Raw genomic sequence first — 72,089 nt, forward strand, 5'->3', positions numbered from 1 at the left:
ACCCTTCTATTTTTCTAAACTTCCACAGCACATGGTTTCTATCCCTAGGTTGTCACATGTCCAGGAGAACTCCAGCATTTATGTCTCCCTATCAGACAGTAGGAAGGAAGAGAAAGCAATGGATAAAAGATGGATTTACTCTGTTTAGTTTCCTTCTATAGCGCTTTCCTGGAAGTCTCACCCAATACTTTACCTTACTTTTTATTGTCTACCCCTAGCTACAGGGGTGACTGGGAAGTGTTACTTTTTCATTGGGTACATCGATGCTTGCCTTTACATGGTAAGGAAGAGGGGAAGGAGGGATTTTGAGTAGACAGCCAGCAATCACTGCTACACTGGGCTATTTCTTCTTCAAGGGCAGGACTATTTGTTTTGTTTTGCTTTGTTTTTTGCATTGTCCTCAGACCTGAGCAGTACACCACACACTGAGTAGATGTTCAATAAGTATTCACTGAGCCAAATGCATAAATGGTTTAAAAATAAATAGTATAATATTGGCATGCTAACAGACTAGATTGTGCTTTCTCATATATGAAATAGAGAGTCTCCAAAGTTTTTCTTTTTCAAGTTGTGTAATTATTTTTTTATTTTCTAAATAAAATCTTATCTAGAATCCGATATGGAGCAATAAAAGTGGAATGCTTGGGTTGGAGCCAAGCAGCCTGCATCTTGATTTGCTCTCCCCTTCTAGATTCCCCAGGAAGAGCTGTGTAATATCTTTTTAGTACTCCAGGCCTTCACAAATCACAATTTGAAGACAACTGGACTCATGATCCCACCAGCACAGGAATCTCTGAATTAAGGTACTATCGTATCATCAGGAAATAATCAACCCAGCTTGTTATCAACAAAAATTAAGCCAACTCTTTTGTCCCTGACAATGATGTCATCCATTCTTGGAATACTGAAATGCTACACCAAAATGCTGAAGTAAGAAAAGATGCAATTATAATGGCAAATGCAAAACATAACTTGGTGGTCTATATGGAATATTGAAAAGAAAACATACAGTCCTCTTCAGTTTCAATTTTGCCTGTTCTCAAGGTGTAACTCATATCCTAGTTCATCCATAAAGTCTTCACAGATATTCCCCGACTACCCACTTCTAAAGTAGATGTAGGGACTGGATGGAACTTGCCCATTAGATGCAGATCATGGAGTCAAGGGGAGATATAGTATAGAACACTGAGGAATAAAGCTGGGATGAAAAAGTCAAGCAGACAGTGGGGCACAATTAATCTCCAGATGGTCAAAGAGGTAAAAATAAGTATGAGGCAAAAAGTTAAATACTAGCATAGAGTCAATGGATTTAAAAGAAAAGGTAGAAGAAAGTACACAAAGTAGTTAGCATATAAGGCTTTTTATCGGTTAGCTCTGACCACCATTGTAATAGCTACGATTCACTTTAACTTTAATATATGCTAGCATTTAAAAAAATTTTTTTAATGTTTATTTATTTTTGAGACAGAGACAGAGTGTAAACAGGGAAAGGGCAGAGAGAGAGGGAGACACAAAATCTGAAACAGGCTCTAGGCTCTGAGCTGTCAGCACAGAGCCTGATGCGGGGCTCGAACCCACGAACTGTGAGATCATGACCTGAGCTGAAGTCGGACTCTTAACCGACTGAGCCACCCAGGCGCCCCAATGCTAGCATTTTGATGGGAATTTTTACACATGTTCTTCTTAGTCTTCATACCAACCTTGAAAAACTGCTATTATTATCCCCATTTTTATCAACAAAGAAGCTGTGGCTTTAAAAAGATCAATTCTTCGTATCTTTGATGGGAAAGAAGGAACTATGAACTTGTGGTTCAGTATGTCTTAATCCAGTGCTGCTCTATGTTCTTTCCAACACCAAGATGTTGCTGTGATTGCTGAATTATAGTGCTCTCAGAAAGGATCTTCCTCTTTCATCAGTTTGGCTAATGGCTCTTCAGAGAGGTGTTTAAGACTGCTTCTGTAAATACAGCCTTTGGGGTGAGGACTGAAAAACTTGGTATTTAATGGTAATTATTTCTATTTACTCTTACCTTATGAACTCAGAAGTCTGCACAAACATTGACTCATAAATTGTGACGTAATGGGTGCTAAACAACATTGACATTTATTATTTTCATAGTACAGTCTATCTCCTTCTTTGATCATCTCCAAAATATACCATCACATTCCTATTGGAAGAATCTCCTTTCATCGTTCAGAAAGGGTCCTGTTTCAGTGGGCAAGGACCTTCTACTGGGACCCCCTCCTGGGGGTTAAATTATGAATTTAAACAGTAGTTAATCAAGGAAACAAGATGCTACAGTTGTCCTGCCCCCACTGACCTATATAGTTACATCTTTATCATCTTACATTTTCCTGTTTCCTCACTGCCTGGATCTCCACCCCCATCCATCACTGGAAACCAGGTTGAACCCAGCAGTGACTAAATCTCTGAACCATCTCACTCCAACTAATTCATTGGTTGCTGATTGACTGAAAGGCCAACTTTTCCCTTTTAGACTATTTCTGTAAAGTTCACCAGTGAATCATGTGTCATCAAATGGCCACTGAGTCTCCTTAACAGAGAGACAAATGTTACCAAAGTAGAAGCAGTTGTACCTTTTCCTGGAGAAGTTGTTAGAAAGTGTATAAAGCTTTCCACAGCTGTACAGGACTGCACCTGGAGTGGTTCAAGGCTCTATTATATCAATTTTCTGAAATATTCTTCTGGTTTGGCCTCCTTCTCAGAGGAGGAATGTCTTGGGCTCCTTCCCACCAGCATCTCTTTCCTTCCTTCTGGCTGAGAACCATCCCCAGCCTTCTGGGCACTGATGCCTTCAAGAACAAGGTGGCATGTGAAATAAGAAACAACTAACTCAAGATTTTATAATTAAATAATTAGATTAATTAATCATGTAATTTAAAGTGAATACTTTCATTTGAATTATTCAAATATTTTAAATTTGATGGATTTTTTTGGTAACTTCAATTATATGAATCATTGGCTCGAGTTATTCCGGGTGAATAGAGATTGCCTACATTTTTAGATACAATAGGTCCAACATGTAAGAATTTGATTTTGAAATCCTATGCTACATGAATTTCAAGCCCCTCTCAGGAATATACAGAGCAAGGAGAAAAAAAGGACTTATTGTGATTTTGAATAGTTCAGCCAGTCTTCACTGGATTGTTAGTATTTTTCATTTTTTTGACATATGATTAGCTAATTTTCTTCCATACCTGTAATGATTTATGTTTTTATATGCGATCATTTCTTTGGTTATCCTTACACTCTTAGCATAGTGTTGGGCACATCCATGGCACTAGTAAAAATGTACTTTGAAACTGATTTTTTTAAATAAAATATTCTAGGAGCACCTGGGTGGCTCAGTTGGTTAAGCATCTGACTTTGGCTCATGTTATGATCTCGCAGTTCATGGGTACAAGCCCCGCATTGGGCTCTGTGCTGACAGCTCAGAGCCTAGAGCCTGCTTCGGATTCTGTGTCTCCCTTTCTCTCTGCCCTCCCACCATGCATGCTCTGTCTCTCTCTGAAAAATAAATAAAAAACATAAAAAATATTTAAGGTTTAAAAATAAAATATTCTAGTGTGTGGATTATGATGAATACCAACTTCTCCTACTGGCCACTAGTGATAATAGTAGGATATATTCTCATGGAACACTTAGAGTAGGATTTTGTTTTGTGATGGACTTTCTTAAAGATAAGCAAATAATGGGCTATTTTAAAAGCTTCAAACACTTATGTTAAAATACATCTGTTTCTTAATTGCCCTGAAAATCTTTCCCAGTCTGGGTGTTGTAAGTGGGGCTTCCCTAAAAATAAGCAAGAGTTCAAAATTGGCCACAAATAAGCCCAAAGAGAATAAATTTAAAATGTGGCTCCCTGCCATCTTGCAATGTTCTTACAGTAAATGGGAAGTGCTATGCCCCCTCCCTTAACTATTCTTTGGCTGATGGCTTTTCTTGGGAATATATTTTCCTAGAGAAATCCTACGAATGGTTGTTTCCTTGAAAGGGCGTGTGCTTTAGCTGGTGAATGTTGATATAGGAAGAAGATGAAAGAAATGTGAAGGGCTAGAAAGGCCCCACAGTTGGTGTAGGGGAAGGGGCAGGGAGAGATTCATGTTTGTTGAGTCCCTATTTTAGCTAAGTGCTAACATCTAACATAATTTTTACTCTGTTAGATGATATTATTGCCCATTTTATTGATGAATCACTGAAAATTAATGAAATTGCCTAAATTCACTTTTCTTTCAGAAAAAAAGGGAAGAATTTGAAGTTAATAGATTGAAAACAGAATAGTAGGTCTGTTAAGAAGGAACACCTAGGGGCGCCTGGGTGTCGCAGTCGGTTAAGCGTCCGACTTCAGCCAGGTCACGATCTCGCGGTCCGTGAGTTCGAGCCCCGCGTCAGGCTCTGGGCTGATGGCTCAGAGCCTGGAGCCTGTTTCCGATTCTGTGTCTCCCTCTATCTCTGCCCCTCCCCCGTTCATGCTCTGTCTCTCTCTGTCCCAAAAATAAATAAACGTTGAAAAAAAAAAAAAAAAGAAGGAACACCTATGCTGCTTCTCTTCATCAGCCTAGAAGCAGGTCACACAGGGTTGGATCTCACTCGGGCAGACATGAGCCCTACACACCAGCTTTATCTCCTCCTGATGGGAGATGTCTGATGTCTAATTAACAGAGGACTATGCTTTTAGTACCATAATCAGAGAGGAAGGTTCACATGTAAATACCCTGAAGAAAGGCAGCACATAGCTTTCAATTAACACTCAAGTGTTAATAACAATTATGCTACTATACTTACCAAGCATATGGTGAGCACTTGACATATAATTTCTATTTGATTCATAATCACCTTAAAAGTGTTATTTACATGGTAAATATGAAGCAATTATAACTTAGAGTAAATTATTATCACAAGGAATGGAAAGGCCAGTATTGGACACCAAATCTTTTTTTTCTTTACTCCCTATAATTTATTTATTTTTTTATAATTTATATCCAAGTTAGTTAGCACATGGTGCAACAATGATTTCAGGAGTAGATTCCTTAAGCCCCTTACCCATCAAATCTCTACTCTTAAATGCAGTAGTAATCACATTTCAGCGTCTCATGTGAAATTAAAAGTGATTATTATCTGGACATTTACTGGTTTTTTTGACCACCTGACCCCAAAGGGGTATTGTTTTTTTTGGTAACCTTACCCTCATTTTCCTACTCTCAGTCCAAGTGCTTTTTAGTGGTTGACTCCATTTTCAGAAACAGAAGTTGCCCCAGATGAGCCTAAAACTGGTCAGCTCGCACCATCTTCTTGGCCATAGTTATTGGTTCAAGATGGGCATGTATGGAAATGAGAACTGATAAAACACAGAACTAACATTTGGGCTTCTGAGAAAGAGAGACTTTATCTATTTCTTGCAGATTTGATAGTATGAGTGTGAAGTCGGGTGCTGCAGTTATTTTGTGATGATCAGGATCAGTCTAAAGCTGCCAATGCCTACCACCTAGAACATGGGAATGGAGAATGGCACAACTAATCCTTATGAGTCAGAATAGAGAGATGAAACCTGATGGTCATTTGTCCCTGATTCAGACTCTACCAGAAGATATCATTATTGAAATACTCTACAATTATATGAGACAATGCTTTCCTTTTTTTGTTTATGGCAATTTGAGTTTCCTATTGTTTGGGAGTGAACAAATCCTGATATTTTAATTTTACTCAAAAGTACTAACCATAAAAGCAATTATTACACTAGTTAACTAGACTACACTAAAATTAAGCCCTTATCCATGTGAAAAGTCATCATAATTTGGAAGACAAGATCCCACACAGTAAAAAATATATAACACATAAAATTGATGGATTAGTATCCAAACTATGTAAAGAATCTTAGAAATCAGACCATAATGACAGAAAAAGTAACACATTCATTTTTATAATAAAACTGGCATATATGCACAAAAAATATTTTAAAGGATTTAAATGAAACGTGATTTCCTGTTAATACCACACTTCCATTCTCCTTGCCCAAAGATACACATTTTTGATCTTTTCTCTTTGCATTATTCTCTTGGTTAAACCAAAATATATACTAACATGTATTCTTTATATCAGTAAAACTGTATCATGGTATGGGTATGCATATGAGGAAGGACCCCTCAGCCTGGCTGTTCCACACACAGTACATACCCCCTAGCCAATCTCTCTCTAAAAATGTTGACTTAGAGGGGCACCTGGGTGGCTCAGTTGGTTAAACTTCTGACTCCTGGTTTTGGCTCAGGTCACAATTTCATGGTTGGTGAGCTTGAGCCCTGCATTGGGCTCTGCGCTGACACTGAAGCCTGCTTGGGATTCTCTCTTTCCCTCTCTCTCTGACCCTCTGGCAGGGCTCTCTCTCTTTCTCTCTTGCTTTCTCTCTCTCTCTCTCTCAAAATAAATTAATAAAATTAAAAAATTTTATTTAAACATGTTGACTTAGAGATGATGGGCTTTCCCCTCAGCTGCAGGAATCCTGTGTGCTCTGAGAGTAGCCTGTTTTCTCAATTCAGTCTTCAGCCTTTCAATGTGATCTCCGGAACCTCGTCAAAATAATCAGTGCAATAATTTCACCCCTTTCAATTGTCAGTATTGCTATCAATTCAATGTCAGTGGTACACTTTTATTTTTATTTCCATGGGATCTAAGGAAGAGAGGTAAACATATTTCCCCAGTCTTTAATTTGGAAGCTATGGTAAGCAGATTTCTCAGATGGCCCCCAAATTCTCATCCCCTGGTATACGTGCTCCTCCTGGTTATCAGGCAACACTAATCTAGGTGTTGTTGGAAGTGATTTTGCAGATGTAAAGTCCCAAATCAGCTCATGTCAGATTGTCTGGATGGGTCTCATCTAATCACACTAGCTCCTAAAATTTGAGTCAAGAGGTCAGAAATGGAGGAGGCCAGAGATCTGAAGCACGGGAAGGAGTCTATGCACCATCACTGGCTTGAAAATGGAGGGGGCCATGTAGCAAGGAGTGCAGGTGATCTCCAGGAGAGGAGAGCGGTCCCCAGCTGACAGTCCACAGGGATACAGTGCCCCCAGTCCTACAATCACAAAGAATGAAATTCTGCAAACAACCTGAATGAACTTAGAAGCGGATTCTTCCTCAGAGCTTCTGGGGGGCAAATCAGGCCAACTGATCTTGATATCAATTTTTAAGCCATGAGCAGAAAGCCTAGCCACATCATGCCTGGACTTCAGAACTGTGAAACTAATAAATGGATGTTGTTCTAAGCCACTGAGTTTGTGGCAACTTTTACACAGCATAGAAAATGAATAAAAAGTCTAACTTCAAATACCAATCTCAGAAGTTCTGTCCTTTTAAAAATTTCCACAGGTATTAACCTCTCAGGTTAAGTGCTGGAATTGTACTCTACTGTCTGAAAGCAAGTCTCCTGTGGTAGATTGGTTAGTGAAGAAGCACCATGGTACTGGATCAGGGTCATAATCTTTTCTCACAAGAAGAAATTTCTCAGGAGTTTTAGAAGCCTTGAAGGTTGAGAAAACCTGAGAGTCCTGCCTGGATGGTGAACTTTTTGTCAGGTTGAATTCTAGACATTCATTCATTCAATAAGCATTTGTGAGCATTGACAGCACTCCAGGTACAATAGTCTATTGGATAAAACTTGTGCAAACAACACGCAGTAAATACTGTAATAACCTTGCTAGTCAAAGTGCGAGGCACTTGGGAGTATCCTAAAAGTACTGAATCTCAGACCTCACAAGAGACCTACTGAATCAGAATCTGCATTTTAACAACACCCAGAAGATTTATTGTTTTTCTTTTAATGTTTATTTATTTTTGAGAGAGAGAAACAGAGTAGGGAAGGGGCAGAGAGAGAGAGGGAGACACAGAATCCGAAACAGGTTCCATGCTCCAAGCTGTCAGCACAGAGCCCGATGCAGGGCTTGAACTCACGAACCGTGAGATCATGACCTGAGCCAAAGTTGGAGGCTTAACCAACTGAGCCATCCAGGCACCCCAAGTCAGCTTCAGTCTTATAACGATAATATTAAACATAGTCTAAGGAAGAGATATTTTCTGTCTCTTAGAAATTAAGGTGATATAACTGATTACTAATAGCATAATAATCATTACCTTTGGCCAGTAGTAGGTTAACTCTGAACTTTATCCAGAATTAAAAAAAAATGTTTTTATTGACATTTCTATTGTCCCGTCCAGCTTGCATCACATTTCATCTATTACATTCTTCATATAGCTCAGCTTATCTTCAGACTAAGAAATTATTTTTATTTATCCTAAAGAAAAGAATAGAGAGGATTTTGTGGAGATGGAACGGAGAGAGAGGACATATGTGAGCAATAATGGGATAGAGCATCAGAAAGTCAAATCAAGTAAGACTGAGGGCATTATTGCAATAGATAGATGGGTTGGTCTGAGTGATTTATACATCACTTCTACACCAAAATTACTTGGAAGTTATTAAGATGGTGGGATAAACACTTGTTGAATTTGAACTATCAAATTAAATGAACTTTCATTAATTGCTTCTACCTGTAGTACCTGACTCTGCCTTTCCAGAAACGCTTCTCAAATCAAACATAATTGTAGATACATGAAGATATAATTCATTTAGTATACCGCTAATCTGAAAGATTACTGTTCTATATCCAGGATGATCACAAATCTCTGGGGGAGAGATGTTTATATTTCTTTTGTATTCCAAATAACTATTTACCATATGAAAGGCATGCTTCCAATAAATGCTTATTGATTAATGAGGAAATAATTAAATAGTATGGAAAAGATATATAGCTGATAATTTTAGCCTCTTAATAGGTGCTTTGGCCCTAGGTCTTTACATCCTGACTTGCCCTTGAGTCACACACATCGGCCAATCTATGAAATTAAGCCTTGAGTTTCCAATGGATTATGGTAATTATTTGAAGCTCTTTTTTCCCAGCTATTTCCACATTGATGAAGCACATTCTCAGAGGTTTCAGAATTGTGCTGCTGGAGGTTCAGATAATTTTGATCAGAACACCCTCCTTCAGGTGGTCCCCAGAAACTGAACTTCTAGTCCTGGCTTTCCAGTTGACACCTAACTGAACCTATGAATTTCATGTGTGGGAAGGGAATTGTTTGACTTTGGCAAACTCTTTTCAAGCATTTTAGCTTTAATGTGCCTATCAATGTTGATTTTAAAGAAGCATTATTATTAAGGATCAATAGCTTTGGAGGAATAAGTAATGGGTCAATCTTTCCCTTTCTACATGCCTCTAGATACATGAATATTCTTAGAAGCTAGAAAAAATTTGCCTTTGCTAGCCTTGTAATATATTGATTTCATTGCCTGTAGTCAGATAGGTCTGACTTAGCCTTCCATTATTTTTTTCTCAGTAGCTGACATATCAAAATCCATACTATTTTATTTTGTTTTGTGGAAAGGTAATATAGTAGAAACATGACAACTGAAGGCTTCTTCTGAATAGATGGGAATGATTTCTACCAAGCATACAGACATTTGGTGGTTTCCTGCCATTTGTAACTCCATAGTCTCTGTACCTCACTGAATTTGGTTTGAGTCAATGATTGTATTAAGAGTGTAGTAATACAAGTTAAACACTCTCTAAGAGGAATATTGTATTTCATGATACTATTTGCACCTGGGAATTAACTGTTGCTCAGACCAGTAAAGCAGATAATCACATAACAGCTTCTTTAGAGTATAATATTGATCTTTCCCTATCTCTGCTACCATTTTAATATGAGACACATTTAACTTTGAGTTTCACATTGAGTCATAAAAGTTACCGGAAAAAGGTACCTAGCATAATTAAAAAGTCATCTTGTACTTTATTGCAATATAAGCACAGGGTTCCAGTACATTACAAATTCAGCTTAAATTTTATACTAATATTGGCTGAGTTTTGTATCTTCTGTTTTATGTATGTTGGGCTCCCCTCAGTCTGAAAGAAATGGTTTTCTTGTAGGATAATAATGAACACCATGACATAATGACTTCATGACTTCCTGTCAGAAACCTTGCTGCTGGAGCTTGATGTAATGAAAATCGGATTTTTATGCAACTTAATTAACTCTTATCTCCCATTCTCTCCATGTAGTAAAATTAAATGAAATTTCTTCCTTAAATGATGGAAATACAATCTCTTTAATGGAAAAGTTTAATAAATAAATGTTAATAAATGTAAAACAGCATACTAATTTCTTATTTTTTAAAAAAGTATTTTATTAAATAAAAGATGCATTTAATTTGGAAAGAAAGATGTATTTAATTTAGAAAGAAAAAAGTTAATTTCCGGGGGAAAAAGTCTGCCTTTAGATATATGATTTGGTAGCTCATGAAAAATATTGGGGTTTTTTTCCCCTGAAACCTGATCTCTCAAACTACATTATCCTTACCTCAGAGTCCAATTGTTTTGTATACTGAATAAATAAAAGAGATGTAAGTTTTCTTTAAAAGAATCTTTGAAACACCTTAATTCAAGAAAAGAAGCAACTTAAAGAGAATTTTTTTTTTTAGGTAATTTTAATGATTAACAATTGTTTGGGCAAAGAATTCATTTCTCAAATGCTACTACCTCGGTTGGTTTAATAAAACAAGGAAATTCGTAAGACATCATTTTTACAGTTTTGTTTATGTTTATTTATTTATTTTGAGAGAGAGAGAACACGTGTGTGCAAGAGTGAGCAAGTGCAAGCAGGGAGGGGCAGAGAGAGAGGAGAGAGAAAATGCTAAGCAAGTTCTATATTGATACCTCAAGAACCTGAGCAGAAATCAAGAGTTGGTTGCTTACCCAATTGAGCTATCCAGGCACCTGCAGCATGCCTCAATAGGTTAAGTGTCTGCCCTTTGATTTTGGCTCAGAACACAGTCCCAGGATCCTGGGATCAGGCCCGTCTTTGGGCTCCACCCGGTACATGGAGCCTACATGGAGCTTGCTTGAGATTCTCTCTCTCTCTCCATCCCTCTCCCCCACTCATGTTCTTTCTCTCTCAAATAAAAAAATTTTTAAAATAAATACTATGTTTGAACATCACATGTTTTAGAGCTGCTGATGAGTGCAATAGGTAGGGAAATAAAATAACCAATGTAAATATTTGAAAAGATTAAATGGCATTATCTTGTTTTGCAAATTACATGATATAAATCTGAGGGATTCTAGTAAAACTAACTTATAGAATGATAAAGAAGACTAAATACACTGCTGTATACCAATTGATTGTATACAATATTGATAGTTTTTCTGTATACTAGTAATAAATACATAGAAATTAAAACTTAAAATACCTTTTGTGTCTAGTTTCTTGCACTTCCATAATGTTTCCAAAGTTCATCAGTGTTGTAGCATGTATCAAGTTCATTCTTTATAAGTAAAATTCTATTGTATGAATAGTCCTATATTTTGTTCATCTATTATATTTTGATGGACACTTAGGTTCTTCCTAGAATTCATTCCTTTTTATAGCTTAATATTTCACTGAATGGATATACCACATTTTGTTTATCTATTTTTCAGCTGATGGACATTTGTATTGTTTTTACTTTTTGGATATTATGAATAATGCTACTATGTACATCTACAAACAATTTTTTTGTGAACATGTTTTCAGTTATTTTGGGTATATACAGAGGACTGTAATTTCTGGGTCATGTGGTAAATTCTATTTAACTTTTTGAGGAAATGCTGGACTTCTCTACAGTGGCTACACCATTTTACATCTCCAGCAGTAATGTATGATGGTTCCAATTTCTCCATACCCTCATTAATACTTGTTCTCTTTCTTTATTCTTTCTTTCTTTCTTTCTTTCTTTCTTTCTTTCTTTCTTTCTTTCTTTCATCAACCTAATGTATATTAAATAGTATCTCATTGTGGTTTTGATTTGTATTTTCCCAATGATTAATGATGTTGAACATATCTTTCCATATGCATGTATCTTCTTTGGGAAAATGTCTGTTCAAATTATTTCCCTGTATTCAAGTTGGGTTATTTGTCTTTTTATTATTGAGCTCTAAGTGATCTTTATATATTCTAGATATTAGACTCTAATCAGATATATTATCTCCCATTGTAGGGGTTATCTTTTTACTTTCTTGATACTATCTTTTCATGTACAAAAGCTTTTAATTTGATGAAGTCTAATGAACGATTTAATTTTTAAGAAACTAAATAAGGGGGCACCTGGCTCAGTCGGTTAAGTGGCCAAATCTTGATTTTGGCTCAGGTTCATGAAGTTTGTGAGATGGAGCCCCTCAATGGGCTTTACACTGAGCTGTGGGGTCTGCTTAAGATTCTCTCTCTCTCTCTCTCTCTCTCTCTCTCTCTCTCTCTCTCCTCTCTCCCTCTCTCTCCCCCACCCCGCCATCCCTCCCATGTTTGTGCTCTCTCAAAAAAAAAAAAAAAAAGAAATTTAATAATGAAGAGCATTTCATTTTTACACACATATTAAACATTATAGGTCTCTTCATTTCTGTGAGTACACAATTGCTATCTGTTAAACATTTTCCTCCAGCTCTGAGATCTTCCTAACATTTTGTGTGTGTGTGTGTGTGTGTGTGTGTGTGTGTGCGCGCGCGCGCACGCACGTGCGTAGTTCTGCTAGTGACAAGGTCCTTCAGATTTTATTTAGCTGATAATGTAATGGAGGGAGGTGTGATAATTAGCTTTGCTATTTAAAATCTCTGTACTGTAATGTTTTACTTTTTACAACAAGCTTCTTTTAGTACTATCAAACAATAAGAGTTTAAAAAGAAAAACATTCAATTTCAACAAGGGTTGAATTTATTCATTAAGACAATCTTCTTATATTAACAGGTTACTCATTACAAAGAAAAGAGATAACAAAATTTTGTTTGATCTCTTCATTTTTTCCAGCTTACTGAGTTTTTTGTCCCTCTATGCACTAATGTTAGCTATTCCTCAAAAACTCACTTATTGAATATATTCTAAATAATACATCTACTAAGGCATTTCTGAGAGGGGCAAATAAAGTCAAGATGGGAAAAAGATTCACAGAAAATTAGGTCAACCAGTTCTATTATTATGATTACATGAGTGGAAAGGTTTCAAAATGGAACTTATTTTCTAACTTAATATTCTTTAATGTCAAATTTTCTTACATATATTCAATGATAGTGGTAAGAGCATGGAATGATGTTGATAATATAAAGTAACTTTTCATTCACAAACGCATAACTTTAAAGAGTAAGAGACGTTCTACAGAGAAAAAGGTTGAAAGCAATATAAAAGTATTCTAGTCTTCCAGACACTTGAGAATTATTCATAATGCTACTTTTCATGATGCTATCATGATGCTAATTATTCATGATGCTATCATAGACATTTCCTGTATGCAGTCTGGAGGAAGAAGTAGAAAAGTAATTCAGTTTTATTATTTAGGCTATTTATAGTCTTAGGTGAGCAACTGGTATTTCACAAAGTGAGTTATGTTTTGACAGATTGAGGTTCTTCATGTAGGTGATGAAAAAAGATAATTAATTTCTAAAAGTGAATTTAATCCACATAGGCAACTTATCCGTACGTTGCAATTTGGAGGAGGAATGGTACTGTGAAGTGAAAGATTTGTTATTTCTATCCTCTGTAACTAGATGATTTATTTTGTAAGTGCGTGTGTATTACCTGTAGTGTAGCAACACTTGACATAAAATTAGAATACATAATTTTGAGTCTTGGATTTTTTCTTAACTAGTGGGATAAGCATGAGTAAGTCATTTAAACATTTCTAAACTGAGGAGAACCTGGGTGCCTCAGTCGTTTAAGTGTCCAACTTCGGCTCAAGTCATGATCTCACAGTTCATGGGTTTGAGCCCTGTGACAGGCTCTGTGCTGTGTGCTGACAGCTGAACTATCATATAAGATTAATGAGAGATCAAAATAAGATAATGTTTATAAAGGCAGTTCATAAAATTCTTTACAAATAAATGTATCATTATCCCTCACTCATCATTGTACCATTCTCTATCCATGGGCTTATTCTTTAATGATCATCCTTATGATATTTTTCTGAATATAAAAGTCACATTTTCTGTAAGCAAAAATACAAATAATTAAATACCTCCACCAAATAATAAATGTTTGGTTACCTTTCCATCTAATTATTACTGGTAATTATAGATAGCTTTTAAAAATGTGTATTATTAAATATATGATCTTCATAGCATTTCATTTTGTTTTATTTGGCATTACACTATGAATATTTTCCCATGTCCTTAACTATACTTTAAGCAATCTAATGACTGTATAGTATGTCATCATATAGTATACAACCTACTTAATTGGTTTTCTCGGGTCAAACATTTATAGTTTAAGACTTTTGTGACATACTCCCAAACTATTCTTACTTACTATTTCATAATCAACATTTCACAATAAAAGAGGTTATTTCTTAATGGAAACCCCACCCCAAACTGGGTATTATATAATTTTTCTTACTACATTGTTATCTTAAATTGATTTTAATAATTTATGTGCACTATTGCAATAGCTTCATAAATTATCTTCTCTTTCTACCCTTACTATCAATAAATTCTCATAACAGTAACCTTTAAATTTTAAATTATGAAATATTTTTACCAGATTTTAATTTAGATATAACTTACATATAAAATTTGCAATTTAAAGTATATGATTCAATGGTTTTTAGCCTATTCACAAGATTGTGTAACCATTACCACAGTCTAATTGAAGAATTTTTGTTATCAAAAGTACTTCATACCCATTAGCAGTCACTTCCCATTCCTTTTTCTTCCATTCTCTGTCAATGACTAATCTAATTTTCATCTCTATGATTTTGCCTGTTCTGGATATTTCATATAAATGGAATCCTAGAGAATGTGGCTGTGCAGGAAAAAGCACATCAGGCTTAGGTTACTCAAACTGTGCACATGACCAAGAAAGGTCTATTTTCAGAATTGCTCCTTGGCCAGCTCTGGGACCTGAGTTCTGAGCCCTTGCAGTGTTCAACCTGGTAACTCTTTGTATGCCAGCAGACTTGGACCATGCTGTATCATTTTCCTGTATACTTTATGTTAACTATATGATTAGTGTGAAACCTATTTTTTTGCTCTGCAGATCTGGAGTCTGAGTAGCTGAATGTGAGTACATGAGTAGCTGAATCTGAGTAGCCTATGTGACTGACCCTGAGTAAAAATCCTGGATATCAAGACTCATATCAGGCTCCCTAATGGACAACACTTTGCATCTGTTGTCACCACATCTGTTGCTGTGAGAATTAAGTGCATCCTATGTGACTTCACCAGAGGCGTTCACTTGGAAACTTACACATGGTTTCTCCTCAACTTCCTCATATGCACTTTTTCCTTTTGCTTTTCATTGGCATCCTTTTCTGTAGTAAATCAAAACCATGAATAATATAACAACATCTGGTTCTTTTGAGTTTTTCTAGTGAGCCATCAAGTCTGAGGATGGTCTTGGGAACCACTGACAGAGGGAATTTAGTGTTTGGCTTCTTTAATTTAGTATAATGTTTTCAAGGTTTATCCATACCATATGTATGAGTACTTTGTATCTTTTTTATTTCTGAATAATATTTCATTGTATGGATATACCATATTTTGTTTATGAATTTATCTGTTAATGGACACTTGGGTTATTTCTACTTTGGGGATATTATGAACAGTACTGCTATGAAAATGCATGAACAAGTTTTTTCTGTGAACTTATGTTTTCAATTTTCTTTTGTATATAACTAAGAGTGGAATTGCTGGGTCATATGGTAACTCTATATTTAACTTTTTGAGGACCTGCCAAATTGTTTTTCACAGCAATGCATCATTTTACACTCCTACCAGCAATGTATGAGAGCTCCAATTTCTCCACATCCTCACCAACCCTCGTTTTCTTTCTTTTTTTATTATGACCACCCTAGGGGGTGTGAAAAGGTATCTTGTGGTTTTGATTTGCATTTCCCTAGTAAATATTGATGTTGAGCAACTTTCACATGATTATTGGTTGCTGTATATCTTCTTTGAAGAAACACCTACTCAGATCCTTTGCTCATCTTTAAATTGGGTTGTCTCTTTATTGTTGAGTTGTAAGAGTTCTTTATATATTCTGGATACCAGACCTTTATTATATATATGACTTACAAATATTTTCTCCCATTGTGTGGGTTCTCTTTTCATTTACTTGATGGTATCCTTTGAAGCACAAACAGTTTTAATTTTGATGAATTTATTTTTTCTTTTGTTTCTTGGGCTTTTGATGTCATATACACACTATATTAAACATTCATAAAAAAATAATATGGCATGTAATTATGTACTCACAACAGTTAACATTTTTCTGCAGTATTTGTGTTTTTTTAGAAAGTAACATGTGACTTAACATCTATATTTTCCTGTTTTTGTTTTCACTCAGAGTATATAAAAATCCTGAAGCTGATATGTACCATTTCCTCCTAAATTATTTTCAATAATTTTATGATATGGGTAAAAATCTTCAGTTAATTATAGCATTATTTTATTGTATAAAACATTTACATAAATGGCATCATGAGCCTAGCTTTTTATAATGTTTTTCTCTATATTAATGTTTTAAAAATTTATTCACATTCCCATGTAGATCTTATTTTCACCTCTGTATTGTGTTCAATTATGTAAATAAATTAGTTTATTTTTTTTTCATTTTCTACAAATGTAAGATTAGGTTGCTTTCAATTTTTTTCTTCTATAAATAATGCTTTCATGTGCATTTTTGTAGGTGTCTCTAAGTGCACAAGGGGAAACTTTTGGGGCGGGGGAGAGGGCAAGCGGGGGACAGGCTCTGCACTGACAGGCTGAAGCAAGGAGCCTGATGCAGGGCTTGAGCTCATGAACTGCGAGATTATGACCTGAGCTGAAGTCGGGTGTTCAACTGACTAAGCCACCCAGGTGCCCCACAAGGGGGAACATTTTTAATGCTATCTACCTAAAAGTAAAATTATTAGATTAAAAATATACTTATGATAATTTTACTATAAATTGCCAAACTGCTCTGTATAATAATTCATATCCAACTAGCAAAGTATGAGTCAAGATATTTCTACTTGTTCATTGACATTCTGTTAGACTTGTAAATGTTTACTAATGAGATAGTTATAACTTCATATCTCATCAAATTATAACTTTAATTAATCTGGGGGCACCTGGGAGGCTCAGTCAGTTAAACCTCTCACTCTTGATTTCAGTTTAGGTCATGATCTCATTGTTGTGAGGTCAAGCCCTACACAGACTCTGCTGACAGTATGGAGCCTGCTTGGGATTCTCTCTCTCCCCCTCTCTCTCTACACTTCCCCTGCTCATGTTCTCTCTCTTTCTCAAAATAAATAAATAAACCTTTAAAAATAATTGGAATTCCTAAATGTCCATCAACTGATGAATGGTAAGAAATTGTGGTTTATATACACAATGGAGTACTACGTGGCAATGAGAAAGAATGAAATATGGCCCTTTGTAGCAACGTGGATGGAACTGGGAAGTGTGATGCTAAGTGAAATAAGCCATACAGAGAAAGACAGATACCATATGTTTTCACTCTTATGTGGATCCTGAGAAACTTAACAGAAACCCATGGGGGAGGGGAAGGAAAAAAAAAAAAAAAGGTTAGAGTGGGAGAGAGCCAAAGCATAAGAAACTCTTAAAAACTGAAAACAAACTGAGGGTTGATGGGGGATGAGAGGGAGGGGAGGGTGGGTGATGGGTATTGAGGAGGGCACCTGTTGGGATGAGCACTGGGTGTTGTATGGAAACCAATTTGACAATAAATTTCATATATTGAAAAAAAATAATTGGAATTAATCTGTTTATTAGTAAGATTGGTCCTCCTATTTACTGGCTATTGAATTTCCTTTCTTATAAAATTTTTGTTCATGTTATTTGACCATTCTACTACTGCTTTTGCTCCTGAGAGCTTCTTATAGATTTGTTACAGTTTTTAATATATTCTTGATATTAATGCATCACCGGTTGCATGCATTGCTCGTACCTGCATTTTTATTTTTATGCTATTCTTTCCAAAGAGAAGCTTTAAATTTTAGTTTATTATTAGTCTTTTTCTTTATGATTTGTTTTCTGTGTATTTTGAAACACATATTATGAAACCCTTCCATACCCCACCTTCATGAAAATATTATCTTATATTTCCCTAAAATTTTGAAAGATTTTATTTTATGTTTGAGTTATTAATCCATCTTGATTTGAATTTCGCATACAGTATGCACCAGGTAATTAATTTTATTTTTCCATAGAGACAGTCAAGCATTACAGCAGTATTAATAAAGTAGTTTACCATTATACATCTTGGCTGATAGGTTATTTCATTTGTATAAGAAATTCTCAAGTATAAATTATGTTTCTCCATTAAGTTATTGAATACCTTACACTAAATCTATCCTTTGATTATATATTTTATTGTTCTTGTGAATGGCATCTTATTACTATTTTAATTTTAATGGGATTTGCTATTTATATTTTTTGTGCTTAATTTGCATTCAGAAAGCTATCAATGCTATTAAAAATTTCTTCCTGAAGTACATTCTATAATAATACAGTGAGGATCTGTGAGTGGCAAATTATGTTAATCTTTGACTGAAAATGCCCTAATTTCATCCTTATTCTTGCATTGTATTTTATCCATGTATAGAAATCTTGGTTGATAAGATTTTCACCTTCAGCACTGTTGGGATATCATTCTATAATTTTTTGGGTTTTATTTTGGTTATTGAGAGGCTGCTGCCAATCAAATTTTTTTTCTTTGTTGGTTATGTGACCTTTCTTTCTGGTAGCATTTATGTTTTTCTTTTACTCTTTATCTTCTTGATATATGTAATTTCATTAAAATATGGTCAAAGTTAAATTTCTTTTTAATTATTATACCCAGGAATTTTTATCTCCTTTATTTTTAGGATTCATACCTTTTATTAATAGTGGAAAATTCTGTCATTATTTTGAAAATTATGATCTTTGCCTATTCTGTCATTCTCTCCTTCTGAAATTTCTATTTTGATATGGTAGGTCTTTTCATCCTTTCTTCAATGTTTTGAATCCCTTTTTCATATTTTTCATATTTTCATCTCTTCAACTTCTTATGTTGTATTCTGAGTAATTTCCTCAGATATTTCTTCTAATACATTGATCATTTCTTCAGCTGTATTTAATCTTTTAAACCAATCTACATAGTGTGCTAAGGTTTTTATTTCTGCAACTACTTGTTGGATTTCTAGAATTTCTCTTTATATTTTCTCAGAATCTGTCGACTATTTAAAAAATTTATACTTTATTTATTTATTTACACTATTTATGTATTATTGTGGCTTGTATTACTTTATTTATCTTCAGTTATTTTAAACATTCTTCCTTTTGGGGCTCTCAGAATATTGTTTGATGATATCAAGCTCAAGGGATGCTAACCTTCCTATTTGTTGTTGTTGTTTCTGCTGACTCTTCCTCATGAGGAACTTTGTGCATTTTTGATGACACGCTTATCTTCAGTAGAGAGTTTTTCCTCTAGCAAATCCATAAAATTTGAACTGTAAATTTCTCTGCAGAGAATAGTTTGCATTTACTTCACTGGGAAATAAGCTAAGAAGAGTCTATATATTGATTTCTCAGTTTGAGGATTCCTCAACATTAGCTGATATAAATTTCAATTCCATACCCACTGGTGGTACAGTAAATTTTACTTTTTATTCTACCTAGAATCCTATAGCTTCCATGTTCCAGTGGTTGGAGGTTTAAAAACATTACCCTTGGTGAAAAGTCTTTAGAAAAAAATCTCATCACTATCATTTTAATATTTGGGAACACAAAGCCATAGCTCTTGTTCTTACTGGGCTTATTACTTATTACTTCAGGTTTTAGCATTAGGTCTTATATCCATGTCCACATTTTTCCTAAGTCTACTCTGGTGACAACCCCTGAGCTTATATTAACCAATTTTCAGTTTACTTGACTTCTGTCACTTGAGGTTACTCTTTTCTTTCCTTTAGACTCTTCCATATATTTCAAATTTTGCTTTGTTTTAATTCAGCATTTCTATATGTTGTTATCAGAGAGGTTCAGTATTAAGCCAGTGTTAATGCATTTTTGTTCTAAACAGAATAGTACTCAGAGCAAAGCATGTGTAATTTCTATATTTAGAAAGCTACCGACTGCTCCTTTGTGGGCTACTATGGTCAAGTTTTGTAAATGACACCTGGATTATTTAAAACAAAGAGAAAATCTCTTACATTAATAGTTTATTTAATCAAGTTTGGTATGCTTCTCCAATTCAGTTTTGTAACTTTATACTTGATTTGCTGGGCTAGGTATTATGTAAAATTCACTTACCAATATTACCATACTGATGTTTATTTCTCCTTGTATTTTCAACAGCTTTTGTTTTATACTTTATTAGTATGTTTTATTGAATGTTTTCTTAGTAAAAATTTACCTATATGTGCCATTTCTGCTTAAAACCTTATATTCAAATTTGACTCATTCTAATATTCTGATCCCTTCTTTCTTTGTGCTTGCATTTGTTGGGTAGATCTTTAAATACCTTAAAGATCCCAAGTCAAAACTGTGTCTCTTATAGACATCATACGATTCCATCTGTTTTTTGGACCCTAACTGATACGAACATCTATTATTTGCATGTTTGCTATTGTTATGGCAGACGTTTGGGTCTTTTGTCATTTACTTTATGCTTAATGGCTTGGTTTCTAAAATTTTTCACTGCTATTTCCTTTGATATATAATTGTTATTTATTTGATTTCTTCACTCTGATAATTTAGAAGAAATATGTGCTATATTTTTATATATTTCAATAATAAATGTATACCAATATTTCTGAATTAGTAAATTTAAAAACCTAAACAATATGTGATGTCTCCCTGTATATATATTTATAGAGGTTATAGATTAACAACTTTTATATATCCTTGACTATTTTTCTAGTCAGATACAATTCTTTTTCAATTAATGCTGATAATTTATATTTTCCCTCAAATTAAATAATTTCTTAATATTTCCTTTTGTATTTTATGTATCGGTAGGGTTTTGTCTTCTTGATTAGACTTGCATAGGGATCTATTTTGTTACCTTTACTATTGTTTCACCATAAAACTTCAATTCCTAGGTTTATCATTTAAGTTTACAGCTTTTCCGTTAAAAATGTATTATATTATTTTCTCCTTCTATTTATGTATTTTATTCTTCTTGCTTTCCTTATGTTTGTATGCTTGTTCTTTCAACTTCTTTAGTTCTTACGCATATTTTATTAAAGGCTATAAATGCACTTCAGAACAGCTTTGTCCTCAGTCTTCCGATTTTGATACATATTGATCTTATTGTTGGCACAGATATTTTGTTTTATTTATTTTATTTCTTTAATATAATTTATTGTCAGATTGGTTTCCATACAATACCCAGTGCTCATCCCAACAAGTGCCTTCCTCCCTGTCCAGCACCCACTTTCCCCTCTCCCCCAGCCCTCATCTACCCTTAGTTTGTTCTCAGTCCTTAAGAGTCTTTTATGGTTTGCCTCCCTCCCTCTCTGTAACTTTTTTTCCCCTCCCCCATGGGAGGGGGAGACCTTCCCCTCCCCCATGGTCTTCTGTTAAGTTTCTTAAGATCCACATATGAGTGAAAACATATGGTATCTGTCTTTCTCTGCCTGACTTATTTCACTTAACATAATACCCTCCAGTTCCATCCACATTGCAGCAAATGGCCATATTTCATTCTTTCTCATTGCCAAGTAGTATTCCATTGTATATATAAACCACATCTTCTTTACCCATTCATCAGTTGATGGACATTTAGGCTCTTTCCATAATTTGGCTATTGTTTAAAGTGCTGCTACACACATTGGGGTACATGTGCCCCTATGCATCAGCACTCCTGTATCCTTTGGGTAGATACCTAGCAGTCACACAGATATTTTAAATATCCTCTTTGGCCAAAGAGTTATTAAAAATAATCTTTTTAGGGGCAACTGGGTGGCTCAGTTGGTAACGCGTCCGACTTCGGCTCAGGTCATGATCTCACAGTTAGAGCCCTGAGTGGGGTTCCGTGCTGACAGCTCAGATATGGGAGCCTGCTTCAGATTCTGTGTCTCCCTCTCTCTGCCCCTCCCCTGCTCTCGCTCTATCTCTTTCTTAAAAACAAATAAACATTTCAAAAAATTAAAAAAATATTATGTTTACCTTTCATTAAATTTGCTTATTAAAAACATCTTCTTGGGAACCTGGGTAGCTCAGTCAGTTAAGCCTCCAACTTCAGCTCAGGTTTTGATCTCACAGTTCCTGAGTTCGAGCCCTGCGTCTAGGAATCCTCTGTCTCCCTCTTTCTCTGCCCCTTCCCTGCTCATGCACATGAGTGCACATATGTGCGTGCGCTCTCTCTCAAAAATAAATAAAAATATTTTTAAAAGTTAAAAAGAATTAAAAACATCCTGTTCCTAAGTACAACTTATTGTTTATGGTTAGAATATACAATCTACTCACAATTTTTGTTTTGTGGAATTCGTAAACGTTTGTCAACATTTTAAGATCATCTGAAAACATTGTCTATTCTGTTTGAAGGTTAGAGTCTTTTTTCTTTCTAGCAATCTACATTGATGAAGATTGTGTAAGTGCTTTAAAAAATCTGTATTGGCATGGGGCTCAGTCGGTTAAGGTCATGATCTCATGGTTTGTGGATTCGAGTCCCGCATCAGGCTCTGTGCTGAACTCTTGCTCAGAGCCTGGAGACTGCTTCAGATTCTGTGTCTCCTTTTCTCTCTGCCCCTCCTCCGTTCACACTCTGTCTCACCCTGTCTCTCAAAAATAAATAAATAAATGTAAAAAAAATTAAATATTAAAAAATCTGTATTGGCTTAACTGAAATAATAAACTTCGTTTCTTATTCCTGCAATAGTCTAAGGTGGCTATAACTGGTCTGGTGATCTGCTCCGATGATTTAGGGATCCAGTCTCCTTTTGCCTTCCTAGGGCACTACTACTCAAAGTGTAGCAATGTACAAATTGTTATCTGTCAGCAATAAAATAAGGAGCTCATAGCAGAATATAAATCAACCGCATTACTTATCACAGTGTTTAATTCAGTTGATATATTGTTCATTGCCAAACTTTTCTCCATGAAGGATGCAGTGCCTGCTTTAGGGCCTGAGAATGCTCCACTGTATCTTCTATATCTTATTAGTAGGCCAGGAAAAGAGACAGCAGAGAGAATTGTTAGGAGACTGCTTTTGGTAGTAGCCATGCCTAGAAGTGGCATATATCATTCTGCCCACATCTCACTGATCACAATTCACATGACTTCATGCAACTATAAGAGAAGCTGGAAAAATATAGGATGGCTAAGTGCCCAAGAAGAAGAAAAAATGGTTTTGTGAACACAGTAGTCTCTGCTACAACTTTTTCTGTATTTTCCATTCTCCGTGCTCATCATAGGAATATCTACAACACTTTTTGTTCTCAATACATTACTAACAACCACATATATATGCATTTCTTCTTACCCAAGACATAAGGATGACTTTCAATCAATACTTATTTTAAGACACAATATTGGGCTTTGTTTTTCTATTTTCTTCATCTGACCTATAAATAAGCTTTTTCCCTCAGTTTATACATACTTTTTAACAGACATCATTAGGTTGGTTCTCTGCCAACAGTAAGTAACAGAACTAGCTGTGTCCATCCTGCCTTGAAGACTTTTTCCAGTTCTGATCACATGTCACACTATTGCTGTTGGTACATTTTAGAAACATACATGAATCAGATGCTTGGCCAGTATTATTGTCTAAACTCTTCAACTTGTCAGAGGCTTCTGAATGGCACAAATAAAATTTTTAAATTCTAATCTCACCATGACTTGTATTGTTAGTCCCACTTTACACAAAATTGTGTAGTCTTCTCTACATATTCAGAACTTGGGGGTTATAAAAGATTTCTTGATTTTTTTATTATAGGGCTAACTTTTCTGAAAGAGAAAATTTTGTTCACTCTTTCAGACAAATGGTTTAATTTTTCCCCTTTTAATGACCCAATATGGATCTTCCACAGCAACTTGAAGAATGTATTTTAAAACTCATGATTCTTGAAGAACCACCCCAAATCTTAAAGGACAAAGACAAACCAGAGATTTCTGGAATCTCTGTGATAACTCAGCTTAAATCCAGGAATTATAAATGTAAAACTAATGGGCCATAAAGATCTGAGGAAGTAAGTTTATTACAATCAGACTTGCAAGAGTGACTAATTTATCTCTCAGTTCAGTTCAAGCAATTGTATGTTTACTTTATGCTTGGTAGCCTATTTTGAAAAATAATTGTAATAATTTGTCCAACTTGCTTTACTGCAATGTAGTGTGTTTTAACTTGGTATGCTTTGTTTGAGCAGCTTTGTCAATAATGCAAATTTCTGATTTGTGGCAGAATGTGTGTGGTAACAGCGAAACCCAGACCTGGCTTCTATAGAAGGTGGGGTGAAGTTCATATACTTACCTATTTGGAAAGCTATAAAAAAGACAAAGTAATTACTCTATGGCATCTGAAAGGCTAAACTTGAGTGCTATATATTGCACATTTTAAAAAGTGTGGATCATTTCTATTATTTTTTTCTGTAAAACTTGACTAGGATGTCTGTATTTGGGTATCAATCATTGGTCCTTTGCTGTCATTACTTAGTAATCTTAACATCATGTTTTTAAATGTCAGATTCGTCCTATCCAAGAGTATGTGTTTTTTCTTTTTTTGCAGTACTTGGGACTATTTCAGAGTTATTATAAGAACTCATTTTTCACTGGATTAGCACTGTGTCTCTCTTATGATCAATGTATGTTTTACGACCTTGTATTCATTTTATTGTCCATATCACTTTTAAATTTTTCAACGTTTATTTATTTTTGGGACAGAGAGAGACAGAGCATGAACAGGGGAGGGGCAGAGAGAGAGGGAGACACAGAATCGGAAACAGGCTCCAGGCTCTGAGCCATCAGCCCAGAGCCCGATGCGGGGCTCGAACTCCCGGACCGCGAGATCGTGACCTGGCTGAAGTCGGACGCTTAACCGACTGCGCCACCCAGGCGCCCCTCCATATCACTTTTAAAACGTAGCGATGATGGATTACTTAGTGTCATGAACTTGAGTTCATTTTGTTCAGAAAGAATTTTCCAACTTTTTAGCCCTCTTCTTTATTAAAAAAAATTAACGTTTACTTACTATTGCGAGACAGAGAGAGAGAGAGACAGAGCATGAGCAGGGGAGGGGCAGAGAGAGAGGGAGACACAGAATCTAAAGCAGGCTCCAGGCTCTGAGCTGCCAGCACAGACTCCGACACAGGGCTTGAACCCATGATCTGTGAGATTGTGACCTGAGCCAAAGTCAGAAGCTTAACCAACTGAGCCACCGAGGCACCCCTAGCCCTCTTCTTGAAAAAGCAACACCTTCTTTCCCATAAATACCAATCTTTGGTAGCCATGCCTTTTCATGCTCACCTCAGAAACTTGATTGGAAGGCAATTCTGTATAGTTGGTCAAATTTCTGGATCACTAAGGGATGAACAGAACTTAGTCCTGTGCTACCATGGTACAGACTGTGATGACAATACATTGGTACCTAGCACATTTAATCTCAGAAATATTTTCGCATTTTTGTTTATATTTGGTATTAGTACATGGACAAATGTTTTATTCTTTTGTTGGCTTTCTCTTTAGATTTTCATAATCTATGTTTGAAAGGGGCTGAGAAAACTCTGCAAGACAACTTTGATACTAAAAAACAATGGAGCACTGTAATATTTGTCATTGTCATTTCTAATTGGTTTCATTTATACTATAGCAAGACCTAGTTTGATTTTAAGAGAGCTTATTTTCTCTATGTAGAGCATTGTATAGCAGCTAGCATACCATTTGTTATGTAGTAGATATAAAATTAAATATATTTCTAACCTCACTTGTGGGCGAAGGATAGTCTTATTTTAGACAGCAGTCAGTAAGTTCTGATGCCTTCATTCAGAAGTGACGACAGAATTTCCATACCGCATAAAGAATGCTCAGGAATGCTAGGAGATAGCCTCAAGGGCACTGGGGTATGTGTGTGTATAGGGAGGCTCTGTACAGCTCAGCGACATATGGCCACAGGGTATAATAGAAACAATGTTGAGTCAGCAGGACTGGGTGGCAATGCGAGGATTCTGTCTCAGCCCCTTGAGTTCAACTCTGACCTGGGGAGGCAGGACTAGGTTGTCACTGAGAGTACTTTCTATCTCTACAATCATTCAATTTATGAAAGGCCCCTGAAATGTGTCATTTCTAAAGCTAGATATATCTCAGTCCAGTTCTAAATTATGCCAAATGCTCTAAATTAAAACATTTAATTAACAAAATCACTAGGTGTTGCATGCATTCGTTATTAAATATCTGATCTACTCATAATCACTGAGTATCCTCTGGTGAAGAGTCAGCCTTTCTAAACTGCCTCACTCACAAAGGCTGATAATCTTTCCCTTATACAGGCAGTTGACACCATTGGGTACTTTTGATTTTCTATTCTGACTTTACTAATGTTTCTGTGATACTGATGAACATCTTGGATTTCTATCTCCTTAAAGAGCTACACTGGATATTAGTTGCATTTTTCTTGAGACTTGTAGCTTATTCTTATATTAAAGCTAATCATTGGGGTATAAATAATATACAAGCATACATCCCTTCAGATGTTTCTATAATTTCCACTCCTCCTTTCTCTCATTGCTGACCTCATCCTTAAGTCTTGAAACCTTTTCTGATCCATTTCCTGCCTTTGAGAAACTTAAAGTCATGCAGTCATTTGTAGGTGCCTATCCTATTCTTAAAACATAACTCTGAAATTGCTGGTGAAATTTCTGGTTCATACCAAAAAAGGAGACTTTAATTCATTTCCCTGAAAAGTTGCCATATCCTTTTCTCCCTTCCCTTCTTACCTTACAGAGATATCTCTCTCCTCTGACTTTTTCCTCATCCCAACCACCTGAGCGACCCCCCTTCAACTTCCCCTCCCCCTCTGCCACACATAATCTTTCAGGTACCAATGCGAAAAAGAGCTCCCGTGTGTTAACTGACAACTGTGATGAATTCATAGTGACTAACCATCAGACATATGTGGTAAGGGATGAAAAGTTTGCATCCAGTCTCCTTGGAAAGGTGTTCTAAGGTCAGTAGTTGAAGTTTGCTGCGGGCATGGGATGACTAACTGAAGGGAAAGAGATGTGTATTCAGAGTCTCCTTATTCTGTTTAAGGACCACTCGCTGTGGAAAGTCCAGTCTGAGCGCCTTAGAAGGAATGAAGTATTATGTGATGTAATATATTATTTTCATTATCCTTCCTTTTTTATAATATGCAAGGTCTATTTATAGGTGAACTGAAAGATTTTACTGATGATACTTCACAGTATAGGTCTTGTACCTTTCATCTTGGTTTCAGTTGTGTAAGAAACACAACGAGTAACTTGAACAGCATCTGTCCATTTGTGAGGAGGATGCATCTGACTAATGAATGAGTCAATTACTCTGAAGATATTTCCTCACGTTGAGATGCTGTGACTCTAGGACAAATTTGGAGATATATTTCAACCATTATCTAAATGCAATGCTACTTGCAGAAGAAGGGTCTGCAAACATTCTTTTGTGCAGGGGCTGATAATAAGTATTTTCAGCTTTGTGGGCCATTTAAGAGATCTTGGTTGCACATTATTCTTTTTTTAAAAATCCTTTAAAAATGGAAAAAGTGCTAGTACACGGTTCCTACAAAGTTTACCAACTTTTTGTTTAGATTGCAAACATCAGAGAAACTGCCGTACGTACATAGAACTTTATGAGCTTGCTCCCTTAGACAACAATATTCTCAGTAAAATGGACTAAACTTCAATATAACAATTACAAAATTCAAATGCAATCCTAAGACAACGTGATGTATTTTCCATCATCACATATCTTATGGTGAACAAAGTTTTGATTTTTGTCCCCCACATAAGTAATATAAGGAGAATATATAACAATAAAAAATGAAAAAAAAAACTACTTAAAAATATTCCTATCTGGACAAGTTCCAGAAGGCTAGGAGTTTTAAATCACAAAGTAAAAATGATCACCTTCAGTCCAACCCAATTTACTCTTTACTTGAAACTCATCGTTGTCTTCATGCCTATGCCATCTCACTATATACGTCCATTTGTGACCGAAAGAAATTTATTAAAAATTCCATTCTGAGCATAAAAAACATCTAGCACATATCAGGTCAACATTCAAAATGCTGATTGTTAGTGATGAGAATCAGACACCATATAGAAGTATTCCCTTTGTAGACATCAAAGAGAGTCTTTTTATCTAGGGAAGGGAAAACAACAGATGCTTTCAGAAGCACTATGATTAGTTGGTAGAGCCTGAGTATTCATTACATGTGACCTAAACAAATAGAAATAGCTTGACTTGTAGCTGATTTTGTCATGATGTCCAATCATTCATAATTGTGAATAAAGAGGATGCACTACTGTAAATCATACATTAACTAAATACAGGTGACCAATTGGAAAATAACTCACTTTTTGTCTTTTCTGAAATTCTGCTTCCTCATATATGGTGCTGATATACTGGTAAATAATTTAGTGATTCTGAAACAAACAAAAAATTATTGGGTTAAGCCTTCTCAATTCTAAGAAAGAAGGTCTTTTTTAGATTAGCAGAATGTTCATAGAGGACAACTATAATTTTTCTGTGTAGCATAAGTAAGGCTAAGAAACATTTATCACTGAATTTCTCAAACCATTTTGTGCTGGAAAGCCTTATCAATCATTTGAGTGTATGGCATTATTTTTGTTTTACTTCTTTTTTCCATATATATATATATATGCAACCTATAAGCAACCTGAGTGAAGATTCAATATATATTTCCATATATATATATATATATATATATATATATATATATGCAACCTATAAGCAACCTGAGTGAAGATTCAACATGAGTCACAAATACACATTCCATAACAGGAACTGCACAATATCATTTAAAAGCTTCTGAACAGAAAGTTTCTATTACATTTTTGTGCTCCAAAGGAAACCCAATGTCCTCATATCTCAAAAATCTTTTGGAGAGAACTTGTGGTTTAAGCAAGTGGAAAAAAATCAATTGCATATTCTCTCTTCTAAGAGAGTATTTTACTTAATGCTTTCAATATTATTAATTTCTTCTCAATTATGAATTGCTCTATTTGTGAAAATTACTTTGGGCCAAATAATAACGTAAGTGCTTAATATGGAAAGGCAAATAAATGGGTTTCAGTCTCATTAATTTTTTGTTTTCTTTTATTTCATAAAATGTATTTCCATTCAGCAAATTTTAATTACTCACCAATTGTATGTAAAGTCCTATGTTATAATAGGTATATTATGGGATACCAAGATGGATCAAGGATAGTCCTTGTTCTGAAAGTGCTTAGCTTTAGTGATTATGACAATCGAGACATCCAAAACAATATTAAAATAGGGAGACACAGCGGCGCCTGGGTGGCTCAGTTGGTTAAGTGTCCAACTTTGGCTCAGGTCATGATCTCATCGTTCGTGGGTTCGAGCCACGCATCGGGCTCTGTGATGACAGCTCAGAGTCTGGAGCCTGCTTCAGATTCTGTGTCTCCCTCTCTTTCTGACCCTCCCCTGTCCTCTCTCTCTCTCTCTCTCAAAAGTAATAAAATATTAAAAAATAAGTCTGGAGCCTGCTTCAGATTCTGTGTCTCCCTCTCTTTCTGACCCTCCCCTGTCCCCTCTGTCTCTCTGTCTCTCTGTCTCTCTGTCTCTCTCTCTCTCTCTCTCAAAAGTAATAAAACATTAAAAAATAAAAGACAGAGACCTATTACATGAAATGCCATAAACGAAATAAAGCTGCTTTTACCCTGATTGTTCACACGGATATCTTGGTCTGTACAATGACTTGTCTAAATGTGTCCTTCATAGCTTTCTTGTCACATATGTGATGATAAGAAAGCTTACTCTTAAAATTAGTTGCTGATATATGAAGAAGAGGCAGGCACACAGATACATACAGAACAAGAAAGCTGAAAACTATAAATAGATTGTCAACAACTCTGAAGCTAATTATGAAAATGGAAAGTTAATAGAAATGCTTTGAACACATGCTAAATTTCTATGGTAAGTCATTCAATCTCTTTAAATATTTGCTAATGCTATAGTGCTTCTGTACAAGTTATTTTTATAGATCAAGAAATCTGTGATTCTCTTTTATTTAGAAATGATTTTCTATTCTGTAGCATGTGTAAGGTATGATTATACATTTTGAGAGCAATTGAAGCTCTACCTCGTCATTAAGGTGAATCCTTCCAGACAGAACCATAAACAAACAGCCTAGTCCTCTGTGGGAGACAAGGATGTAACGTTTGATTAATGGTTGGCACGGATGACACCTGGAATCCAAACAGTTGGAGTCATACCTCAGGAAATGCTTCAAGGACATAAGGAAGCACCATCTGAAGCAACACAGATGCTGATAACAGAGAAATAGTTATATCCAGGATGAAAACTGTGAATAAAGGAAGCAACTGAACTTAAATAGAAACCAGAGGGCAGAATGCAGAGCAGGAAAGGGACGATGAAAGAACAAAAGCAGTGGGCCTGACAAGTGGCACCTGCTCTCATGAATCATACACCTTTTCCCCTCCTTTCGAGTCGCTCTTGAGCTAGCTCCTCTTCAGTCTTCCCTCCTCCAGATAGGGTCGCCGAGCCATTCTCTCCTTTAACATTTGTTCTTCCCTTATTTTAACTCTATCTCCGTGTCTTGCTCATTTAAACTTTCATTATTCCTGCTTGCTTGCTTTCCCCCTCCACCCCGTTCTTTTTTCCTGAAGGATAAGGTCCATCTTTCTAAGATTGAAAAATTATGGCTTCATTAAAAAACTCTATATTTATTTCTGGACAATGGTATTTATACGGATAACATTTTAGTGAGTCAAGACTCACTTACGGAGAGGATCTATTACTGCAAGTCCCACGTGGCCACACTGGTCACAGTGGGATTTCCGAGGAAATAGAAGTCACAGTTGATCATCAAGTCTTATGTTCAGGTGTTTTTTCTGAAGCTCAGTTGATTTATATCTAAAGTGGAGCTGATATTGCATTTTTGAGGGTGGAAATTTATCTCGCTGAGAGCTGAGATTCTGAAATGACTACTTATGAAGAAATTGCCTTATATCTATGTTCCTTAAAAAGTTTCTGTTCTTTTGATATGTTCTCAAAATTATGCTCTGATGTAGCCTGGACATGTATTTCCCAGTCCTGAAAGAAGATTTATATCAAAAGAAATAAAGGCACATGACCCTACTAATGATGGGTACTGAGAAAACAGACAATATAGTTATTTTATGTCTCTCAGCTAAGCTAGTGATTTAAAGGTAAAAGAAAAGCTTAAAGCAATTTTCTTTAGAACATAAAGACAGAGAAAAGTCCAGATGGACATAAACTATGCTCTTGGTGAAAGACACACAACTACAAATATTCATATTGCTGGTGAGTGGATGTACAGTATAGGTATTATCTCTTGTCGATCTCATGAGTAAAAAATGTAGCTGCTCTTTACAATAAAGTTAGGGAGAGACAGGACAATTCGTGTTAGTAAGGTGAAAAATCCTTTGCCAGTCAAAGGCTTTTTGGTAAGAGTTAAAGCTCATAGTAAATAAAGAATTCTGGAATCAACAGTGTGGACAGGCTTCAGGAAGATCCTACACTTAGCTTACTTTAGACTAGGGTCACTCTATTATTGCATTGATAATAGTGAAGGGTTTATGATTTTAACAACTACTTTTTCAAAAGTTATGTCATCTATACTTTAACATACAAATCATTGAGTTTAAGTCATGGTTCATTTTCTTAGTTAACCATCAGAGGTCATGCTCACTCATTGGATTATTATCCCTGGTGACAACATACTTTATAGTTACTGTACCAAGGGGAAACCAATTCACCTCCTAACTCCCCAAGCATTGGCTGTGCAAAACATAATTTATTTGTTCATCCTGATATTAACTTAACAAAAATTTTAGTTTATGCCCTCGGCGTTGGAGATGCAATAATAAACAAGAAAGACACAGTTTCTTCCCTTATAGAAAGGGAGACAGAAAATTAAATTATAATGGATTCAAAGAAGGATAATTCATAAAGAATACATAATTCTTCTTAGGATGGCCAGAGAAAGGGCTGGTGTTTTGGCAAAGGGTTGTGAAAAGATGCAATTAAAACTTTTTAAACAAGGGAGAAGAGTGGCCAGATTTGTGATTTAGAAAGACCTTATTGGCTACAATGTAAATAATTGAATAGAGGATGACAAGATGAAAGCCAAGAATATCTTTTGAAGTTTTTCAGGTCTTTGATGACAATAACCTGGCTGAGGGAGGTGACATTAGGTAAGGAGAGAAAAGAAGAGATTCAAGACCATTTGAGAATAAACTAAGAAGCTTTGATAATTTATTAGATGTGAGGAGTCAGGGAAAGGACAGGACTCAAGAATGACATTCAGATTTTGAGCATCTGAGTAGATGGCCAATCAAGGATATTCAGTAAATATTTGGATCTATATAATCTGAATGCACAAATATAGACAGTGGAGTAGCCAGCACAGACACGGTGCTATGTAGTTCCGTCTGTGATGGGGATTAATAGTTTAGAAAGCAACACAAGTGCTTTTTTAATGGTTGCTAATGGGAAGAATGTGGCAAATTAATAAGAATTCCCCAGGCTTTAAAATTAGCTTTTCACTTTTGTTGGTTTCCAAGAAAATCCTTCATAGAAAAATTAATTAATTTCATGAATTTATTTAAAAAGTAATTACTTAAGAATAATTGGGGAATTATAAAAACTGTTAACCTGTTTGTATGTATATCCTAAATGGGAATATCAATCATACTTAAAAAGCACATTTTTCTTATATTTTTTCATTTTTAATTTATTTAAACACCACATTTTAAAACAATGCATATTTTCAATCTTAGATAATTTGACTATAACATGAATTCTAAATAGGAAATCACCAAGTATTCATACAAAAACCACTTGTAGCCTCTACTAATTTAGGCTCAGGGTTGGGGGAAGTTCTGTAATAACCAACTATAAGCAGTTCACTTGATTCACTGAAGGCAACCATGAATAGTTATCGTAACTTGCCTGATTAAAAAGTTTCCTGGGCTATGGATGAACAAACTATAGTCAATGAACTTTCAGATAAGATGACTTAATTAATTTTAGCTTATGTTATTTATAATAAACCTTTTCTTAACATTTACTCTAACACATCATTAGTTTGCTCATGATTTCCCAATGTTTACCTTCAACTCACATTTATCTTTTGAACTCTAAACAAATTGGGTAAAACAATATTTTGAAATATGATTTAAGGTTTCCTCCTCAACATTTTCTTATAATTTTTGCTCTGCCACCAATTCAGTCATAGTAATTCATTACCTCAGGGGAGGGATGATGCAATAGAAGGCAGAAGTAAATTTGGGGGCTTTTCAATTTAAACAGCCTATCCCTCAAGAGAATATGGGGAAGAATTCAGAACATAAAAATGGATTTGGAAGGATATATGATAGTCAAAGGGCACAGGTTTTCCATTCTGGAGGCGATTCAGTGTCTCTTGGCTGGGAAAGAAAATGAATCAGAGAAGCAAAGAAAGCTGAGATATTGATGCATCCCTGAGAAGGTTTTTTGTGTCTGCCTCTCTCTCATTCACCTCACCACATCCAAGCCAGGACCAGGTCCCAAGGCAGTGGCTAGAATCCTAGTGTAGACAGAAGTTGTTTTTCCCCAGACCCCCTCCAGACTTACAGTACTGCACATCAAGACTTACTAAAAAGCAACATTAATTAAAACAATGAAATATTAGGGTGCCTGGGTAGCTCAGTGTATTGAACATCTGACTCTTGGTGTCAGCTCAGGTCATGATCTCGTGGATCATGGGTTCAAGCCCAAGGTTGGCTCCACACCGACAGCATGGAGGATGCTTGGGATTCTCTCTCTCCCTCCTCTCTGCCCTTCACCTGCTCAAGCTTGCTCTCTCTTTCTCTCTCTCTCTCTCTCTCTCTCTCTCTCTCTCTCTGTCTCTGCAATTAAACTACTGGCTCAATTAAAATATCAATATTGGGAAACTTGGGATTTTGCCCCTACCTCAAACCAAAATATCAAGTCCAGGTGGATTATTTATCTAGATGTGAAAGTTAAAACAATAAAGTTTTAAAATGTTTATTTATTTTTGAGAGAGATAGAGACAGAGAGACAGAGACAGAAGGAGGGAGAGAGAGAGGGAGACAGAGAATCCTGAGCAGGCCCCGCACCATCAGCGCAAAGCCGGACATGGGGCTTTAACTCATGAATGGTGAGAACATCCCCTGAGCTGAAATCAAGAGGTGCTTAATCGACTGAGCCACCCAGGTGCCCCAAAACAATAAAGCTTTTAGAAGATAATATAGGAGAATATCTACACAACCTTAAACTTAGAACAAAGAAAGACTTCTTAAACAATGTATAAAAAGCACAAAACCTAAAGTAAAATGGTACAGTCCTGATCCTCAAATGGTTTTGGCACAGTCTACAAAGATGCTTTAGCTTCCTTTCAGGTTTTTCCAATTCATGTGGCACACAAATAGCAATCACGGTGGCTAACACATCTTCCAGAAACAACACTACAGCAGTTATTGATATAGATTCTTCAAAGATCTCCTTATCTCATCATTTGCTGTAGCGAAGGCTGATTTTGTAGGTTCAAGGACGAAGGTAATTATTTCAAATCTTTAAGGGAAAAATTTTAAAGCTGTATCAAAGGAGAATTGGGGAAAGGGAAGGCTAATTTTCTGAGATCCAGGAATCCTGTGTTCCATGCTGCCTCTGCTGCTAGCTTGGAAAATATCAGTGTTTCTGGGCTTCATATTCATCCCCAAATGGAGAATGATAATGTCAATTTGTGATCGACTATTCAAAGGATGTGATAAACATAAATGCAGTATTAAAGCTTTGTGAATTCTTCACAGAAAATAAATGCAATGTAAACCCAGCAATGCCATGATTAAAACATGCTTTATCTTCTCTATATTTCTAGACATAACGGTTATTTACATAATCCTTCCAGTACCTAGAAGAGCTTATGCCCACATCATTTCACTTACATCGATTGCTCTATAGAACCCACAGATACCTGTACTTGGATTTCTTGAGTAATAACCACTGCAGCTAATTATAACTTTTTGAGAAAGAAATTTTAAAAACAGTGTCTTCCTCAAATGGGCTATATTTAAAATTCAGTGAATGAAATTTGACAAAAATCCATTAAATTAAGTCAGGGTTATCCAATATTGTATTAGAAAACCTCATCAGTATAATAAAGTAAGAAAAAGAAATAAAGATGTTTGGAATTTCAGATGGTAGGATTGTATCTATAGAAAATCCAAACAAATGTATAACTAAATTATTAAAGCTGATAAGTGAGTTTTACAAGGTTAGTGGATATAAAGTCAATATTGGCAAAAATTAATTGTAATGTTAATACCAGCAGGAAAACATTTAGTTAAATTTGAAATGCAATGCTTTCACAAGAGCATAAAAGCATGAATATGTAGGAATAAATCTCACAAATGATGTTTAAGACCTCTATCCGAAAACCATAATTATCACTGAAATGAATTAACAAAGGCCAAAGTAAATAAGGTAATATATATTTGAAGAAAATAAATCACTGTCTCAAGAAGATATCTGCACTCCCATGTTCACTGCAGCATTATTAACAATAACCAAGACATGGATACAACCTGAGTCCACTGAGAAATAAGAGGATAAAGAAGTTCTGACACACACTCAAAACTCTAAGATGAATCAGTTCTGGGCATACAGCATGGTGACTATAGTTGAAAATACTGTGTTGTATATTTGAAAGTTGCTAACAAAGCAGGTCTTAAAAGTTCTTACCACACGCACACGCGTACACACACATATGTAACTGTAGGGTGATGGGTGTGTTAGCTAACCTTAGTTTGGTAACCATTTTGCAATGTATATGTGTATCAAAATGTCACCATGTACACTTTAAATGTAATGTTATAAGTTAAATTATATCTGAATAAACCCGGGTGGGAGGAATTCTGTCCCTTAAAGATTTGAAATAGTTACTTCTGTCCCTGAAACTTCAAAGTCAACTTTCACTACAGGGACTAATTAGATCCAGAGGTTTTCAAAGAATCTGTGTCACAGCAGCTACAGTGTTGCTTACTATAAGATGTCTTTACCCACAGTGATTGCTACATGCGTGCCCAGTGCAATGGAAAAGTCTGAGCTAAAAGCCAAGGCCATTTGAGGATGTGTGGTTGTATCATTAGTTGCTAGACATGTTTGAATCTCTATCACACTCACAGTTAGCTTTAAGCATTTCCTTCAGAAAGTTCTTCTCCATCGCTCACTGATTCCAAGCACATTTGGCTGCTGCCTGTGTAATGAATGCTATTGTTTCTTAATTTTTTCTGCTTGTTTGGTGAAACTGCTTCAAGGTTGCTGTAAAACGTTTTCTGACACTCCATTTCTGCTCTTGGTACATGACACACAGAGCCCTGTTGTAAAATTGTAAAATATTTGGTATCTGTAAGTTTTGAGGAAGCTCATGGCAGGAATTATATTGACAGCTTCAAATGTGAATTTCGAGCCCAATTCTAATTATAAATTTGACATTTTGCTGTTTTTTAAAAACTTCCTTTCTTTTGGTTTTATATTTTCATTTGACCTCTTTTTTTTTTTTTAACTCAAAGCAAATTAGTGCTGTGGTGATGTCTTCCCAGGAAGGAGACTCCCCACAGAATGCATACTGCAGCTACATCAAGCACGGCATATGAAACCACAGAAACTAGGGATACCGTTAATCTGGGTGGGAGGTCTGGTTCTAAAAGCCAAAGAAGTCTTCTACTCTCACTTATGGTTTTATGTATCAGCATGAACCAAGAGCCAAGGTGATTTGGGTTTCTATTTTCAGTGTATAATTTGGTTCCTTGAGATGATATTGAACTACTTATATAACAAACATACAGACATTGAATCAATACAACTTTGCTATAGCTGTTGTTGCTGTGTTATTATGTTGGAAAAAAAAAGTTGTGTGTTGGAATCTTCTTTTTTTAAAGTTTATTTATTTATTTTGAGAGAGACAGAGAGAGACAGAGAGAGAATGGGCAGCAGAGGGACAAAGAGAGGGAGAGAGAGAAATCCAAGCAGGCTCCGTGCTGTCAGTGCAGAGTCCGAGGTGGGGCTCAATCACAGGAACCAAAACATGAGAACATGACCTGAGCCAAAATCAAGAGTTAGACACTTAACTGACTGAGCCACCCAGGCGCCCCAGATTGGAATTTTCAAAAATGTAATTCTAAGGCAACAACCAGGTGACAACATCAGGCAATATTTATCAACCCCTTATTTTTATCATTGTGTTATATTGTGATACAGCATGTTATCAGTACAAAATGCTTTCCCTCCGGGGTTCACACCTGACAGTGATTTCTAGGGAACCCAACAGGATTGGGTTCCACTGGCCAACTCGCAGGAGAGACCAGAAGACATCTGAAGGAAAGAATTTGAAGTATTAATTTCTAGACTAGGGAGTCTGGCAATTTGGAATACAGTGGAGTGTCTGTCTTGCTAGGGAGGAGCAGGACAGAGGGGGGAAAGGGCAGCCAGTGAAAAGGACTGCCAACCATATAAGAAAAGGTAACTTTTAAGAAATTTACCTCCTTTCCCCACTGAAATCAATTATCTGGGTGTTGATGTGAGAGACACAAAGAAGGGTCCTTTACTCACTTATGGTCCCTGAGAAGAGAGGACAGCATGGAGCAAAGCGGAACAGCAGAACATGGACGAGCCTTAGAGGTCAGGGGTGGGGGGTGCAAGACCAACTGAGTCTTGGGCAGAGCATTGCAGCTCCCGGGCACTACCTCAGCAGTTAGGGCAGAAAAGGGAAGAGATCGGCTCCCTTATGCATGTGAAGTGTCTGGTGCATGGTAAAGAAAGTCGACCCAGAAAATTACTGTTTGTTGCTGTTCTTCTGTTCCTATTTTCAGTCCCAGGCCAATACGACCTGCGAAATGCAGATTACATAAAAATTGAAATACTCTCTTGAGAAAAAGAAAGGCACACCCTTCAACTTTCCCTTGGCCCATATTCCTTCCTAATTTTCCATCTTCTTAGATAATGTTTCTTATACCTGAAACATCTCTCTACTTCTCTGCTGCCCCCCACCCCATTTAATCGTATCAGTCATGGTGTAGAAGCCATGTTAAACTGAATTCTAACTCACATCCTATATCATAGTGTGGATGGTTTGAATTTATTCTTTCATCTGCTTCCCTTATTTGTGATTCTTTTCCTGGTCAATTTTATCCATCTGTCAAGTCACCTAATGTAAGGCCTTTGGAGCCACCCCAACTCCTCTTTCAGCTTCACTCTCATTCTGCACATTGCACATTTCCTCTGCTCTCTCACTGGGCTGTACTCCACTCTCAGGCCCTCACAGCCAGCCACACACAGCTCTGCCCTAAACTGCTAACACAGCTTCCTACCTGCAGTCACTATCCCCTCTTCTGTCCTCTGGGAGCTACCAGAATTATGTCTGCAGAATGCAAATCAGATTATGTCATTTCTTTATTTTTTTTTTTAAAGTTTATTTATTTATTTTGAGAGACAGAGAGAGAGAGAGAGAGAGAGAGAGAGAGAGAGAGAGAAAACATGAGCAGGGGAGGGGCAGAAAGAGAGAAAGAGACAGAGACTCCCAAGCATGCTCCGTGCTGTCAGCGCAAAGCCCCACACAGGGCTTGAATCCACAAACCATGAAATAATGACCTGATCCAAAATCAAGAGTCAGACGCTTAACTGACCAAGCCACCCAGGCGCCCCAAATTATGTCATTTCTTTAACTTAAAATTGCCCATGCTTCTACAAAGAACACACTAGATGTTTTTTAAACTGGGAGTGGGGGGATAAAGAGATGCATGATGGCTTTCAAGGAGGTCTAAGAACCCTCTGACACTGCACTCAAGGACTTGTTTTATGAGCATGACGTATGCTTGTCACTAAGTGTCAGCAGATTTCAACAGACCCTCAAAAGTGTCTGTGCTGTGACACAGCCTGTGCTCGCCACCAGGTCAACCAAAGCAGGTGCAGTGCAATGCAAGGGGAAGGAGCACACAGTGCCGAGGGTACCATTGAGTTCCAGAGTCAGACGGTCCTGGGTTCAGTCACCTTGCTGGCTGATCTGGCACATGGGGTAATATCCCTCTTCTCATAGGACTGTTTTAGATATTAACTTTAATAACAATGTAAGGTAACTGGGAAATAATAGACAATCGGCAAATTGTTGCTTCTTCACCGTAAATCTTCGGATGTCCAAAGACAAAATATTTGTAAGAACACTACTCTCAACCTCCCTAGCAATAAATCCCTCCTTTATCAGTTGGTGATTTTTGCTTCAAGTCATAAAAGTCCATATCAAATTGCCTACATCATTTAAGGGAATATATTACCTCACGTGGCTCAAAAAGGCTCAGAGAGAGAGTATGCTTCAGGTGCACTTTGTACGAGACTCCACCTCCAGTGTTCACTTCTACTTGGCTCTGCTCTTCCCTGTGCATCAGATTCTTCTTCGGGCCAATTTTCCTCGTGGTGACAAAGTGACTACAGCAACTCCGGCCCTCACAACTGCACTTCACACCATCTAGAACAATTAACAGTATTTGCATCCGGGAATCCCCAGCCAAAGTCGAGATTGCTTCTACTAGGACTGAGATGCCCTCACTGGCCCACCCCTGAGTGCACCTCTACCCCTGAGGTTACATCTTTTGCCATAAGCATCTCTCGAGCCAGCTGAATCCACAAAGGGAATTCAGGGCCATTGTGAAGAACAATATTTACAAAATTTAACAATCCATATGACGCAAACAACTAATCTGAACACATACCAGCCCATTCAGAACAGATGTCAGTTGGAAAACAACCGGTATTTCTGGACTGGTGCTGAGAACTGAGTCTCAACTCTGCCTTGGGGAGGAAAAAGATGTTGGCACCTCTCAGGGATCCACTGTGCATACCTACTCAAGAATGAGCTAATCTTCATCATTCTTCACACCGTGCTTTGCAGCTAGAAAATCAGGATTCAGCTTGTGCTACCTGCTAATGGGCTTTGCCTAGAAAACAAGGTAGGAAGAGAGAAAAAAGGCAGTTATGACATCTCCTATTCTCTATAAAGAAATAAATCCACTGGAGAGGAAAAAAAACCCTCTTAACTCTAAAAATGTTTCTTAAAAGTTCTACTTTAACACTTCGGGTTGGTAATTTATACCACTCTCATACACAGAAACACTTAGAAATGCATTACTTCCTTTTAATCATTTCAAGTCATTTTCAAAAGTTTAGCAATCCCGAAGCAATTTTTAGTCTACGACAGGAAGACCAATTAACACTGTTTGCTATTGTTTAGTTTCATTTCATATGAAATTATTCACAAATCATTTCTCGAATCCAACCCAGGAATTCAAACTGTGAGCACAAAACACAGCCTCACATTATGGAGAAACATAACTGGGCAACTTTGCTTCTCCTTTGCCTCTAAGTTCTGCTTTTCTCAGCTATGGGTCTGGAAACTTTCCAGATGCCAACAGGGCGGGGGAGTTGTAACACCGGCTTGGCATGTGAAACACACCACAGATTCTTCAGCAAAACGTCAGAGTAATAACGTGAATGTGCTGGAATGTGGGGGGGGGGGGGGAGAGTGGCAGCTGGTCTTTAATCTTAGGTAGTATTTTCTTTTGAAAAATCAAATTAAAAAGAGAATGTGTGCCCAGATTAGCTGGTTTGAAAACCCTTGGTTTATCTGAAAGTAGGAAGTAGCTTTAACATGTCTCAGAGGCAAGGATAAATCTGTTACTATTCTGTTTGTTGTAGTCAAAGGATGCAGTTACCGTGGAGGACTTCCACAAGAATAACTTATTTTAGAACTTCACATGAAATATATGAGGAACACATGTCATGGTCCCGTTTCACTCATTCATTTATTTGCTCATTCATTCCATTCAAGAAATGGCTGCTGAACCAAGAACACTTGGTTGTCAGGCAATGTTCTAACTCCTTCAAGGACAGAATACAACCAAATAGGCTAAGTCCTTGCTCTCTTGGAGCCTGTATCCCAGCGCAAGGCGGACGAAAGAACAAATAAATTTTAAAATAGCAAACAAATAAGCACAAAATATATAGAATGGTGATAAATGATATGAAAAAGATCAATAGAGTTACTGAATGGAGAGAGGGGTCGGTGGTGAGGTGATACGTGTAGGAGGTCAGGGAAGACCTTGCCTTTGGGTAGAGAATCCTGAATGAGTAAGAGAACAAGCCTGCAATATCTGGGCTAGAGTGTTCCAGGCCACAAGAACAGACAGCATGCACAAACCACACAGAGAAGCCTCCCAACACCCCTGTGACATGGGTAGGGCAGCTAATTGAGCCTTGGAGACCCGAGGAAACTGGGATTCAGAGCACTACATAGCAGACCCAGGAATGGAGCTCATCAGTTCAAACTCCCAATCTTTTGTTCTAGAAAGATCAAGCGCTACTTAAGTGCTTTCCAAGCTTTTCAGAGTCGCTTTTTAATTGAGACAGTTTCCTCGAATAAAAATTTAAGTGGAATCTCAATTTGTGAAATGGATAAAAATGTAACCCCTAGGGAAGAAGTGAGCAGGAAGTGTTTGCTCATGCCTCATGCCCAGCCCTGGCCCCAGCCCGGGAGGCCTTTCCTCTGAGGATCCTGGGCATCTCCTGCAGGCTCCTTGCACCTCCCTCGGTGCTCCTGACACAACCCTCCATGCCTGGGGGAAAGAATGCGTGAGAGTGGCTAGTGAAGGATACAGAAGGAAAAACAAATAAACAAGGCATATTACGCCAAGACCAATCGTCTCCATCTGCTTGCAGACCTGCAGAAAATGGCCTTTTATTTTTTTCAAGATCCAATACAAAGTTTCCTCAGTTTTGCAGGGAGGCAGCATTTGATATCTATTTCTCCACCACAAATTACTCCCAAACTTAGTGATTTAACACATCAAATAGTTATTATGTCTCAGTTTCTGTGGGTCAGGAATCTGGGCACAGTTTATCTGGATCCTCTGACTAACGCCTTCCATGAAGCTAGGATTAATGTGTTGTCATGTCATTTGGGCAGCAGGGATCTCAGGGCTCTGCTGGAGGAGGATCCGCTTCCAGACTCATTCGTGTGCTTGTGCTAAGGTTGAATTTTGTGCAGGTTGTTGGACTGAGGGCCTTAGTGTCTTGCTAGCTGTTGGCTGGGAGCCCTTAGTATCTCTTCACCTGGGTCACTGCACAGGATAGCTCACTCCATACGGCAAGCAGCTGGTTTCGCTCAGAGCGAGAGAGCAGAGAAAGAGTAGATAAAAGGAAGTCAGAGTGTTTGTGTAGCCTCACTTCCAAGGGGACATCCCACCACTTCTGCTTATTTTACTCATTAAAAGGGGATCACTGGGCCCAGGCCTCACTCAAGAAGAAAGATTACACAAAGGCGTGAATTCCAGGAGGCAGGGATCTTTGGGGGACATGTTTGAGGCTCCCTACTACAAGAAGGAAAACATAAATTCACATAATCATTAAATGGTTAATATAGGCAATAAACTTTTATTCTTTTTATACATTATTTTACCTAGCTTTACAACAACCTAAAATATGTATGTTGGTGTTTCTTTCCTCAGTCGTTTTTAGTATGGTGTCCTTGTTCTGTATGCCTTTTTTTTTTTTTTACTCTATGCTAGGAAATAAAACTTCTTTTTGAAAAGACCCTATTCAGAAATTTCTTGCTTACATGATTAGTTATAATTCCACTTCAGTACAGATAGAAACCTTCATTATAGATATTATTAAAATTCTTGACATCTTTTCTAGAATACAAGGAAAACCTCAGTAAGTGCCCTCAAAAGTACTCACAAGCAAGTTTTGTGGATGAGCTAAAAAATATCCTGGACTATTTCTGTGTTTAATTATCTATGTCATCAATTAGTCTTTCTAAAGTTACCTATAGAATGATGAAGTTGAGTGTATTGAAGAAGTTTGTCCACCTGTCTGCATTCTTCAACAAACTTTGAAGCATCTTTTTTTAAAATTGTTCTTAATGTTTACTTATTTTGAGGGAGAGACAGAGTGCGAGCACGGGTGGGTGGAGAAAGATAGGGGACACAGAATCTGAAGCAGGCTATAAGCTCTGAGCTGTCAGCACAGAGCCTGATGCAGGGCTCAAACTCACGAACCACAAGATCGTGACCTGAGCCGAAGTCGGACGCTTAACCAACTGAGCCACCCAGGCACCCCACCAAACTGTAAGCTTCTGGAGGGACCACTCTTTATATACACAGTGCCTGGCACACACAAGTGCTCTGCAAACATATGCTGAATAGTGACCAGCAGTGACTTCACAGGGAACCACAAGAAAACTCTGCCAAAATAGCCATATCTAACTAATTAAAATAATTAACAGTCTTTATGTGATAACATCCTTCAGGGAAGAATTCAAGAATTTATATAGCAGATAACAGTTCTAAAGGATCCTAGACATCAGATATCAGCTCCTCCAGTTGGTCCAAAAATATAGGTGAAGAGCTCAGTCAATATAGTCCAGAAGTTACTCTAATGAGTGACATGTATTCTGTGACTCGGCACTTAAAATAGATTGTGAAGACATCAAGAAGGCAGAGTAGAGAGCCTTCCATCCAACCGCAGCAGAAGCATTTTTAAACAATTTTACGTACTTTATTTACTATTCGTGTTATGGGGATTGAGTGGGATTGGGTGGAGATCCAAGATTAGGTTCCATCTAGATGGCAGTGCTCTTAAAATGTGAGAGGTGGTCAAGGAAGAGGAAATCAAGGGTGGGGAGGTTTAAGGAACTAAAAGAGATGCTGGAGCCAGTGTATCAGTCCAATCAGCAGCAAATTTTCTGTTCTTTCCTCCTCTCTTTCCTGGTTCATTAGAGAGGGCTGGGCAAGGGAACCATACCTGGTTTTTAGCCTCTCAAGTCTCAGATCCTATTTATTATCCTGAGACACTAGCTTCTCTCAGGTTCTTGCTATGTATTCCCTCTACCTTTACTTTACATTAAAAAAAATTGTGAGGAGGTGGATTTTTGAACTAGCAGAGATGACCATCAATGGCTAAGCTTGGCTTTGCCCTCCAACCACCACTGGCCTCCTTGCTCCTGCTGTGACCCACCTGCCACACACAGGATTTACCCTGAGGCACACCTGTAGTTAAGTTAGGGCTACAAGATTTTTTCTTTTGTTTTGTTTTGCTTTGTTTTTGCTTTTGTTTTTTAGCAACGATTTTTTACAAAAATAATTTTGAAGCAATCAAATGCAATACACTGCAATGACCTCTGTTTCACAAAGCCCCCAGCTGATTTAAATGACCCTCTTCTTTATGCCTTTCCTGCCCTGCGTATCTCTATCCCAGTACTCACCATATTGTACTGCCATCCCTGATTTACTTGTTCCTCTCCCGACTAGGCTGGGACCTTTAGAATCATGGCATATTAGACATGCTGGATGCCACAAGCTCTTAATATTATTTGACTAAAATAGTAAAATAAGAGAGTGAAAGAAATGAGGATTTAATTAGAGGCATCTTTCTTTTTCATTCTAAATCTGTCTATCAACTAAGCTGACTGGGAAAGAGGTAGATGAGAACTTCTGGATGGTCTCTTACTTTAACAAAGTGTTAAGAAGCAACTTCTTCCAACCCCAGCACCACTACCACCAGGCAGGTTTTGTAGGAAGGTTCAAACCCATCACTTTGGAAGCTGTGTGCATTTTGATGAACTGTTATTTGGGCTGAGATTGAATGCAAACTGACCTCCCTGAGCCAACGTAACTGTCACTGTTTATTATCTTATAGAGGGGATTGCATAGTATTTACATTATATAGTATTTACAGTATTACATTCATAGCACTTAAGGAAACTTTGGTGCAAGGCATGGTTTCTCCACTTGGAGTCATGTAATCTTGGTCAGACTATTTAACTGCCTGAGTTTCTCCATTTGTGCAATGGAGTTAACAATAACAATAAGAAGAAATAATATCAACAAACACAGCAACACTTGCTACTCCCTTGTGATGCAGTTGTGAGGACCATGGTGATGATGATTGTGCAACTATTTCCTAAACTATAAAGTACAATTTCTGCAAAGAACCTCTCTGAGAAGCAAACGTAGAAAGCAAGAATTGACTGATCAGAGTGAGTCTGAGATGTTAACACTCTGTTTGAGGAGAAGGATTTTCCAAAATCATAATGCCTTTATGAGTCAGCACAGGGCTCAACTTCAAACTCTCCTTTCACATATGAATATGCTTTAACTTTATTTCATATTTCATGATGTTGGTGAGGAACAAATTCTGAATAAACACACCAAGCGCACTCTTATCTCTGGGGCCATTAATGAGTTTTAGCTTCTGGGTGTCTCATAAGATCTTACAAAGACTGAAAGCTCTTGAGTAGAGAAGAATGATTTTAAACAAATAACCCAAAATTACTGCCAACATTCCTAGGTAGAACACTGCATATTTCTACATCAGTAGATGTTATCTGCTTTAGCATGTTATCTGCTAGACTTTCACGGCAAAACTTCACAGCTCAGTGTAGGCACATTCTACTGGACCACGAAGACCCACTCTAGCTGGGGTACACCCCATCCCCAAGAGGCCAGATGTTTCTCAGAAAGGAACCAGAAATCCTGCACCTTCTTAAGATCTTTTTTTTTTCTATTGTTTTTCCATAGACTCATTGCAAACAGCTCTTCTGGAAAGAAAAAGTAGAGTGAGATTTCCAGAAGGGAAACTTGTAGCTTAAGAGAGGGGATTTGTGCTGTAAGAAGTATGTCTTGAACATACATAGGCAGTTTAAGCACCACCTTTCTTTGACTTCGTCTCTCTGAAATGGGCAAAACAATAAGAAATGAGTTTTACTTATGAACACCCCATTGTTAAAAATCAGAACTTAGGAGAATGGGGAAGGTGGGAAAAATGGGTGAAGGGGGTCAAAAGTTACAAACTTCCAGTTATAACATGAGTAAGTCATGAGGATGTAATATATAGCATTGTGACTATAGTTAATAATACTGTATTGCATTTTTGAAAGTTGCTAAGAGAGTAGATGTTATAAGTGCTCCTCCCAAGAAAAGAATTTGTAACTATGTATGGTGATGGATGGTAACTAGACTTATTGTGATGATCATTTTGCAAAATACACAAATATCTAATCATTATGTTGTACACCTGAAACTAATATAAGGTAATATGTCAATCATTCCTTGGTTATAAAAAAATGAGAAACTGGTTAACTTTATCTCATTCTCAAGATATCAGCAGCCACTGACCAGGTTTCCCATTTTTCCAAATCAATTGTTATATGTTCTTGTAGCACTATACCTCTCTCCTTCATAATGATTAGCATAGTGGTGATTTTATAGCTCTGTGTGTGACTCCTTTGTTTAAAAGTGCAGGCTCTGGACCCAAATTACATGGGTTAAAATTCTGACTCCACCACTTACAAGGCTGGGTGAATAAGCACCTTCCTTTCAGCTCTATACTGCTACTTCTTCATCTGTAGATTGGGGACAATAATGGTCCCTATGTCATAGAGTTGTGAGAATTAAACATACAGAGATAACATATAGAGCCCTTATAACAATGCCCTCCACAGAGTAAGTGCTTCATAGATGTTAACAATTTGTTTTGTTGAAGCTCTGACAGCTTCAAATTTTATGAGAGCAGGCATATCATTGCCTAATATCCATCATAATGTCATATGAAAGAGCCCCTTTAAGTAAACATTTGTTGAATAAATGAATAAACAACCTATTCTGTAAGATTTCATCCACTTTTACAAGTATTCTGTTTTTGTAGTAACTTCAGAAAATAAAGTAGAAAGCAAAATCAATTGTGGTGGAAAGTGATTCATGAACACTTGACATTTGACCTCAATTACTTCTTAGATTAATACAAGCTAAAATTAATAAAACATTAAACACTGTAGACTAAGGATAGTATTTCTAAAAAACTCATACATACTTGTTAAATTTCCCGTTATAGCTAAACAAACCATTTGCTTTTGGGGGAGGGATGAAAACCACTAGAATACATTTAAAATATTGATACATGATAGCTCCAGAATCTAGTGATAAAAATTTATGAAAACTTTTAAGATCTATGCTCTCAGTAACTTTCAAATACATAACACAGTATTATTAACTACAGTTAAAGCGTTAAAAATATATCAGCACATGGTTCAGATTGGCCTTGCCTAAAACTGGCTTTGATGACTTCCCTACAAAGAGTTTGCTAGGATAACTACTGAAAAGACCATATTTATTATCATTGAATAAAAAAATATGAGGTGATTTTTTAAAATCCTTGGTTATAACATCATCTTGAAGAGCAATAACTCAGATGTAAAAGCTGAGAGAAAATACATCAATATACTAAGGCCATTGTATACAATCCAAAAAAAGTGATTAAAAAGAAGTGTGCCTTCAAAAAACCTCCCAAAGGATAATATAATTTTTAAAGCTTTTCCTGAAAGCATCTCCTTTACATTTTGCCATTTCTGTCAGCAAAGATTAACTGTATAAGCACCATCTTGCTATACTGGAGGAAAGTAGTAGGCAGTTGGGAGATCTGTCTTTCGTGTGACATAATATTAGGGGCTCTGGGAGCACTTCCTTGAAAATAGTTCCTTTCCTTTCTGATTGACAGTCCTAACATTTCTTTAAGGAGTTAAAGTCTATTTACTCAATGATTAGAATGAAGACTTAAAACGCAAATACAAGTTAAAATGAAGTGTTGATGACTGATCTGGGCACTTTCTAAATGGGTTTTGATAGGAGACAAAAGAATGGGGAAGAATTTTAGTGCAATAAATAAATTAAATAAGAAAGGGGAGGTTGTTGACCTCAAAGACAAATGTCAACATAATAATTTTGGCCAACCAAACCTCTGATTAAATCTGAAGTTAAAGCCATAAATGCTCCCTGGAAATAAACTTTTTGTTGGAAAAGATCCTTTTTCCTTGGATTTTCTTAGGGTTTCCTTCTACTCTATTATTTTTAATCTACATTATGGAAAATAAAACACAATATTGTTATGGCTTGTCAAAGAAAGTTCACCTCTTTTGCTTCTACTGTTTTTGGCAGAGATGACAGAGCCTCAATAACATAAATATTTTCATTGCATTTTTGAAAGCAACAGACAGAAATGACAAGCCATAAATGTTTATTTACTCAATTAATGAATAAATGAATGGATGGATGAATAAAAGAATGATGAGGGAGGAAGCAGAGATACAGTTTTTGGAATGGGTGCAGCTTTCTACATGGGCAGTCACAGAAAGAAAGGCACTAATTTGCAGAAAGGAGTTGGCACACAAAGACTATATGTAAGCATTTCTTATTTCATAGTTTTTTTTGGACCGGTGGTAGTTTATACTGGCAAAAAGGGTTTCACTTGTGCTGAAACTTTTCCAGTTTACGGTTTAAATCTAGAAATAATTTTCTATTTAAGCCATTGGACTAAACAGTGGATAATTAAGAGGATGTCAAAGCTTAGGCATACTGCTAAAGCCACATTCTCAAAGGTCACTGATTATTTCCTGATTTACAAGTTCATTCATCTTTTCTTTATTCCTATCCTCCCTGATCTTTCACAAGAATTGACATTCTTGACTACCCCATCATTGAAGACATCTGTAGTTTCTGCATCACTTCCCTCTCTTGCTCCTACTGATGGCTTCTCTTTCTAGGCTGCCCCCTAATGGTATGTATTGCTTTAGTTTCAGTCTTCTATCCTGCTCTTTTCTATCTTTTCTATTGGAGCTCCCATTTGGCTTCAACTCCATCAATAAATTCCTCTAGATTAAAGCCTGTATTTTGCAGTTTTGATCTGCCTCTTGAACTCTTATCCCACATTTTCAATATTGGGATGAATAGTTGCTCCTGGAGATTGCATTGGTGATTCACAATTAACAATGAAATTCATTATTCTCTGTGAATTGGCTGCTCCATTTCACTTCCTTTGTTTTTTTTGAACCCTGCTTCCAGAAGATACACTTTTGAGCAATAGAACAAGCTACACTGGGAGTGACCAGAAAGTGGAAGCTAAACATTGTGCTTGGGATAGGAGGGAAAAGCCAAAAACAAGTAGAGACAAGAAGTTTGGCCAAACCATATCCTATATCATAATGATACTGAAAGTTCTAGAAGATGGTCTCAGCTTTATAGTTTTGTTTTGTTTAAGTTTTTTAGCTTTGATTTTAAAAGTTTTGAGGTATTTTGGTTCTGAGAAGATGATCACATCCAGGGGATAGGCAGTAAGATAAGGATTTTGTCATAAGAACTAAAGTAAAAGATCAGGGTCTAGGGGCGCTTGGGTGGCGCAGTCGGTTAAGCGTCCGACTTCAGCCAGGTCACGATCTCGCGGTCCGTGAGTTCGAGCCCCGCGTCAGGCTCTGGGCTGATGGCTCAGAGCCTGGAGCCTGTTTCCGATTCTGTGTCTCCCTCTCTCTGCCCCTCCCCCGTTCATGTGCTGTCTCTCTCTGTCCCAAAAATAAATAAACGTTGAAAAAAAATTAAAAAAAAAAAAAGATCAGGGTCTAAGTTAAGGCAAGTTACTTAGTTTCCCTGAATGCCATCTTCTTATCATTAAAAAAAATGGGGCAACAGTTAACTTGAAGTTTTTTTTTGTAGAGATTAGAAATGATACACATCAAAATGTGATTCTTAGTGTGTTCAATATATACTAGTCATTATTACCTCTATCACTTGATTTTCCCAATTTGAACCTGAGTTGTTTTTAGTTGTTTTCTTTAACCAGTAGCCCTGTGTCGAATTGAACACTAACACTAAGACTGTTCCACAGTCTTCCTTATACATTTTTACTAACTCCACCTTACGGCAAGTCCTGAAATGCACCAGCAGGAGCCTTCCAGTGGTATCGACATTGAAATATAGTAGTGGGGCTCAGAAATAAGATTGAAGAGAAGGACCCTAAAACCAAATCATGAAGAAACTATATGCTAAGAGGTCAGGTCATTATCTAGAAGGTAAAACAAACAAACAAACGGAATAGTTAAAGTTTTTTTTAAGACCCTTCAGAGGGAAATGATTAATTTGTGTTTTAGGAAGATCACTTAGAAAAGGATGGTGTGAGACAGCCTGGTGACAAGAGGCCTGATAGAAATCAATTTCAATAGTCCAACAAGAGACTATGACATTGGTAGTACACAGAAGCCATCAGATTCAAGGGATGTTTTAGTGGTAGATAAAATTTGGGAATATTGGGGCATGGGTGAGATCATGGAATTGAGAAAATTCCGAGTGATCCAAGTTTTCTAAACTGCAGGTAAACGATGATGCCATTAGCCAAGAAAAGGAAGAGAGCATTATAGTCCAGAGTTCATTTTATAATATATTTCTCTACCACTTCTTTTAAAAGGCTCGATGTAAACAGAGAAGCCAAAACCATCCAGTTGAAAAAGATAATACTTTATGTTTTATTCACATTAATTCTTTGGAACAACAGAAAGCAATTATTAGTTGGAAAGAATGTATTAAGCATAAAAATTTTATGAGAGTGGCTTAGTATATACAGTAATTTATGATAACATTACATTCTGGCAGTTTAGCTTTTAGGTCTCCATTTTTAATTGAGATGAAATAATTTTATGGAATAGAAAGTAAACTCAAAAACTTCATGAATTGCTTTAATATCATTATATCACATGATTACATATTCTTACACCACTATTTTGAGGTTCATCCAGCTATTCTTAGGAAAAGGCCATTTAAGCAATAATCAATGATTAAAGAAGAATCTATGCATGAGTAATTCTTCATGATAAATAAGGAAAATATGTCAGCCTTAATATTTCAGATGAGATGCAGTTGGGAGAGTCTGAATTTCCTTAGTATTAGAACTATATAACCAAATATTTTAAAACCTGGAAAGGGACTAAATTGTTTGGTTCTACCTTTTTATTTAATGGGTGAAGAAACTGAGAATTATTAATTTAAGTGACATAAACAGGGCCAAAATTGGGTTTAAAACTACTGTCTAAACCAGTAAAAGTTTCTTAAATGTCAATGTGGTACAATTGAAAGGGAAAACTATTTCAAATCAAAAGAAACATATTTCAGTTCCAACTCTGACCCTAGCTATGTGATCAACCGCAAACCATTTAATCATTGTGACACCCAGTTTCCTTATCTGTAAGACAGGAATCATACTTTTTGTTTCACGGGATCATCATGAGGAACAAATACAATGATATATATATAAACTCTTTGTGTGAACTATAAAACACTCAAAATGTAATAGATTATATTTGTAGAGTGAATATTTAGCTATGATTTAATGAAACAACCTGGCATTTGTTGAGTAGCTGCTCTATGTCAGAATCTTTTTTTTGTGTATGCTATTTTATTTTATCCTTATATCAACCATTGAAGTAAATGCTATTCTCCAATTTTATAGATGAAAAAGATAAAGGAAGCTCAGCGAGAGTAAATAACCTTCTCTAGATCACACAGCAGATACATAGAGGAACCAGGATTCAAAGCTTCATCTGCTTGGTAAGAAATTTACCAATAGACTTTCCACTACTATATAATTCTGGCAGTCATGAAAAAGAAAACCACTTCCTGAATTTGGGCTAGCATGGATAAAAAAAGAATGAGGATTGGGGGACAGAAAGAGAGTGGACTGGAATATAAGCATGAATTCTACTCCAGGCAATGAGAAATAATCCAGGTTTTGTAATTCGTGGTCAGAAGCATGGCTAGATGAAGATGTAAAAGCACCCAAGAAGGATGATAAATTGGGCTCTTGGGTGGATTCATAATTGGTCCCTTCAAACTATTATTCTTTAAGTAAGTGTTCAACAATTTAAAGTCCTCCAGCTGAGAGCTGTGTGCAGAAGGGAGAAGGAACACCCTAGAGTGGATCAATCTCTCCTCTTTTCTCAAGAAAAATTGAGAATTTGCCCCAAATTAACACATTTCCTTTAGCAACAGAAAAACACTGAAATTAGCCGGAGCTATTTGGATTGATAGTGTGTGTGGGTGTGTGGTGTGGTATGATGTGGTGCAATGTGGTGCGATGTGGTGTGGGAGTATGTGCACAAGCATGTGTGCACATGTGGTGGGAGGGAACATCGGGATGAAATTCTTTCCTTTGCCTTATTCTAAAGATATTTTAATGTACCTCATTTTAACTTCCAGGAGAGGAGTTTGGATAAACACATTTTATTTTAGTATGCAATTGATAATTCACCATCCCTCATAGATGAGTGCTCCAACAATTTTTTCTTTTACCCTTAATCTGGCTCTTGACAAAAATGTGATCCAAACTAGGTTTAGGAAATACTGTGAGGGTCAGCAAACAGAATGGAGTGGAAGTTTATTCTATTTTATTTATTTATTTATTTGTTTATTTATTTATTTGAAAAAAAATTTTTTGAGTAAACTCCATGCCAGATGTGGGAACTTCATGCCAGATGTGGGACCTCCAAGATTAAGAGTTGCATGCTCTGCCAACTGAGCCAGCCAGGCACCTACAGAAGGTGATTTTTTTAAAATGTTTTCTTTACTTTTGTGACAGAGAGAGACAGTGTGCAAGTGGGTCAGGGGCAGAGAGAGAGAGGGAGACACAGAATCTATAGCAGGCTCCAGACTCTGAGCTGTCAACATAGAGAGTTGACCTGGGCTTAAACTCATGAACTATGAGATCATAACCTGAGCCAAAGTCAGATGCTTAACTGATTGAGACACCCAGGCACCCCTGGAAGATGATTTTAAAGTGAAACACTGGGCAGGTTAGGACAGAGGAATCGAAGCTAAGAGCCATCCATAGACAATTGATCAGGGCCAATAACTAGCAAAATTTAAGTTGAAAAAATAAACAATGTTCCCAAAGTGTAGATCTAATTCTTTTCTTACAATGTGATTTTAGGCAAAACTCTTAAATCAGTTTCATCATCTGAAACCTGGGGTATTTACTTAGCACTTTTTCATATATATATATATATATATATATACACACACACACACATATATATATATACATATATATATACACATATATATGTGCATATAATATCTATATGAAAAAGATATAGATATAGATGTATATATATATATTTTTTTTTCATGTATATGCTTACATATAAACATATGCCTAGTCCTTGTCATATATATTTGGCACACACACACACACACACACACACACACACACACACGTATGTATATTTAAGTTTTTCAGGGGAGAGCTTTGAGAACAAAAGCTAACAAACAAGATGGGTTCCCTCATGTCAAGGGAGAGAAACCAAAATTTTAATCAGGTCGAATGATCATGAGACTGAATGGCCGTCAGCACAACCTGAGGTGACAAGCTTGCACAAATTTCAACAAAATTCGCAGAAAGATTCTTGCAACACATCTTACCATGCTTTTCAGAGATTGCCACATCCTAAAGTTGCTATCAGAAATAATGAAGTGTATCGCTACTTGTCACTCTGCTCCTAAAGTTGCTTTTTGGGACATGGGTCTCACCAACCTCCATAACTGTACAAAACTTGCAGCTTTTGCCTATTTAACCTCAGGCTTAAACCTTCCCCTTTGAAGAATACTTTCAGTTTGTAGCCAAAGGTTATGTCTCTTTGGTTTGCAAACTATATGGCAATAAAGCTTTCCCTTGCCTCTGACAAATCTTTGCATCCCAGGAATTTTTGTTGACATTCCTTAATGTCAGAAGTGGGATGTACAATGACTCCCAGACCCGTCTCCACATCCTCTCAGGCTGACTCCATCAGGCTCATTTGCTCCTCAGTGGTGTCGGGAGACATTCAGGAGCACCCTGTCATATCCAAGTCCTCCCACTTTTTCTGGTTAAGGTCTCAGAAGTTTTCTGCCTTGGTAAGAATCCTACCCTCCAGGAGGGTCTTCTCTCATTAAGGTTGTGAGATCTCACACTCCAGAAGGGTTGCTCCCTCATTCACGTTTGACCACTGCAACACGAAAGGATGTTGTTGTTTGGGACCTGAGCCTGACCAACCTCAATAAGGACACAGAACTTGCAGTTTTTCCTATTTAATCCAAAGCCTAAACCTTCCCCTTTGGAGCACACTTTCAGTTTGTAGCCAAAGCCTATGTCTCCCTGGTTTGCAAACTGTACGGCAATAAAGTTTTCCCTTGCCTCTGACCAAACCTTTGCATCCCAGGGATTTTTGTTGACACCTTTTAATAAATATATTTATCATTTAGTAAGGACTAAACATCTTATAAATACTCATTCATTCCTCAGAGCCACCCTATGATGTAGGTGCTGTTACACTGCATTTTGCAGAAGTATAGAAGGTTAGGATATAAAACTAATGAGTGACAGAGATGGGATTGGAACACTGGCTGTCTGTTTTCACAATCTGTATTAACCTTTCCACTATGATACTTAGCCAATTTACAGAATTACTGGGACAATTAAGTGGAAAAGTTACCTTTCCATAAGATAATTATCTTAATAGACTTACCTATCACTTTCAATGTTTTTAGTTTCAGGGACTGCTTTGAGAATCTGGTGAAATCATTGATATCATACCAGCAGAATACATAGATACACTAAGCATAAAAACTATTGTGCCATTTCCAAGATTTTATAGACTTCAAAAGTCTATTAATGGACTTGAGGCTAACAAAAAGACTGATAGACCTGGTTGGATTCCCTAAACTTCAGTCTCTTCCCACAAGAAATCAGACTGAAAATATAGGGATCCACTTCCCAGCTACAGGTTCAGGGCTGAGAGATATACATGTAATTTAGGGATAAATTCCATACTACTTTAAATTGCTTAACTGTGTATTATTCAGGAGTCTTGGTTTAAATTTACTTTGCTAGTTTATATTCAGGGTTAAACATGGAGCGGGGAGAAAGAGTTTGGCCAAAGTGTTTGGTCTTTGTGGAATCCAAAATACAGTATTTGAAAACTAGTGTGGAGGAGACGGTGGCATTTAGCCATCCTGAGTTGCAAGAATCACATCTTGTCAGCTTTCGCAGATTTGCTTTTTTTTTTTAAATATGAAATTTATTGTCAAGTTGGTTTCCATACAACACCCAGTGCTCATCCCAACAGGTGCCCTTCTCAATGCCCATCACCCACTTTCCCCTCCCTCCCACCCCCCATCAACCCTCAGTTTATTCTCAGTTTTTAAGAATCTCTTACGGTTTGCCTCCCTCCCTCCCTTTTTTTCCCCCTTCCCCTCCCCCATGGGTTTCTGTTAAGTTTCTCAGGATCCACATAAGAGTGAAAACATGTGGTATCTGTCTTTCTCTGTAGAACTTATTTCACTTAGCATAACATTCTCCAGTTCCATCCACATTGCTACAAAAGGCCAGATTTCATTCTTTCTCATTGCCAAGTAGTATTCCATTGTATATATAAACCACAACTTCCTCATCCATTCATCAGTTGATGGACATTTAGGCTCTTTGCAGATTTGCTTTTGACCTCAATTATCTCTACATCCCTTCTTCATTAGAGCACATTGGGAGAGTCAACAAAATGGTGCCATTCAGGGCCACATTAAGGAAAACCTTTCTTGCAAGTTGTACATTCCTCCACTTTTTCTGACACTTAAAAATTCTGAATAAGGTTATTACGTTGTTTGAAACCCCATTGTGATTCAAATCAATAAGTTCAGTAGAGAAAATCCACTGAACAATTTACTGTGGCTTCTAATGGCTGTTCGTATTCTTGCCAGCAGACACAACAGCAAACCCATACTGTTTACCACTGATTACTAAGACCAGAAAGCAAGAAAAAAAAAAGGCATTGTTAGTTTTGTTTTGGTTTCCAGTTGGTTGTCTCTCCAGAAAAGACACAATTGTCTTTTAAATCAAATTCTTACCCCCCCTTTTTTTCTATTCCATATTGATAGTTCCAATTACAATTAATGAAGAAGAACAGTTGTGTAACTTAGCATTATTTTAAATTTTCTCCAGCTGATTCAAGAGCAGCTGAACAGATATTGACAAGATTATTTTATGATTTTAAAAACTTAAGGTAAAAAGTTATGGTGTGTATAAGAAATGCCAAAAATCTCTGCTTTGATGTGAGCCACTGAAATCAGCAAGAGAGAATCTGTGTGTGTGTGTGTGTGTGTGTGTGTGTGTGTGTGTGTGTGTTTTAAGCTGATCAATGAATTAACAAAGCCCAGTTCTTTACTGCTTCAGACAATTTTACCTATTAAGCTTTCACTCCCCTAGTCAAACCCATTCTACCAATTTCAATTCTATTTCTAAATCAGTGTTTTGCTCAACTTGAAAGGAGATTCATAAATTACTGGTAAGCATCGGTATCTGTTCTAGGGAAAGTGCAGAGAGATAAATTAGCTCAACTATTAGTGGAATTTTGCAGGTTTTGTTCCAACTAAGTATTCTCAAGGAAACAATGTGAATTTAGTAGTTTCATATCATACTTTCTAGTTAGCAAAAACTATTGGTCAATGATATTCAATGAGATGGTTTATAGAAATACTTTTGTCCTTTGAGGGAAAAGCCACTATGCAATACTAAGCTGGTGGTATGATTAGAATACTTATTGAAAAATAGGTATTTTTCACACTCACCAGTATGATAGAAAAAATTATAAAAGAAAATTTTCTTGGCTCAAAGAATGTCTCAGATTCTCTAATTATTAGCTCTTTTTCTGCCACACACTATTGGGAATAACTCAGCTTATTCATTCATTCAACCATTCACTTATTTAATCAACACATATTTTTTTTAATTAACATGCTTTAAAGTAGGAGTCCACAAACTTTTTCTTTAAAGGGACAGATAGTAAATACTTTAGGCTTTATGGGATATAAGATCTCTTTCATAAATATCTAATTCTGCAGTTGTAGTGTAAAAGCAGCCACAGGCAATACTTAAATGATTGGGTGTGGCTGTGTTTCAATAAAACTTAATTTATGAAAACAGACAGCACCTGGGTGGCTCAGCTGGTTAAGCATCCGAATCTTGGTTTTGGCTCAGGTCATGATCTCATGACTCATGGGTTCAAGCACCACATCAGGCTCTGCACTGGCAATGTGGAGCCTGCTTGGGATTCTCTCTCTCTCCCTCTCTACCCCTCCCCACTTGCGCTGTTTCTGTCTCTCTCAAAATAAATAAACTTAAAAACAAACAGACAGCCAGTTTCCTGCATGCCACAGTTTGCAACCTTTTTTTCAAAAAGTAGATGCTTTGTGGGAATGCAAGCTGGTGCAGTCACTCTGGAAAACAGTATGGACGTTCCTCAAAAAACTAGGGGCGCCTGGGTGGCGCAGTTGGTTAAGCGTCCCACTTCAGCCAGGTCACGATCTCGCGGTCTGTGAGTTCGAGCCCTGCGTCGGGCTCTGGGCTGATGGCTCGGAGCCTGGAGCCTGTTTCCGATTCTGTGTCTCCCTCTCTCTCTGCCCCTCCCCCGTTCATGCTCTATCTCTCTCTGTCCCAAAAATAAATAAACGTTGAAAAAAAAATTTTTAAATAAAAACAAAAAACAAAAAAACAAAAAAACTAAAAATAGAGCTACCCAATGACCCAACAATTGCACTACTAGGCATTTATCCAAGGGATACAGGTGTGTTGTTTCGAAGAGACAAATGCACCCCCATGTTTATAGCAGCACTATCAACAATAGCCAAAGTATGGAAAGAGCCCAAATGTCCATCGATGGATGAATGGACAAAGAAGATGTGGTATATATATATATATATATACACATAGACAATGAAGTACTCCTCGGCAATCAAAAAGAATGAAATCTTGCCATTTGCAACTACATGGATGGAACTGGAGGGTATTATGCTAGGTGAAATTAGTCAGTCAGAGAAAGACAAAAATCATATGACTTCACTCATATGAGGACTTTAAGAGACAAAACAGATGAACATAAGGGAAGGGAAACAAAAATTATATAAAAACAGGGAGGGGGACAAAACAGAAGAGACTCATAAATATGGAGAACAAACTGAGGGTTGTGGGAGGGGGGATGGGCTAAATGGGTAAGAGGCACTAAAGAATCTAGTCCTGAAATCATTGTTGCACTGTATGCTAACTACTTTGGATGTAAATTTTTAAAAATGAAAAATAAAACAAGTTAAAATAAAAAAAAATAAAAATAAAAATAAAAAGTAGATGCTTTGTTCTGCATAAAATGCAAAATTGTTTAAAACATATAACTTGCGGTCAATAAGTCACAGTGTTCTTAGAAGAAAGAAAGGACTCAGTCCAGTTTCTTCAAATTCTATACAATTACTGTCTTAACTTAAATGCTTTTATTTTCATTTTACACTCACTGAAGTTTAGGCATTTCAAAATAAACACAGAAATGTTATTTTCTCCATCAAATAAATAGGCAATTTAACTAAAATCTTGATCTGTATTCTGAAACTTTGCTTAGTATATTGTACAAGCTGAGCAATGACAGAATTCTGTTTTAAAGAAGATGAAAAAGGGGAACCTGGGTGGCTCAGTTCACTAAGCATCCGACTTCAGCTCAGGTCATGGTCTTATGTTTCTCAGGTTCCAGCCCACATCAGGCTCTGTGCTGACAGCTCAGAGCTTGGAGCCTGCTTCAGATTCTGTGTCTCCCTCTGTCTCTGCACCTCCTCTGCCCTCTCTCTCTTCTCTCTCTCTCTCTCTCTCTCTCTCTCTCATTCTTTCTCTCAAAAATAAACATTTTAAAGAAATTTTAAAAAAGGAAAATGAAAGAAATTTAAAGAACAATTAAAAAACTATGAACTTCAATACTACTATGTGAAGTTAAATAATACTCCATGAAAATGTTTATTCTATTATCAAATTTAGAACACCAAAGATCCTCTTGGGAACAGAGGTAACAGTACTCTGGGGAAAACTTCAATTCATAAAGTAAAGAAATTACTTGGTAGGTACAGTTTATGGGTAGAAAATTGGACTATTTTGGAAAAGTTTGGGCTCTTTTAAACATGAATAACAAAGAGGTCTTCTCTTGTTTTTCTATATTCCTACCATGATTTTATGTAAAACCAGCTCCCTCTAGTGATGACAATCATGTTTTTCACCAAGAAAGCAAGAGGCTTTCTTGATTATGTATATAAAACCCTTTGGAACTGAATCTCAAAATATACACCTGAGGAGATCAAGTTTTACTGCAGAGAAGATAAAAATTCTAATAAATTCCTGAGTTATTCTTTAACTCTTTCTTATTTTAATGTCATTTCAAAAACATAGTAGTATGGGGATGACCTTGATGTCCTCTGATTCAATTTGTTCTATTTGCTCCTGGGAAAGGCGGGCCCAGACAACTGAATCAACTCTTTTATATCAAATAGAAATCAATTCAGTTTTTAAAAAATCCAATTAAGAAGTTAATGATTCAATGTAAAGATACAAATTTTTTAATGCTGATTTCTATACATAAATATAGTAATTTAAACCTACATTTCTAACATCCAATTGCTTTGGTATTCTTTGATATTATTGAGGATGAACACTTAAATTGTAACTTTAATAATGTAAAACATCAGCTAACTATTGAAAAATGGACTCCTCGCCAGAAGCTCTGAAGTTTGGCTATAGTTGGTATGATGTAGACTAGCAGTTAGTAATTTTTCTGCAAAAAAGAAAGGGAGGGGCAAATAGTAAATATTTTCAGCTTTACAGGCCATATGTTCTGTGTTGCAACTACTCACATCTGGGACACAAAGGCAAGTGTAGGCAACACAGAGATGAATGAGTGTGACTGTGTTCTGCTAAAAGATAATTTTCAGAAAAAGGTAAACTCATGTCTCTTACATAGATATAAAAATAAACTTATGTAAGGATTTTATTCTACTTGCATGAGGGAACAGATAGATGCTACAAAGAGTTCCAAGGAAAAGTCAAAAGGCACCCATTTATATGGAGTAAATGAGTTGAATTGCAAGTGGATGCAAAACTATTTTCCAGAAAGGAATGAGAAATTGAATTTGAGCTGTGGATGGTTTGCTGACCCCTGGACTTCTGATGTACAGTCTGCATTTTCTCAAGCAGGCAAAGATAAAGTATGTCATAAAGCAAGTAAAAGGATTAGAGACAAGCCTCACAAGCAGCATTTTGAATATGCTATTTCTCTGATCCCTTTAGGGCTAATTTATAGGCAATAGTAAGATGTTTGAAAAGTAGGCTGGTAATATTTATTGCTAATTCTCAAAACATTTTGTGTGTAGGCAGGTATGGTGTGTTTGCACATACAGGTATGCATATAAAGAAAATGATGCAAGAAAATGTGTTTTAAAAACTAAAACATAAAAGAGAAAATATGTAAGTGGAAAATAAAAGAGTAGGATGGTTGAAAGTGAAGAGGGAGAGAAGCTAGCACTTGGAAAATTTCAGACTAAAAAGGAGTTACCAGTTCCCTGAGTTTTAAGAAAGAAGAGATAAAACATATTCACAAGTAAGAACAAAACTAACTATAAAAATACTTAATAGAATTCTACATGCAATTTTATGAGAAAGATTAGAAATTCCAGAGGAAATGGCTTATTCCTAAAAATATTAGTTATAAAAATTGAAAAGAGTAAGAACTTAAGTAGCCCAATTAGCACAGAAGATTGAAAGAGTAGAGAGTTTTACCACTAGCAAGGCACTAGGATTAGATAATTCTACAGGTGATTCTAACCAACTTTAAAAAAAAGATTATTTCAAATTGATTTAAATTATCCCAGATTCTAGAAAAAGATAAAAGCTAACATAATACTAATAACAAAATGTAACAAACATAGAATGGAAAAAAAAAACTATAGTCCAATTTCACTTGTAAGGTATAAGTTCAATTCAGCAAAATGTTGAATGAATAAGATAATGTTGAACTTGTGAGTTTAATATAAGGACAGTTGAATATCAGAAAATCTATTAACAAATTAAAGCAAAAACATATACTTAATATATTCTGAAAAATATATTTTCTACATTAAATGAAATAAAAGAAACTTCCTAAATATGATAAAGGACATAAACCCAAGCCCAAAAGCAAACTACATCATTCTAAATTTGGCACACTAAAACTTGTCTTTAATATAAAAAATAGGGGCGCCTGGGTGGCTCAGTCAGTTGAGTGTCTGACTTCAGCTCAGGTCATGATCTCATGGCCCTACATGGGGCTCTGTGCTGACAGCTCAGACCCTGAGGCCTGCTTCGGATTCTGTGTCTCCCTCTCTCTCTGCCCCTCTCCCATTCACTCTATCTCTCAAAAATAAATTTAAAAATATTTTTTTTTAAATAAATACAGGTCATTTCCTTTCAATTAATTAGTTGCTCAACAGCGTTTTGGAGATTTTTGCAAATGGATATGACAAGAAGATGAGAAATGGACATAAGTATTAGAAAAGATAATATAAAATTCACCTGTTTGCTGAGGTACTATGATGGATTTACCTAGAAAATTCATGAGAATATAAATAAAAATAAAACAGAATAAAAGAATCAAATAAAGTGGCTAGAAACCAGAAACATTACAGAAAGCAACTGCTTTTCCTCACATGAGTAATCAACAGATGGAGGGAAATCACACATTCCTTCTACCCCAGAGGGGGAAAATCCTGTAAAATATGTAAGAGTAAATTTAGGAGGTAATGGTACATATGGGAGTGTAGAGACTCTAAAATCTTATTTAATGACATAAAACTGAAAGGAAAAAGGAGAAATAGACATTCAATACTCTTTTTTAACTTATAATTCAAGTAGATAGAAAATCAGTAAGGATAGAGAAAAGATGAATAATTGTATCAAAAAAGTTGACCTAATTGAAACATATAAAATAGTGTACTCAAACACAGCAGAACACAGATTTCCTTCAAATACACATCAAACTAATACTCACCTAGATTGAGTATACATTGATCCATAACATAAGTCATAAATACTTTTGAAGAATTTGAATTATAGGGTATGTTCTCTGATCATAATGAATTTAATTTAGAAATCAAGAAAAATATATCTTAAAAATCTTCAAATATAACCACATGCTTCCAAATAGCACAAGGAAGTCACAAGGGAAATTAGAGAAGGTTTGGTGATATAAATTTCATGTGATGGTACTTATATAAGTTACATACATATGTTACATACATATGTTAAACACTGGATATACAGACTTTATTATATCTAAGTTATAACTCAATAAAGTTGATTTTTTAAAAACACTGATAGAAGAAGACAAATTTTGTTTAGCTGCCAATTACATAAAACTTATTATTTCAAGTTAGTGTGTAAGATAGAAATGTGGTGTGCTTAAAATATAAATGTATTTTCTAATATATACTTTTTGTACATTTTTGTACCTTTTATAGAAAGACTAAGAAAAATAGAAACATGAATCAAAAATTTGCAAAAACAATAATATAGCCCTTAAAAATATGAAAAAATGATCAACCTCACTTAGCATTAGAAAAATGCAAAATAAAGCTCCACTGTTTTTCAATTACCATTTTTGGCTATCACACTGGCAAAAATTAAAATGTAGGATAATGCTTCTGTTTGTGAGGCTGTAGGTACTCTCATTCACCGCTGGCAGAATTAAATAGGTACAAACTTTTTGGAAGGGAACTTGACAATATCTAACAAAATTACGTATACACTCATGTTTTGATCCAGAAATTTCTTCTAGGAATTTACCCTAAGGATACACACTTTGGCAATAAGAACAAATATATGCATAAAGTTACCCACTGTGGCACTATTTTGTAATCGTGAAAGAAAGAATCTGACTGCCATACATAGAACTGTTGTTGAAAGAACCATGGTGTAATCATACAATGGCATACTACACAACTATAAAAAAAGAATGAGGAAGATATCTACTGAACTGACTTAGAATGATTTCCAGAAATACTAACTAAAATAAGCAAAGTATGAGTACCTATAGTTGCTACGTTTTTAAAGACTGAGAAATAAGAATATACACACATCTACTCATTTGCTTAAAAAGAAACACAGGGAGAATAATCAAGAAAACTAGTGAGGTTGATTATCTACAGGATATAAGTGAGAAAGAGTATAAAGAATGGAGGAAAGGGGCACCTGGGTGGCTCAGTGGGTTAAGTGTGTGACTTTGGCTCAGGGCATGATTTCACGGTTGGTGGGTTTGAGACTCGTGTCAGGCTCTGTGCTGACAGGTCAGAGCCTGGGGCCTGCTTCGGATTCTCTGTCTTCTCTCTGCCCTTCCCCCACTTGCACTCTGTCTCTTAAAAAATGAATAAACATTTAAAAATTAGGAAAAAAAAGAATGGAGGAAAGAATGGGGTAGAAGTGATGGGGTAGTGACACTTTGATGAATGTAACTTTTAGAACACTGTTTTGCAAACTAAAAAAAAGGAAAAAAAATGAGAAAACCTCAAATACAGAATACAAGTAGAACAAGTAAATCTAATTCTATTTCACATGAATAAACATAACCACACTGAAGTGAGGCAAGTGGGAAAAAAGTCAACTTAAGTCACATTTGGAAACAGTAATTTGATTAACTTCAAACTAAAGATAAAAAGAACTATAACCTAATATTGAATTCTAATTACTAGGTTTGTTTTTCACAGTGTTACAAGTTAACAGTTCTGAAATTACTTAATGTGGGACGCCTGGGTGGCTCAGTAGATTGAGTGTCTGACTTTGACTCAGGTCATGGTCTTGTGGTCCGGTCTGTGAGTTCAAGCTCCACATCAGGCTCTGTGCTGACTGCTCAGAGCCTGGAGCCTGCTTCAGATTCTGTGTCTCCTTTCTGCCCCTTCCCTGCTCATGCTCTGTCTGTCTCTCTCTCTCTGTCTCAAAAATAAATAAACATTTAAAAAAGTAAATTAAATTACTTAACATGTATTGTAAGTCAGATCAAGGAAATAAACATATTGTATACAATGGGATTAAGGTTTCTTATTGCCAGGGGAAAGGGGAAAGGTTGGAATAAACTTTTTTGGGTTGAATCAGAATTTGAGCTATATGTATGGGTATTTTATAATATTATAGATATATAGATATGGACAGATAAACATAGATGTGTGTGTGTGTGTGTGTGTGTGTGTGTGTGTGTGTGTTTTCTACTCTGCTGAAAGGACCTAGGTGCAATGCCATTCCAGTAGTAATGAGATAACTTAATGCCCACATCTAGTTTCTGAATACCATTCTCCACTAAAAGGAACCACTCCTTGAAGAAATGGTTGAGTCCAGCATGGATATGATAAAATATAAGATAAGCCTGGAAACATGTTTTGTGCCAGAAAGTAAGGTAATACTACTAATAATAATGACCACATGTCAAAAAGACAGAGGAGCCGGTTTAAAGGGGATCCCACTGTCTAGTATGGGACAAGTTGAACAAAAAATGATTATTATAAAAATTACACTCATAATTATGATTATTTAATAACATAGGAATCTATGAGTCCATACATATATAAACAAACACATAAATATATATATCAGGGAAAAGGAAAAGCTCTTACACACAGCTGAATGTCAACTAATAAATGTAAAAATAATGATAGAATTAGAAAGTTATTTGTCAAACATCATGGTAATAATTGATTTAAGCAAGAATCATCATCACATGTTAAACTAGTGCGGACAAAGTTGAAGACAAACAATATATTTACATGATCACAAAATATCCCTTCATAAATTACAAGTAGAAAAATAGCAAGTACAGCAGAGAAACTTGGGAGACACCACCTTAATCAATTGAGCAACGTTTACATTACCAGAAATAAAACATTTCTCCTGAAATGTATAGTATAGTATATAGTATAGAATATACATTTCTATAATACTATGTATAGAGGGAAAAAATAGCATTTTTCTGGTATTCTTTCAAAGATGTATAACCTGACTACAATCATAAGTCAACATTAGACAAACTCAAATTAAAGAATAGTCTACAAAATACTTGCCCTTTATTCTCCAAAGGTGCCAATGTCATGAAAGACAAAGACAGAGAGACAGACTGTTTCAGACTGAAGGAGACTAAAGAGACATGGAAATCTGTGAACCTGGATGGGATACAGGCCACAGAATTTTTTTCTTTTGCTAATAAATGCATTCATGAAACAATCATGAAACCTGAATAATGTCTGTGGATTAGATAATAGTATTCTGCCAATAATAATTTCCTGACTTTGGAGAATTGTATTGAGGTTATTTAAGATATATTCTTATTTATGGGAAAAGAGGCATTGTGTGTACAATATACTCTCAAAAGGGACAGAAATGTGTTATATATATATGTATATAAATACACACACACACAAATATACAGAGAGATGAAAGAGAATAGGAAAGCAAGTATGGTAACATCGTAATATTTGAACCTGAGTGAAGTATACAGCATGTTTTTGACAATTTATTCTATGTTTTCTGTAAGTATGAGTACATTTATTTGAAAAAGTCTTTTTTTAAAGTTCAATCAGCTGGAATGTTTTCAGCCGTAAATTGGTAGATATTCTGACTAAAGTAGTGCAAAAATAGGGCTTTTTATCTCAAAAACCAAAACTCCCCACTTTTACTCATACTTCAGCTCTCAATTTAGATGTTATCTCCTTAGCAATGGCCAATTGTTTCAAGAATTTCATAGCTTAATATTTTACAATTTATTTATTAGAGTCAAGATCCAAACAAAGTCCACATAATTGTCATTGGTTGATTTGTCTCAGGACTCTTTTAAACAAACTTTTCCTAAAAAATAAAAAATAAAAATAAATAAATAAATAAACAAACTCCTCCCCCCCCCCCCTGAACTGGGTGAAGACACAAGCAGAAAAGCCCCTCTCTGTCTGGTTTTCTCCACCAGCACGTGCAGGGAGCAGCTCTGCCGTCTCTCGTGCTACTGGGTACTGATGCCTGCAGTGTCAGAGAGAAGTAACCAGTCACAGCTCAGTGAGAAGATGCTTGAGACAAAAACCTGCCACACACAGGGTTTTTATTTGCTTTGTGGTGCTCCCCGCCTAGGGGTTAGTATCTCTGATCTATCTCTTGGCTTGTACCTACCTTATGACTCAAATTAGGAAAACTCACACATTTTCAGTGAAGATCCCCTCTCTAGTTCCCCAGGACATATACTGTTTTCCGAACTTCAATTATCTGGCTCCCCCTACATCAAATACAGCAGATATCCTTGAAAGTTGGTAGCAGGTAGATGATACACAGCTCTAAGCTTCTACTGATGACATGGACTTTCCTCTATTTGTATTTTTCCTCATCATTGCACTCAAATCTTAGAAAGGGGCTGGTGTTTTATTTTTTTCCAGAAATTTTATCCATGGTTTTTGCTACCCCTATACCAATAAGCATGTGGTAAAGAGCCCCAAATATTATAGTTAGAAAGAATTTAAGATCATTTCATGCATTCTATTATTTTATAATGGAGAAACCAAGTTCCATAGCAAGGGAAGTACCTTGACTAAGATGAACCCAAATCTTGCCACCTAATTAAGTGTTCTTGTTCAACACAGTTCAATATCCAAGTCCCGCTGCAATTGAGGGCTTTTTGTAGTTAATATTCTTCTCTCTCCAACATCTATGAGAAACTGTCACATTTTTAAGTTTTCTTACATATAGTCCTCAACTTGAATTAGTTTGCCAGATTTCAGGCCTAAATACAACTTTATCATTCCAGGGTTTAATTCTTTGGAAATAGATGGTTATATCATAAACATGTCCATACAACTTCAATCATACGAAAAGCATTAATGATATTATTTTGGATATCTCATGTAATCAGTTTCTTTTTTTATTATTATTTGAGACAGAGAGAGAGAGAATGGGTGCAGCAGGGGCAGAGAGAGACGGGGGGGTGGGGAGAGAGAGAATCTCAAGCGGGCTCCACGTTCATTGTGGAACCGGACGCAGGGCTTGATCCCACCACCCTGGGATCATGACCTGAGCCGTAATCGAGTCGGACTCTCAACCACCTGAGCCACCCATGCTCCCCATAATTAGTTTCTTTTTATAAATTACACATGCTCATATAAAATTGATGAAATGTGTGGTTTTTGAAAAGGTGTGAGAAAATCCAAATCCTTTTGTCAGAGTGACCTCATTTTCTCATTAATCTTTTCTGAGAAAAGCTATTACCTTTTATCACCCTTTTCTTCACTTGATAATGTTGAACTAGCTAATACCATATGGTCTTTATCACTTATGCCAGATAGTTTTATGTAATTTGAATTGATTAACTTTAGAAAAAGTTCTGTTGTAAATAATGTACAATAGGCACATAATAACATATAAAACATATTGTAGTAAACTAAAATATAAATATTCAGGAAAATTATACTTAAGAGAGGTTCAAATGCATCTTGGTAACAAGCTGATAAAAGAAAAAAATCGTTTTGGTTGCAGTGAATTAAATGCATGGTAAAATTATATCATACATTAAAACTTCTAGTTTATAATCTATTAAAATATGTAATATATTGCTATAAAAACTCTAAGCTTCAATACATTTACATTCAATGAAACCCACCAAAATATGACAGGTCTAGGTTAGTTACAATTGGAAATTGCCCCCAACAGCATAATTTACTCACATTGCTCATAATATCAAGTAGTATTTTACTGTATTCTTAAAATGCAATAAACTTTATCCACTGGAAGTAAAGGAAACATTCATTAACTAATTAATTTACTAAAGCACAATAATCTCCTTTACACCTTTTTTTAAAGAAGTAAAGCAATTGGACAGGAAGGAGGAAAAGAATTGAAGAGAAAGAGGTGGAATAGAGAGAATAAACAAATAGTAACTGAATAATTTACTAGATTTTTAAATAGTTACATTATTTGGTCAGTGTATAATTTTCATAATGAATTTGTATTTATGTGTTAAGTTAAAAGAATAGTTAAAGGACAATAACTTCTACTGAATAGAAAGTCTCATATTAAAACCACACTTTTTCATCTCATACTGAATTTAAAGCTAACTCTCAATTATTTATGCTGTTGGTATATGTTGGCAAAATATAATTAAAGTTCGTGTTTAAGACACAAGTAGGAGCATGCCTGAGCAGCTCAGTCAGTTAAGCATCTGATTCTTGATTTCAGCTCAGATCATGATGTCACAGTTATGAGATTAAGCCCCACAGCCAGGCTCCATGCTGGGTGAGGAGCTTTCTTAAGATTCTCTCTCTCCTCACTCTCTCTTCCTCTGTCTCCCTCTGCCTCTCTCCCCTGCTTGCTCTCTCTCAAAAAAAAAAAAAATATCCTGAGGGTTTTGTTTTATTTGATGTTGCAGTTTCACCTAATTATTTAATTTACATTTTTATTAAGTTTTAATTTTAATTCCAGTGATTCAACAATTCCATACTGTTTTATTTATTTATTTTTTAAATGATTATGAGGATTTTCAAAAATGTTTATTAATTTATTTTAGGGAGAGAGAGAAAGAGAGCACAAACAGGGGAGGAGCAGAGAGAGAGGGAGACACAGAATCCAAAGCAGGTTCCAGGCCCTGAACTGTCAGCACAGAGCCCCATGCAGGGCTTGAACCCACAAACCGCGAGATCATGACCTGAGCTGAAGTAGGACGCTCAACTGACTGAGCCACCCAGGCACCCCTATTTTTTTAACTTTAGTCACTAATTGAGTTAACCCTAACCCAACTGAAATCAATATTTTTCCAGGACTGTTAAAATTGCAGACTAGAATGATTAATGTTTGCCATTATATTCCTCTCCTTTTTCATCAAGTGATAGTGATGTTCATGAGGAGTTAGATGGAGGAGAGAACAAAGAACAGGAGTAATATAATTTGCCAATCAGGACTTAAGTAATGGAAGTTTGACTGCATTTGAAAACTGATGTAATGATGGAGAAATTTTAAAAAACTGAATTTTTAAGAATGTTGAATTGTAAAATACAAAAAGACATTATCTGTGGAAGTTCTTAAATAGATACTTATTTTTAGCTTTAATTTTTTCCTAAAAACACAACTATTTCTGATTTAAAAGTTTAGTATATGTAATACACACTGGAGTATATAAATACATTGCCCTTTAAGGCATTTAGTCAGCCTATTATGGATTGAATTATCTGTGATTTGCTTTCTTTATTCTGGTTATATTAAAGAAGGGAACTGTTTCATGGCATCTTAGGTCTTCTTGCAATTAATTCCAAATTAACAGAATATAGTTTATTCAGGGCAATCAACTCAAATCAACTTGACTACTGACAAAATACATTCAGAGAGGAAATGTTAAATCAGAACTTTTATTCCAGACAATAAATAAGAAATTTGAAGAAACTCAGAAAAAAATAGCTTTATATTAGAATACAAGCCTACCATTCAATTTTCATATCTGGTTTAGATAGGTTTTCTTTATTTCTCTTTCTCCTTCCTTCCTTTTCTTCTTTTCTTTACAGATCCTTTGTACAGTTTTCTTTAATTGATTTTTTGGTAAAATATGAAAAACATAAAGAGCAGCCACATACCATGTCATTTTGAAAATGGTTAACCCATCCACAGTCTGGAAGAGCTTTTTTAAATAAATGTTAGAAAGTTCATGAGCAAATAGTGTGTAAATGCCTATTGTAGTATATCAACAAACATAAAACTACTTTTAAAAAAAACCAACAACAGTTAGTGGCAATATGAAAGGCCAGAGTGGTTTCCTATGAAGTTATTTGTAGATATCATCCTCCAAATTTTCCAGTAGTAATTCTAGACTGCTGAAGGGTCATCTGCTGTGAGGCTAAAATTAAGATAAAAGGAGAAAAGTGAACAAAAGAAAGTTTTATAAAGGGAGTACTGGTTAAGCCTTCCTGTACAAGAAAAGTCCAGAACTATAAAGTCCATTGGGATCATCTCCAGACTAGAGAAAAAGTGTGGGTTAATCTTTAGAAAACTCTGTTAAGGAAGAAAATTGAAATTTCCCAAGAGTTTTTTTCTTATCATCTAAAACTCAACACAGACAAATATTAATCCATTATCTTCTCCCAATAATAAGTTAATGAAATGAGCCAGTAACCTATCAACTTAACAAGAAATCTAGGAGGCATTATAGATTAACTCCAGATTAATCCCATTTCTAATGATTCCATAGACCTCTTGTCCATCTTACTTCCTTAATATTGTTAATATCTACCCCAGCCTCTTCATTCTCATAGTTTTGGTGCAGTCTCTCCTTATCTCCCTGGATTATTGAAATTTCCTTCTAAATGGTTTGCTTATATTTTAGTCTCTGTACCTTGCAATCTATTTGTCACATGATCGGCATAGTAATTTTCTGGAAAAAGAGAAATATGATCATATTGTTACCCTGATTAAAACATTCAACTAAACTATTTGCATAGTATACAGGGTCTTCCACTATTTGGCCATTTTTTCTCTCCCTAATTTCATGCTCTGTTGCTTCCTCTGCTATACAACACACCTCATGCTCATCATATTAGACTATTGACAGCACCATATTTACAGTAACCTCTCTGCAAAACGTACTTTCATGTTTCCATTCATTTGCACATACTGTTCCCTGTACTTAGAATCCTCTTTTTCCAACCCCTTCTCATAAATTCCCACCTCTTGCTCAAGACCTACACAAGAACTTCTTCCTCTTGGAACCCTTCCCTGGCCCTTCCTACCCTACATAATCCTTCGTACTACCTATCATACTAAGTTGTAATGACTTATTTATACATTTCTCTCTCTTCCCAGACTGTGGATTTCTGGAAATGATCCCTTTTCATCTTTATATGTGGGCACCTTATGTTTACTCAAAAATGTTGCATGAATGAATAATTGAATTAATGAATCAGTATTCTTTTAAAAAAATTTTTAAACATTTATTTATTTTTGAGAGACAGAGTGAGACAGAGCATGAGCAGGGGAAGGGAAGAGAGAGGGAGACACAGAATCTGAAACAGGCTCCAGGCTCTGAGCTGTCAGCACAGAGCCCAACATGGTCTACATGAACTCATGGACTACAAGATCATGATCTAAGCCAAAGTTGGAGGTTAACCGACTGAGCCACACAGGCATCCCAATAAATCAATGTTCTAATGATGCTGAGACAGAGAGGTATTTAGAGATTTGTCCAAATATACCACATGAATGAGGGGTAGGTCCAGAAAAATATTCTGGTGCCTCCCGTTCCTTTCTCTTCCTCAGATGCCCAGACCATGATTCACTGTTTCAGTAACAAAAGAAGATGGAAAATTTTTAATTTTTCTTACATAAAATTATCCACCCTAAGAAACTATCCACTGTGTGGCTTTTAGGAGTAAAAATGGGTCTTGATGCTCTAGTTGCATTTTTTGGGAACGTTCTTTCTTTCTAGGCACAATATGCCCAGAATAGATTCCTGCAGCATTCGTATTTGAATAAGGGAACTAAACTAAAAATGTCCCAAGTAACTCAAAAGAGAATTGATGTCAACAATCAACTGTTGCCTGTTTTTTTCTTTTTATTCTTCTTCTGAAATAGATTAAGCACTCCTCATTCTTTCTTGCCATGAATTAAAAATTTGTCTGGATATGTTAGCTACAATGTCCCTAGAGGTTTCAAGTTCAGGAAAAAAACCCACTTATTTAAAAGCGGTAGGTTGACATCTCCTTGAGTCATTAAATATGTTTTAAAGTTTTGTACAATGTAACTCTGTTGCTAAAGTAACTATGACTTGAGAAATCTTTTATTGAAAAAATTTTTTCTGGACTCTCCACAGAAGCATTTAAGAAGCATTTATCATGTGATTAATCCTGTTCTTCAGACTACTTATTATAAGTAGATAATATTAAGATTATAAGTAAGATACATTTCCTTTTTTCATGAGCATAAAGAAGACATCACAATCCCATACAAAGAGTTAAATATTTGAGTAAGTAAAAAAAGGTGCAATTTTTTTACACAGTGTAGGTTTTTCTTTTTCAAGTTTTT

General features: G+C 36.2%; 1 long non-coding RNA gene across 1 annotated transcript; it reads right to left on the reverse strand.

The window, feature by feature from the left end:
* Positions 1-8,151: 8,151 nt before the first annotated feature.
* On the reverse strand, positions 8,152-40,284 carry LOC122491828. The gene is made up of 4 exons (XR_006299457.1): positions 40,184-40,284; positions 39,620-39,810; positions 28,616-28,684; positions 8,152-8,306 (listed from the first exon to the last, which is right to left on the reverse strand). It is a non-coding gene; the product is annotated as an uncharacterized LOC122491828 (long non-coding RNA).
* Positions 40,285-72,089: the final 31,805 nt, after the last annotated feature.

Source organism: Prionailurus bengalensis, chromosome C2 (assembly GCF_016509475.1).
Source record: "Prionailurus bengalensis isolate Pbe53 chromosome C2, Fcat_Pben_1.1_paternal_pri, whole genome shotgun sequence".
Lineage (NCBI taxonomy): Eukaryota > Metazoa > Chordata > Mammalia > Carnivora > Felidae > Prionailurus > Prionailurus bengalensis.